Source organism: Populus alba, chromosome 11 (genome assembly GCF_005239225.2).
Source record: "Populus alba chromosome 11, ASM523922v2, whole genome shotgun sequence".
NCBI classification, from domain to species: domain Eukaryota; kingdom Viridiplantae; phylum Streptophyta; class Magnoliopsida; order Malpighiales; family Salicaceae; genus Populus; species Populus alba.
Genome location: NC_133294.1, coordinates 11697292 through 11757920, shown reverse-complemented (window position 1 = coordinate 11757920; position 60629 = coordinate 11697292). Strand labels below are relative to the sequence as shown.

At 33.1% G+C, this 60629-nt stretch overlaps 4 protein-coding genes across 20 annotated transcripts in view; all 4 read left to right on the top strand.

The window, feature by feature from the left end:
• The first annotated feature begins 1225 nt into the window (after window positions 1-1225).
• Window positions 1226-3771, top strand: LOC118035351 (GDSL esterase/lipase At5g55050). Its single transcript, XM_035040890.2, has 5 exons — window positions 1226-1600; window positions 2034-2164; window positions 2399-2632; window positions 2832-3084; window positions 3211-3771. The coding sequence occupies exons 1-5, from the start codon at window positions 1354-1356 to the stop codon at window positions 3429-3431; spliced, it is 1086 nt and encodes a 361-aa protein (XP_034896781.1). The 5' UTR covers window positions 1226-1353; the 3' UTR covers window positions 3432-3771.
• A 6178-nt stretch (window positions 3772-9949) lies between these two features.
• LOC118035350 (DNA mismatch repair protein MSH5) lies at window positions 9950-24498 on the top strand. 11 transcript variants are annotated; one of them, XM_035040882.2, is made up of 34 exons: window positions 9954-10127; window positions 10583-10614; window positions 11040-11134; window positions 11388-11468; window positions 11544-11616; window positions 12151-12214; window positions 13181-13335; window positions 13476-13577; window positions 13646-13673; window positions 13776-13807; window positions 13896-13953; window positions 14246-14332; window positions 14677-14733; window positions 15515-15616; window positions 15718-15762; window positions 16603-16680; window positions 16933-16983; window positions 17074-17155; window positions 18281-18354; window positions 18447-18546; window positions 18915-19011; window positions 19116-19205; window positions 19318-19382; window positions 19492-19550; window positions 20125-20201; window positions 20294-20380; window positions 20655-20716; window positions 20809-20870; window positions 22502-22555; window positions 22652-22737; window positions 23309-23340; window positions 23419-23442; window positions 23902-24017; window positions 24121-24498. In XM_035040882.2, exons 1-34 carry the CDS (start codon window positions 10092-10094, stop codon window positions 24199-24201), a joined length of 2424 nt encoding a protein of 807 aa, XP_034896773.1. In that variant the 5' UTR covers window positions 9954-10091; the 3' UTR covers window positions 24202-24498. The 11 variants fall into 11 exon arrangements, 9 of the variants coding, with proteins under 9 accessions (XP_073268604.1, XP_073268602.1, XP_073268606.1 ...); XM_073412503.1 differs by having other exon boundaries at window positions 9951-10127; window positions 11388-11465; window positions 23902-24498; XM_073412502.1 differs by having other exon boundaries at window positions 9953-10127; window positions 23902-24498.
• A 6157-nt stretch (window positions 24499-30655) lies between these two features.
• Window positions 30656-37089, top strand: LOC118035349 (uncharacterized). Of its 6 annotated transcripts, none has more exons than XM_073412637.1 (14): window positions 30656-31043; window positions 31210-31289; window positions 31445-31657; window positions 32353-32450; window positions 32635-32828; window positions 32991-33160; window positions 33455-33799; window positions 33881-33945; window positions 34550-34598; window positions 34678-34834; window positions 35156-35240; window positions 35327-35396; window positions 35893-36033; window positions 36482-36621. In XM_073412637.1, the coding sequence occupies exons 1-14, from the start codon at window positions 30926-30928 to the stop codon at window positions 36482-36484; spliced, it is 1788 nt and encodes a 595-aa protein (XP_073268738.1). In that variant the 5' UTR covers window positions 30656-30925; the 3' UTR covers window positions 36485-36621. The 6 variants fall into 6 exon arrangements, 4 of the variants coding, with proteins under 4 accessions (XP_073268738.1, XP_034896770.1, XP_034896769.1 ...); XM_035040879.2 differs by having other exon boundaries at window positions 30690-31043; window positions 31216-31289; window positions 36485-37089; XM_035040878.2 differs by having other exon boundaries at window positions 30690-31043; window positions 36485-37089.
• Window positions 37090-53719: 16630 nt separating this feature from the next.
• LOC118035338 (dihydrolipoyllysine-residue succinyltransferase component of 2-oxoglutarate dehydrogenase complex 2, mitochondrial) overlaps window positions 53720-60629 on the top strand; it is a 9013-nt gene continuing 2103 nt past the window's right edge. Inside the window, exons 1-13 of one of the 2 annotated variants that reach the window (XM_035040860.2) lie at window positions 53720-53879; window positions 53984-54068; window positions 54161-54226; window positions 54319-54382; window positions 54485-54512; window positions 55026-55096; window positions 55673-55747; window positions 55858-55913; window positions 56011-56055; window positions 56162-56434; window positions 56537-56631; window positions 56942-57032; window positions 57139-57249. In XM_035040860.2, the coding sequence (XP_034896751.1) occupies window positions 54009-54068; window positions 54161-54226; window positions 54319-54382; window positions 54485-54512; window positions 55026-55096; window positions 55673-55747; window positions 55858-55913; window positions 56011-56055; window positions 56162-56434; window positions 56537-56631; window positions 56942-57032; window positions 57139-57249 (1035 nt within the window). In that variant the 5' untranslated portion in view covers window positions 53720-53879; window positions 53984-54008. Of the gene's footprint in view, window positions 54069-54160; window positions 54227-54318; window positions 54383-54484; window positions 54513-55025; window positions 55097-55672; window positions 55748-55857; window positions 55914-56010; window positions 56056-56161; window positions 56435-56536; window positions 56632-56941; window positions 57033-57138; window positions 57250-60629 lie in introns of both variants that reach the window. The other variant, XM_073412672.1, reaches the window with a different exon arrangement.

The following is a 60629-nucleotide window of genomic DNA, read 5'->3' as shown; positions in this document are numbered from 1 at the left end:
AAAACTTACACGTCATCGAACTATTTGGACTTTTGTATCCCTTCATTCCGACTGGGATTCCTTCGGTACATACCGACAACATATTTCCGTAGGTAAATATCGATGAAATTAGTGATGAAAAAGATTCGGTCGGTAAAAATTACTACAATATACCAACAGAAATAATCCGTTAGAGTTTTCTTTGATATTGGTCGATTTTCTAGTAATTGAGCATAACGACACCTAATCAAGACAAATACAAAAAATATGTAAAATATAAATACAATTGAAACCAAATCACCATATAGTTGTTTAAAATAAACTCTCGAGCATATCCAAAACCAACTCTTAAATTCAAGCTACGAAGTCGTATGTGTTCTTCTCACATCTTATTTTACAAAATTATTAGCCTCACACAAAACAAACAGGGAGAGATAAGAGAGAAACGAGACCTGAAAACTATTTTTCAGCAGTCTTTAAACATTGAATGCTGAGGCTTGATCAACGGATAGACTTCTGGCTACCTTCCTTCCCATGTAGGTACTAGATAGGACCCATCCATTTAACAGTAATAGCCGACATGGTTTCGAAATTTGATGTCATACACACATCTGATAGTTACATGACGCGCATGCATTCATGGATAATCCAAATTGAAGCAGAGCAAAACGCTGACCGATACTGTACTGCACATTTAGCTACTGATACCTCTACAAAGTATGGAGGGGATTGAATTAAAATTGTTGTTAATGTTACTATTATTCAAGAGATTGAAGACTGGTTTGACCGTCAGATAGACTGACGGGATTCTAATTAATTTCTGATGCAGCCTTGTGAACGCAAACAGACTAAATCCCAAGCGAGTCTAGAAGTCCAGCGCCATCCATACAAAGCCATCAGCAAGAACAGTGTATATGCGCGTTGCATGGTAAACTGAAGTAAATTAGGCATCAAAGACCAACACAAAGGGGAAGTTTTTGCAAAATCAAATATGAACTCACGCATATAACTCATTTCCTTTAAGTGAACTATTGGTAGATTTGAAATAAAACAGCGTAGTGGTCTTTTATGATAACAACATTTATAATTGAAAATTGGTGGAGTTGCCTTTACGAACTCTCAAGTTCCCACGCAGCATCCCTTTTAATATCTTATTTTCACACTAGGAAGAAAAGAACAGAAAAACAAAGATAGACCCGCAATCCTTTCATCTCATCGTAATAATATCTTTTTTTTTTGTTACAGAATTGAACTTTTTTTTGTTACAGCATTGTAATAATATCTAGCTACAGCAATAACAAGAGATCGTTCCAAGACATTTATGTATCTATATATACACTCTTGGGAAGCGTGCTTTTGTTCATAGCTAGGAAAATGGGTAACAAGTCATTTCTTCCGAGTTTCTTGGTTGGTTTTGCCCTCATCTTGAGCTTCAAATTCGCCAACGCTCAAATGGTGCCAGCCATTTTTGTTTTTGGTGACTCCCTGGTAGATGTGGGAAACAACAATTACCTCCCAGTGTCGGTTGCCAAAGCAGATTTCCCTCACAACGGCATCGATTTTCCTACAAAGAAAGCTACAGGAAGGTTTAGTAATGGGAAGAACGCAGCGGATTTCCTCGGTGAGTTCCGTGCATTCATGGATATAAAGATGTTTGCATGCAATCTAATTAACAAATCTCAACTCTATAATGCTATATATACCAGATTATAAATTAATACACACAGTAAACCGAAGTAGAGTCCCAATTAATCTAGCTAACATCATTCTTTCCAATATGTTTAAGCTCAAATCCATCTCATGCATCTCTCCTGAATCAGTGCCTGTCTTAGCTCTAGACAAAGTGAAACGCTGAGCGCGCATGTACATATATACACACACAACTTTTTATTGCATGTTATAGTTCGCCCAGCAAGCCGTATGTACTGTAGGTACTAACTTTTTTTTAAGTAACCAGAGCAACCAGTACATCGAGTTGCTCTCTTGATTAAACAGTAGTTCCATGCTTTCTGGGTTCGTTGTCTTATTTAATAATATATATATAAATTGTGCAGCTCAGAAAGTGGGCTTACCTACTTCACCGCCATACCTATCCGTCTCGCCAAAGAATACCTCCTCCTTTATGACCGGTGTCAGCTTCGCTTCTGGTGGTGCGGGAATCTTTAATGGCACAGATCGAACTTTGGTAAACTAAAACATAACCTGATCTTCTGTTTGGATAATTAATTCCCTTTACAAGCTGTTTACTTTTTCAAATTATGGAACTGTCTTTGACCGCTTGTAAAATGGACTATATCGAGCCAATTGAAAAAAATTCCTGAGATTTTTCTTCTGCGTGCAAGCCACAATATACATGGTGGTTGCTTTCAGCTTTATGCTTTTATTAATATTCTTTCTTCTTTCCAATTTACTCAATTAGGGCCAAGCTATACCACTCACTAAACAAGTTGGCAAATATGAATCAGTATACGGCAATCTGATCCAACGGCTGGGATTGTCTGGCGCACAGAATCGCCTGTCTAAATCACTCTTTGTCATTGTCATTGGTAGCAATGATATTTTCGATTACTCCGGTTCGTCTGATCTCCGAAAGAAAAGCACCCCACAACAATACGTGGATTCGATGGTTCTTACACTCAAAGGCCTGCTTAAGGTATTTGGCCTGATTCCGCTGTTTACTTACTGGTCTGATTTACAGATCTCTCTATTCTAATGCTAAGCTGGATAAAGTTCTTCCTGTCAAGATTTGGTCCATTAGACACAATCCCCTTTGCTTAATTACTCTATCCTTCTTTGGAGTAGCTTGTTTCCGCAGCTTTAATTACTAATTGACTCCGTCACTTGCTGAGCAGAGATTGTACACTTCTGGTGCGCGTAAATTTGTATTTGCTGGCATTGGGCCACTTGGCTGCATTCCATCACAGAGGATTAAGAACCAAACAGATCATGGATGCAACGAGGGCAGTAATCTCATGGCTGTTGCGTACAATAAAGGGCTAAACTCGATATTGCAGGAATTGAAATCAAATCTCAATGCCATGTCCTATTCCTATTTCGACACCTACGCCTTGATGCACAATATCATTCAAAACCCAGCAACCTATGGTACGTAACAAGCATGCATGCTTCATGAGCTGGTTAGCATGGCATTAACAATTAATTATAGTCTCATTAATCATCTTAACTTTGCAAGCAAATTAGCTAATTAATTATTGCTCTTCACGGTGTCAGGGTTTACCGAGGTTGAGGCTGCTTGTTGTGGGCGCGGGAAATTGAACGCCCAGATTCCATGTCTGCCCATTTCAAAATATTGCCCCAATAGGAGAGATCATGTTTTCTGGGATTTGTATCATCCTACAGAGACTACTGCCGGCATTCTTGTTGATGCTATTTTCAATGGACCACTGCAATATACATTCCCCATGAATGTGAGGCAGCTTGTGACAGTTTAAGTGTAGCAACAAGACACGCCTGAAATATGTGTTCGGAGGAGAGGTTTACCTTTGTCGAGGGCTGTACCAAAAGAAACAGAAAATGTGTAATTGTATTAGCAGCTGTAGCTATCAGTTTGTGAAATAGAGCACTGGTGATGGGAAATGAAAGTTGAATGATATGAAGAGTGATTAGCATTCAACAAGAGAGAAGGATTTCATGAAATCTGAGAGAGAAGAATAAAGCAGTTATGAAGATTACACTTACAAATTAATTATGTATTACTCGTGCCAGCCCAGAGATAACTATCAACGTACTGAAATTCTAACAGCTATAAAAACTATCTGTCTATTGTTACAACATGTGTCGACAATCTTTTATTCCTATCAGTATACAAAAGCAAAGCCTTATTAACCAACGCCTTCAATTCGTTTCTCAATCGTCATCATCGGCCAAAATGTTGCCCTTTGTCCTCATGTTACTGAATTGATTCCCTTGAGAAGCACTTGTATCAGTACTCTCTAGTTGAGATCGAAATCTATTCCTCAAGCTTAAAATCAGGTTATGTGCAAATCAAATGCATATTCCCAAGCGGCATCAGCTGGTGAGCTGTGAGACCTATGAATAAGAAGCTTTGTGGCCTTCAAATTTCTCCTTTTAACCATTTTCCTGTAACTGCTTGAGTGTCAAAAATATAAATATATGAAAATTCAAAATATGTATTTGTATACATTTTAGAATTTAATAATCAGTTTATTAAATTCATGAAAAATTAATTAATATTTAATAAATCATTATTTTTTTAATTCATGAGTATTTATGGTTAAAAATCCTAGTATAAAAGGATGAATCTACAAGTAAGGCTGTTATTTGAAATATCGGAGTTGACTAGAAAATTTTCAAAGTTATTCTAAATGTTTATCAATTTTAACTGAAAGTATTTTTCACCGTAATACACAAATTACAAATATCTTTTTCTTAAGAATTCATTTGGATACACGAGTCCATAATAAATTCTTAAGTGGATCTATTCATACAAGTAAATCTTCATCCCAAACTACAGATAGACCATCAATCAAAAAACCATCAAAACTCCTAAACCACATCAAATCACAAAGCAACTTACCTCAAGTAGGGTGTGCTAAGGATGCTAATACATTTCTTAGCCACAATCAATCCCTTATCTTTAAAATCTCTGATAAGACCAATATACATAGGTTTCCTAGCGACCCTAAATCAAATAACTATGTGGCGACTCTAAACGACCCCCCGACACTGCGCCTCCACATTTGACATAACTTTTTTGGAACTAAGTCAACTTTATTAGGGACCAATTTCAATTATTGCTATGAAAGGGCTGATTTGTTTTCAAAGGTCCAAGCAAATTAAGAAAGCCGGGTGCAGCAATACGAGCTGCTATATAAAAAACATGTGATGATTGAGAGTGAGCTAGCTAAAGCAACAACAAGAGCAAATGTTGTCAAGAACTCTTAAATTGAAGGGATCGACCTTATAAAAAGAAAGCTTGACATGGCAAAGATCAGAATAAAACATCTGGAGGAGAAGAATGGATTGCTAGAACATTACAATCATATAATTGATACAAAAAAAAAAAAAGCTTTTGCAGTTATTCAAAGCATGGTGGATAACTTTCAAGGATACACTTGACATCAATTCCAACTTGTTGCCCAAACATGCTTCTAGTAGTGAGGGGGTGAACACAGTGGAATGTGGAGAAAAGAAAAGAAAAGGCAAGTTCTGTAAGCAACCATGAATAGGCTATATGACATATTGATGCAAGCCAGTTACTTACCAACTAGAAGTATAGCAAGAAAGTGAAATCATTTTTATAGGTTCCATAAGGCTACGAGATACATTATTGAAGAATGTGGAAAGTTTCACCAGAAAATAGCACAAATGACGACTTTTGGTCTCCTATGAATTAGAGAAAGGGAAGAAGATAAGGTTGTTAGTATGATAGGTTTCTAAAAAGGGAAAGCGGAAGTGTGTAGAATCCAACCCACTAGAAACAGACCCCCAAAGCTCATCCTGACAAGGCATGTTTTTACCTATAATAAAAACTATAGCGCGCTACCACATCATTATGAAAGCTCTTCTTCACTCTTACAAACTGAGATTGACAAATTAACTCAGAATGACAGGTGTTTTACACCTGAAGAATTGGAGAAACAACGAAAGGCTAAAAACAAGGAATTTGTAGAAGATGCTAAGGATATGGAGGTAAAAAAACTAATAAGTAAGGAAGAGGCAGATGAATTTCTAAAGCTAATAAAGCACAATGAGTACAACGTGGTAGAATAGCTAAGAAAACCCCTGCCAAAATATCCCTCATGTCTCTTATCTTAAGTTCTGAGCCCTCACCACAACGCCCTATAAAAAGTTTTGAACGAGGCATATGTCCCTCAAGACATGACCTAACAGATCATAAAGCATTTGGTTAAAAGAATCCAAATGACCAAATATGTATACTTAATCAAAGATGAGCTCGATGTCAGAGGTCACAACAAACCTCTGTACATTATTGTAAGATGCTAAGATTGCACCGTTGGTAAAGTAGTGGTGGATAATGGCTCAACTTTGAATGTACTCCCAAAACATGTGACAGATGAAATGTCGGTTAATTTAACCCACATGTTGCCAAGCATTTTGATAGCCAGAGTATATGACAGGTCTTCGAGATAAGTGGTAGGGACCATTAAAATAGATTTGTTCACCGGCTAGCAAACATTCTTGGTAACCATACAAGTGATAAACATTCACCTATCATACAACATGTTACTAAGAAGGCCTTGGATACACACTGCTAGCGTCATAACTTCCTTTTTGCACCAATGCAAGAAGTACATTGTTAATGGAATATTAGTGATAGTTAGGTTGAAAAAACACTAGCAATGATATAAAATGTGGCAGTACCTTATATAGAGGCCAAAGGGATTAAGGACAAGAATCTTCATGCCTTTGAAATTGTTAACATAAATTGGATTCCAGAAAATTCGATGCTAAAAAAGCCAACCATTTCTGAAGTCGCAAAGATGACAGTTAGGTATTTCTTAAAACAGAAGCTTCATTTCTATTACAACTTTATCACTAGAAATCCAGAAAGGATAAGATGAAAAATCATAAACCAAAAATTTAGGCTTAGCTTTAAGCCCAATAACAAAGATTACAAAAAAGCCATTAATATCAAGTAAGAGAAAAGACTAGCTAGGTTGGAAAAAAGAGAGCCAGAAGAAGAAAAGATTACCATTCCCTCAATCCATATAACATTCCCTAAAGCCACCTATGTGGCTCACTCGGGAGACGCAATGGATGTCCCTACCCAAGGCCTCACTGTTATGGGCATCAACATATTGGAGCGAGATGACGATGAAGTCAAAGGCCGTAATAAAATGATAGGAGAGGAAAAATTGCTGCCCCAATTGACTATCCATATCGTAGACAAGATGCCTAGAATGACTATTCTACAAAAGCTAGCAAATGGTGAAAGATTTTAGAATTAGGCAACTCAGGAAGCTCGAATAGTCTTTTAAAAGTAAATGGCAATGTTTTGTGTTTTGTTGTGTTTCTTTTTTCAGTTCTGTGTTTTTTACCAAGTTGGCAATATAAGCTCAAGATGCCAATATATTGGTTTCGTTGTGTTTGAGTCTTTTCCTTTTATCAATGAGGTTATACCTTTTTTAACATTTTCTTATTTACCTGCTTTTCTTTCTTTTGTTATTTTGCAAGCAAACATGCACTTACACCTGCTGCCTTTCAGGAAATCTGAAAGTGGGTCATCCATGAAATCACTATGATATAACACTGAGAATAAACGACCAAATTTGATGAGTATATAGTTGCAATAGAAGAAAATAAATGGGAAAAGGATGTTGTGGAAGAATTCACTATGTTAGTGAAATAGTTAGAACAAATCCGAGATTCGGCAAGAAAAGAGCTAGAAACAGTCGATGTCAGTATAAAGGAAGATAAAAAAGAATTAAGTTAAGGACTCTAATCACTTTTAATGAAAAAGAGGATTTGATCGCATTACTATAAGATTATGTCAATGTGTTTGCCTGGTCCTACGCAAATATGCCTAGTTTAGATATTGATATCGTAGTGTACAAGATACTGTTAAAAGAAAGGTGTACACTTGTGAAGCAAAAACCATGGATGACCCGCCTAGATATGATACTCAAGGTAAAAGACGAGATAACAAGGTAATGGGACATTGGGTTTTTAGAAGTAGTTAGATACCCACAATGGGTGTCTACTATAGTAATAGTTCCCAAAAAAGACTAAAATATTATAGTATGTGTGGACTACTAGGATTTAAACAAAGCAAGCATGAATAATGATTTCTTGTTGCCATATATTGATATCCTAGTCGATAATGCTGCATAAAACTCGACATGCTTGTTTATGGATGGTTTCTCCGGGTATAACTAGATCAAGATGGTCGAAGGAGATAAATAGAAAACAACATTTGTAACACCATGGGGGACATTTTACTATAAAGTAATGTCATTCGGATTGAAGAATGCTTAGGCCACTTATCAAAGAGCGATGGAGATTTTATTCCATAATATGATGCATAAAGAGATTCAAGTATATGTGGATGACATAATTGCCAAATCTAGAGAGAAAGAACATTATCAGAATCTGAAAAGTTGGTTGAAAGGTTAAGAAAGTATCAGCTAAAGTTAAACCCCATAAAGTGCTCATTAAGGGTAAAATCTGGAAAGTTGCTCGGGTTTGTGGTAAGTAATCAAGGTATTAAGACCTTGACAAAGTAAAGGCAATTTAAGAAATGTTGGCTCTTAAAACTGAAAAAGAAGTCGAAGGATCCTTGGGTCGTCTAAATTACATTGCCCGGTTTATCTCCTAAATGACATAGACTTGTGAACCGATCTTCCAGCTCCTTCAACAAAAGAATCTCAAAGTGTGGAATAAAGAATGCTAAAGGGCTTTTGATAAAATCAAAAGATATCTGCAAAATTCACCTTTATTGGTTCCCTTGGAACCAAACAGGCCATTGATTTTATACCTAACAACAACTAAGAGAGCAATGAGATGTGTACTTAGGCAACATGATGAGTTTGGCATGAAGGAAAATGTAGTTTACTATCTGAGTAAATAATTTATAGAGTGCGAATCTAAGTATACCTCAGTAGAGAAGCTTTATTACGCACTTGTAGGGGCCACTAAACGACTTTAGTAGTACATGTTGTATTACACCACATGGTTAATTTCAAAGTTAGATCCTCTCAGATACATCTTTGAAAAACCTTACTTATCAGGTAAAATAACAAGGTGACAAGTACTGCTGATCGAATATGACATAGTCTACATAACAAGGAAAACTGTGACAAAGAGTATCATTGCCAACCATTTGGTAGACAATGTGATTGAAGACTATAAACCTTTTATATTTGATTTCCTAGATGAAGATGTGTTGATTATAAAGGGGAAAATAGCCAGATTAGTAAACAATGTATTTTGACGAAGCAGTAAATGTGTATGTTAACGAGATAGGAGTATTGATAATTTCTCTTGATAAAAAGAAGTATCTTGTCTCAATAAAACTATAGTTTGAATGCACCAATAATACCACAGAGTACAAAGCTTACATCATTGGGTTAGAAACTGCATTAGAATTGAAAATAAAGAAACTTGATGTTTATAGAGACTTTATGCTAATAATCTGCCAGGTAAAAAGAGAATGACAGACAAAAGATGAGAAGCTAAGGTCATATCAAGAATATCTATTCCAGCTAACAGAAGAATTTAACAAGATAAAATTCACTCATATGTGGAGAAATAAGAATTGGTTCGCCAACACTCTAGCTACCATAGAATCTATGACCAAAATTGATAGTGGAAACAGAATACAACCTTTAGAAATTGATGTTCAGAAGTCTTTAGAAATTTTATCTTTTAATTAAATTTAAATTTATTGATTTCATCCTCTAACATTTAATTGTGATGGTGTTAAGTTTTTTATTTGACATTAAATCTATAATTTAATGGGTTGCGGGTTTAAAAAATTAACCTAGTTTATCCGATTTTCTTAGGCTCACCTGATTTTTTTCTTTTTTTTTTTAAGTGTTTTGTTTTCTAGCTTCTTCCTCCAACATTTTATAATTTTTTTAATTGTTTTTTTGAGATTTTTTTGTCGTTTTGAAAGTAACAAGATGTCAACTTAAATTTATTTTTTTTCTGGCCTTTGTTGAATCTCATTTTTTTTTAAAGAAATCTTATTTTTAAATTAAATTAAATTAATTGCCTGATTTTTTATTTTTAAATTAATTTTTTTTTTTTGTTATATAACCCCAATACTAACACAATGTCATTTTTATTATTTATTGGTCCACATATATTTTAAATATTAAATGAAAAGCGATGGGGAGATATTTTTGGACGGGAGAGGTATAGTTTCCAAGCGTCAAAGTATAAGTTGTAAAATGTAATTTTTTAAAATCCACCAATTTAATCCAAACTACATTACATGATAATATGTGTAATTTTCTCATTTTTAATTAATAAGCCTTTCCCAATCAAAGGATTGCGGTTCCTTCGACTTCCTTATAACACGGTCTTCGAAACAGAACAAAACCAGGACGCGCACAGAATAATAAGAACGAAAATCAGAGACGCAGACAATAGTCGGAGCTCGAAGAATGGAGGAAATAGACGAAACGGAAGCCCAACCTCAGGTCTATTTCCTCCGTTTCTTTATGTTATATTTCCTCTCGCGCATTTCTGTTTGGTCGTCGAGAAAACAAACGAAACCGATTTTTATATTTTTTTATCAAGAGGAGAATTTCCTTATCAGTGGAATCATTTAAATACTCAATTCTCTCTGTTAACCATCAACATTTTTAAAAGAATCATCTAAAAAAAAAAACAGAGAGAGAAGAAAGAAAGGAGTCAACAATTTATGCCTCTTAATTCGGAGTTACCGTTAGAAATAGGCTTTGCTAGTAATTGCAATAATTATGTGATTTCAAGACTCGTAGTCGTAATTACTACGGAGTTGTGATGTATTTTTTGTAGTCGTAATTGCTGGAAATGCTGCATCATTTTCCTTTTGCATTTTTGCAAAGTATGTATAACCGTTTCATTCAGATGCCAGCTATTTATTTCAATCTAAATCTACATCTAAATGCAGGTCTATATGGCGTGCTTCCTACATGGCCATCGGTAAGAAATGTGCATGAGACTGGCCTTTTTTAAAAAAAAATAATAATAATAAATGAGTTTTAATTTACGGTTGTGATTTACTTGTATAGTAGTTTGTCAGGAACTGCTTGATGCTAGGTTTTCATTTTTTTACTTAAAGCATTTTTTTTTTTTTTTAATATGCTGGAAAAATAGTGAAGCTATTCAGGGTTTTTAACGTTTTAATTGCCTAAAGGATTCGTTTCGAGTCTTTTTGAATTCTTTATAGTATTGGAGTTTTAAAACGGTGAAAAGCCAAAGTGATGCTGTTGATAAATTAATGTACTGATAGGGGCTAATTATTCAACTCTTCAATGAAAAGTGTTTAGTCGGCAATTTTTATTTGCGTTTGGAAAATTTTATACAATTTATATAAAAAATGACATTTTCACCAAATTCCTGCACAGGGTTGGGATTTCTTACTATGATTCCAGTATTCGCCAACTGCATGTGCTTGAAGTTTGGGAAGATGGAAGTTCAGACTTCCCCCTAATTGATCTGGGTATGACTCGTCTCTTTGTTGGAATGGCGTTCATTTCTATTATTCTTCATCAGTTTTGAATTCTAAAATGGTTTTTCTTGATGTTTGAAAATGATTGGTTCTGGAATATGGATTCATTGCTTGTCATTTAAATTATAGCTTTTTCATATTTCCATTCCTTGTATTTATTATACTCTTTGCTTTTCTCATATCTGGATTCAATTATACCATTATATCATTAATATCCTTTTCTTTTGCTGAAACACTGGTTCAGTAAAATATCAGGCGAAGCCTTTGACTATTTACACAAGCACTAAAAGTGAAGAGTCCTTCTTATCTGCTTTACAACGAAGTGGTACTCTGCTCTTTACCTGTTTGACTTATGAGCTAATATACATGTGGAATGTGTTTAAGCTTCAAAGTGATACAGATGGCACAACTGAGGCTCCTACGGTGAAACTCGTAAAAAGTTCAATATTCAGCTATGAGCAAGCCTGGCACAGGTATTAGAATGGATCCTGACATATTTGTGCAACTCTACTAGGTTCAAATTTTCATGTTAGTGATTGAAAAAGTGGAGGGTCATGATCAAACCATACTAACTAAACCATAAGATCACTCTTTGATAATGATTTTTTATGGTGATACTTGGAAATCTTATCATGATTCATTGTAATACATGGGCCAAGAATTTAATGTTTCACATAATGCAGAGACTAGTCATTGACTTTCTTCATATTTTCATCCAAGTCATTCTAATGGTAGGTCATTCTTGTTGTGTCATCACTGAGTTCCCTTAAAAATGAAGCACTTGAAGAGCACATATGAAATTTCAAACACTTTAGAATGTATCACTTAGCATACATTCTATTAGCGTTTCAAATGTAACTATAACAGAAATGATAACAGGAGAACAAATACCTTGCGCTTAAATATAAAAGTGTGGTTTCAGTACAATCAACTCTACAATGAATGCGTCATTTGATTGGTCCTGAGAGCATACAACTAAAACTCGATGTTTCTGTTTGGTTTTGTAGATTGATTTACCTTCGAGTGACAGGAATGGATGATGGGCTAAATATCAAGGAGAGGGTTTCTTATGTAAATAGACAAATACAAACTTCATTACTTTTTGTTTCTTTTCTTTTGTAAGGCATGTTGTTTAATAAATATTCTTCTACAATTTAAGTTTCTTTTGTTCCTCTTGAATCATATTAAACTTGTTATTATATGTGCACCTTCTGCCCATAATAATACTTTTTTTACACCAGAAACTTGGTGATTCCAGCACTTTTTCCATGAAATGTTGAGCATTACGATATAATAGTTTGAAATCATGTTCTTATCTAGTAGATTATATATAATTGAAGTGCTTTTCAGATCATAATCAATTCATGAGATTCAATGAGAGTAGCATGCATTAGTACTTGAATTTCATTTATCATCCTTTGATCTTCACAGAGGATGTCATATCGTCCTTATTGACATGTATATTCTGTTTAAATAGGATCCTCTTCTTTCTATGTAAAAAGAATGAGATAGAAGAAATGACTTGAGTTTTGTTTAGAACTCAACAGTTAGTATGGATAGTGTTTTCTGGTTTAACAGATGAGAAAAGTTGTTTTTAGTCATCCTTGCACTGATGCTCTATATCTTGATTCTATTTTTTCTTAATGCCATTTGGAGAACACGTTAAATAATATCTGTTTTCCCCCCTGAAATGGATGGCTAATGTTGGGATCTGCCAGCTATTTCATATCACTATATTCCATGACCCCCATAGTGCTACGGAGAGCTTTCTTTTGAATCATGTAATTGGGGTATTTTGGTACTTCATTCTGTTTGCAATTGTGAGTGTCCTTTTTTAGGTCCAGGGAACACTTACAAGATAATATTTTTCTCTTTTATACTTTATATAAATATAATCCTGGTACAGTCTGAAATAAGAAATTATACAGAATCTTTAATGTGTCTTTAACTATGTCTTTCTATTCTTCCAGTGTTGGTGATGCCCCCAAAGCTTGACCTTTCTCTACTTTAAGCTTCCTCTCTGTTTCATTTTGTCAGCTGAGTTCCATGATGGACATAGGAAGTGATGTTCAGGTTCGAGCAAGTGGGGGTCTTCTGGCCATATTAGAAAGCGAAAGGATTGTAGATACCCTTGAGCAAAAGGAATATGGAAATGCATCAATTACTATCGATTCTGTTGTGGAAATTTCACTGTATCTTTTTATTTATGTATTATTTCTGAACTATTTATTTTCTTTTCTCCCACTAATTTTTGTTTTTACTTTTTGAAAACAAGTTAACAAATGGCAAAAAAGAAACTTGGACAACAATTTATCCTTCACTATCAAATTAGAAACAAATTTCTTAAACTTGATGCAGCAGCTCATGAAGCATTGCAGATTTTTCAAATCGACAAACATCCAAGCCATATGGGCATTGGCAGGGCAAAAGAAGGGTAAATTTTGTATTATCCTGTCAGTTTTCTTATTCAGAAAAGTTGTATCCTGATTTTTTGACATGCAGGTTCTCTGTGTTTGGCATGATGAATAAGGTTTGTAGAGATATAGTTTTCTATTGGTAGTATCTTTGTAGAAATATAATTTTCCATTAGTAGTATCTGTAGCATATTAGACTAACATAATCCCTCAATCAGTGTGTGACGCCCATTGGTAAACTTCTTCTGAGGTAAATTAATTTTGAGACTTTGTGATGTTAGCTTTTCCAACATTTTCTCTAATCCAAGGCCTTGAATAAATGTTTTATCTTGCTTTAGAAACTGGTTCCTGAGGCCTTTGCTGGATGTGGAAAATTTGAATGGTCGACTCGATGCTGTATCCTTCCACTGTTTAAGTTAATGAAATTACTTTCTGTTTACATGAATAAGAGCTTGGTCCAGTACTATGGAAAAAGATGGAAAACAATTACATAAGCTGGCATCATTTTGGCATGGGTTTCGTTGCTTGATCTAGCTGAAGATATAGAGTGAAAATGTTATGATCAGAGTGAATTTTTTTAATACATTGAATAGTTTTCATTCCATTACTTTTAGGATCAGCTTTCAAAATTATCAAACTTCATATTTTTTGGTTACTGTAACGATGACATATTCCTTGACAGATTAAGATTTCATTCTTTCTTTGTTCTGAAGAATTGATGGTTTCTTTGCGAGAAACATTGAAGTCTGTCAAGGACATTAAGCGTATGCTCAGAGTACTGGTTTTTTTTTTCCTGTTATTTTTCATGCTATCCTTATCTAGGTTTTCAAAGCCTTTTTCCATACAAAATGAAGATTTCCAATTGGTTTTTAGTAACAATTTCCGCACAGATCTTTTATTTAAAACAGTGATTATATATAAAATAATTTTGTGGACTTGCAAACTTCTCACACAGATGTGCTTATGTTCTTTGTTTCTGTCCAATCTGAAAAACCCATAACTCACTCTTTGCACTCTTAATTTATTGGCATTATTACAAACATTAGTGAATTGCTAATTCCTATCATTATTTTTCTTTTTATCTTCTGAAATTTGTAATCTTTCCTTTCATTCTTGAAGAAGTTCGACTCACCAAGCTCCCTGTCTACTGTTGGTGACTGGACAGCCTTTCTGAAGGTAATCTCACCTCAGCAGACAGTGCTTAAGTTCTCAATCCTGTTTACAAATATTTCTTAGCTCCCTCACCTGCTAGCTGGTGCGGAGATGCTTCACTAGATTCATAATTACAGGATAGCCACCACTACAGATAACCATTCTCATTTGTTTTCATGCGGTTGATTTGTATTTCATTGTTTCATCCCTTCTCTCTGCTACCAATTGCCTCATGTATCTAAGTTTGAAACAGTTAAATAGGCTTATTCATTGTAATATAGGACCCGGCCACTTTTTTTGGTTTTCTATGGTTTCTCATTGACAGCTTCTTATTGGAAGTAGGGCCTAAGCAGGAAATATTGCTTAGCAGTGTATACTGAAAGATTTTCTGTAACTAGCTCAATTTTATGCCATCCAAAGAAGGCCTCAATCAAATATTCATTAGATTTTGTGTAAGCTTCTTGAAAAGAACTGCTGTAGTGTCAGCTATAGACGCAGAAGAAAAAATATACTTCATTTTTTCTGAAAAGATTTATTTTCCTTATTTCTAAAAAAAAGAAATGGAAATAATTGGAAATAATTGCTGACTTTTGTCTTGTATGAATGGAATGAGCACAAAAGAAAAATATTTTTATGGGCACACAAACCTATTCATGCATTATGCCTTCTATGTGTGTATGTGTGTGTTATAAGATCTTCATGCAATTTCCACAAAACAAGAGATTATCTTTAGTTTCTTCTAGTGCGTAGATTCATAAAGTTCAGATTATATTTTCTTTCTCCTGATCCAGTGATACTCTTGTAGAGTGTTTGTGCGCTCTTGCATTTGGGAAAGATATTTGAAGTAGGAATTTCTGAAAATCTTCAAGAGCATGCTAAGTACTTAAATCTGAACATTGTTGAACAGGTATCAGAACATTTGTTGCCTGCCTTTTCTGTGAAGCCTTATATTGTTATCTGTTCTCAAGGTTTATTCATGTGCCCTATGCATGTTTGTTTATTTTCCAGGCTTGTTCATGCATCACAACAGAGCTGGCTTATGTCTATGAATTGGTTAGTCCATCTTCCTGGATATTCTCTTATAGTATACACTGTAAAAGGTCACTTCTTATTGGAAGTTCCTTCTTCCTTTTTTTTTTCTTTTCTTTTCCTGAATGACATGGAGTTCCAAATCTCTCTGGAAAATAGATGGTGTGAGAACATGTACTGTTTAATAATTCTGTGTTCAGCTATATAGTTAAGACTATCCCTTATATTCTTCCAGCATGCATGGCATTTCATTTATTTAATCAAGTGTAATTGTAGCCTAAAATAAGAATTTTTTCAATACTTCCATATCTATTATTCAGAGCTTTTATTGAATGATATTTATATGACTTATTGGCGAGGCTAATTGGAATAAAAGGGACAGTACTGTACATTTGTTAGCATGATTAAAGAAAAAGCCATGGCATGACAGTACTGTACATTTGTTAGCATGATTAAAGAAAAAGCCATGGCATGTGGGGTACAAGGCTTCAATGAGTTAAAGCGAGCACAGGAGTCCAAATAAGAACAGCCCTGGGAACTGTACCAAAAAAGAAGGTGCAAATAACTGTCTAAAGATGATAAGTTCAGGGATCTGCACGGAAATCTTTAACAAAAATCAATACTCAAGAAGAAAGGCATTGATTTTTTATTCTGAAATTTATTATCCACGTTTCATTTTGTCCCATTACTGAGATGTTACAATTGCTGTGATTTATTACAATATGTTGTATCAGCTGGAATATGTGTTGACATTACCTAACATTTTTACTAGGACATACTGCATCTCATCTTTCTTGATGTCTGAGTTGAATTCACTTCCCATCATTTTGTGGGTCATGCTCTAATGTGTGATTTCTTTTACAGGTGATTGGTGTTATTGATGTTAATAGAAGTAAAGAGAAGGGTTACGGGACAATAGTGAAAGAAGGTTTCTGTGATGAGGTTGCAGATTAGTAGTGATTTCTGGGCCATGATTTTTTAAGAAATGGATGTTTAATCATTTACTCTATGTTCTCCTGTTTCTATTTCTTCAGTAAATATATTAAGATGACCACTTCTCCCCACTACTGAATCCACCATCAAGATGATAGAATTTCTTTCTGTTTTGCCTAAACCTTAATGCTAGGATTCAACTTTTCTCATTTGTGCTCAAACTTTGTGTTCCTGATAATTCAGCCTTTCTTTCACATGCAGTTGGATGAGCTTAGGCAAATCTATGAAGAACTTCCAGATTTTCTGCACAAGGTAAGTTGTTTGATTTGTACATGGATCAAATTGGAGTAAGGAATTGAAATTGTATGTACATTGAGATCCATTTGACTATCTCCTTTGTAGGTTACTTTATTGGAGCTTGCACAACTACCCCATTTGGGTAAAGAGAAGCTCGTTCCTTGTATTGTTTACATACATCAAATAGGTTGGTCAGAAGCTCTGTATTATATTGCTATTGAAAAACTTTGTATGACTAATTCAAAGTTTCTTTTAGATTTCATCCCTGATTATAATTGCTTTCACTATGTGATATTAGTCATTGCCTTGGATATACTTGAATGATGGCTTTTTATACTGCCTCTGTTACATAATGAGTAAATGAATGTCCCAAAAGTAAATGGTCAAGATTTCTCTATGCAGTGTGTTTGTGTTGAAACACCAATTTGAACTACCCAGAGTAAATATCCATGTCATTTACAGATGATCAAAATCTGAGTTTCCAATCGTGATACCACATTCTATCTTCTTTACATTCCACTAGGTACTAGAGGAAGAACACTTCCATTGCATGAAAGTTGCTACATTTTGAGCTAGACATTGAATAAAACACAAGGATTTTGGCAACATGATGAAAAGTCTTTTTTGCTACCACAAGACCAAATTGCTTCTGGTTACGAAAAGTGATTGCTAATTTTTAGAGTGTATTTTGATGAAAGAAAGGTAGATTGGGTAGAATACTGGGAAGCACTAACTTGATGATGCTCTTGAAGGTGTTACTTTATTTTGATAAAGGACAAATATATATCATTCATGATTTCATATCTTACCTTTTTTTTTTCTTTTAAATGACAAGCATTTTCAATAGCACACTACCAAACCTTTTTTTTTCCTCCATAACCAGCTTTACCATCTCAGTTGGATTTAGTGTACGTTTGGCTATGTGGTTGAAACCATGTTTCAACCATCATAAGCATCAAATTGATTTCAACCATGTAGTGAGACCAAGCCTTAGGTTTTTGCTGAAAACACAACAATGCCAGATGTGATCCAAACAGAACTTGGCCTTCATACATATGGCATCTAATATGCTTGATACATTGTGGATTTTATTTTCCATAGTAGTGGAAGATGGATATCTTGGCTTAGAAGGAATTCTGTGAGTTTTGTTATTAAACAGGAATTCATGCATATTGGTTTAGCTCATTTCTCATAGAAATGGAGGATAGATGTTGTTGCCAAACAGATGTTCAATATGAGCTATGCAATGCGAAGCTGATCTTATTTATTTTAAGCTTGTTATCCTTTTACATATGTGCTTTCCTTTATATAGGGTACTTGCTGTGTATTTTTGAAGAGAAGCTTGAAGAAACCTCACTATTGAAGCCTCAAGATTTTGAATTTATGGCAAGTCAATGCTTGTTTTCTATTTTTGATTTATAGTATTCATTCAAAAAATGTTTTCTACATATGTTGATGTAAATATATTATCAATATAGTTTTCTGATGTTGATGGAGAGACTAAAAGATATTTCTATCGTACCCCAAAGACAAGAGAATTGGATGAACTTCTGGGAGACATTTATCACAAGATACTTGGTATGCATTCTAAATCTTACTCTACCTTGCTAAATATATGTTAGTGGCTAGTTATTCTCTATAAATGTTTGTAAGAAAATACAAACAACGCAATGCCTGTTGTGAAAGATAATATCATATGAGTCTATGGTCCATCAATCCAACTTAGTGAGTGCTAAACTCCGTTGTCTGGTACATAATTAGATAGTCTTCTAGGCTAAGAGAAGAAGACTAGTTGCACATGCTTTTTGGTGCGAGGAAAATGTGTAAATGTGTCTTATATTGAAATTATATAGAATGGTGGCAAATACTTTTAATGTGTTGGCACATCATTGTTTATTTATTTTATTCCAATTTTTTAAAAGCTGTTCATTTGTCAATATGGAAAGATATGGAAAGGGCAATCACTAGGGACTTGGTTTCTCATGTGCTTCTCTTTTCTGACCATCTGCTTAAGGCTATAAATTTTGCGGCTGAACTTGATTGGTAAGAATCATCTAGCTACTAGCTCTCCCTCTCTCTCTCTCATCATATATGTAAATTTCTTTTTGTATGCATAACTGACCATGTTATATGATGTTTACATTTAGCATTTTGTCACTGGCCATAGTTGCTCATCAAAACAATTACGTGAGGCCTATTTTGACTGAAGAAACCTTGCTTGACATTCAAAATGGAAGGTGAAAATTGATTGGATCATATGAACTGCTTTTCATTGGAGAAAAACCCTTAAAAAGTTGGATCTACTGATTGAGGGTGTTAGTGAGTAACTGAGTATACACCCTTTTGCAGGCATGTTTTGCAGGAAATGACAGTAGACACATTTATTCCTAATGATACAAAGATTCTTCATGATGGTAAATTTACACTAATCATGACTTGATGTCAACAAAGTCTATTCCATTTCAGTAAGAAACTAAGGTATACTAGTTCTTGTGCTGAAATTTTAAGTTTTTGTTGCTTCAGAAAGGATCATTATCATCACAGGTCCAAATTATTCCGGGAAGAGTATATATATAAAGCAGGTCAGTAATGATTATCAGGAGGACTCATGTGTCCATTTATGAGTGCTCACGTGCTTATCTGTGTGGTGCACTTGCGCATGTCTGTGTGATGCACCTGCAAATATGGGTGTTGTGTCTTATGCTTTTTGTGATCCTTCAAATTTGGGGCATGATTCATCTTTCAAATAAAATCTATTAGTCGGTTGCTTCAGCAGTTGTCAGACAAATGGATACATTTTGCAGCGTCTTCCTATGTGTGTCAGTTTACATTTAAAGTCAACAGACCAAAGAAATGACTATTTAGGGTACAATGTTTTGGTCATCATCAAACATGTTATAGAACTATAAAGTGCAAGTGCAGTGGATTACTTAAGCTAGCAGCAACATGTGTATCATGACAATTTGTTTTCACCATCTCCATATTTCTATGGATGTCTGTCTAGTCCATGGTATTGATGCTTCTGTTGCAATTAGTCTTGAGGGTCATCTTGCTGTCCATTCTTGTGATGGTCTATTTTCATGCAAGTTGCAACTGATGAGTTTATGTTTTGTATCACATTATTACAAATTTTGCTTTATGAGCGTTGTTTTCCAGGTTGCCTTAATTGTTTTCCTTTCTCACATCGGAAGTTTTGTACCGGCAGATGCTGCCACTGTGGGATTGACTGATAGGTGTCTGACCTTCATGATTCCAGCATCTTTCTTAGAATAACAGTTGATGTTTGTATTCAATCATCATGCAAAAGACTACTCTCCTGTAACAGGATATTCTGTGCGACTGGAAGCAAGCTTATGACTGCAGAACAATCAACATTTATGATAGATCTGCATCAAGTAGGACTGATGCTAAGGTAAACTAGCATCAGGTCAATTACAATGGTTTCACATTTCAGAACTAAAGGCCATTGTTCATGTTAACTGTCTCACAATCTTTAGCACCTAGACTTTGTTGATGTCTTATCATAACGGTCATTCTTTTGTCTGCCAATTCAACATGGTGTTATAGAGAATGTTGGAGTGCTGAAGTTTTTTAAAAATATCTGAATGCTTAGTAACCAGAAGCTTATAAGACATCTTTAGAATCCACCTTTGCAACCATAAGGATTCATGCTGACAAATTTTCAGGCAAGCAACTTCACGATCTTTGTGTCTGTTGGATGAATTTGGTAAAGGTACTTTAACTGAAGGTTAGTTTCTCTTGCAAAGACTGGGTTTTTGTAATGCCTGATCATTTGTCCTTGTTCTTTAATTCACGAGTATACTACGATCTTGAATACAGATGGCATTGGTCTACTTGGTGGAACTGTAAATTACTTTGTTGCATGTGATGACCCTCCAAAGGTTTGATATTCGTCTTCATCTCCTGTGAGATTTTATGTCATACTAGCATCATAGTTCTCGTAAGCCTAGTGAAATTCAATGAGGATCTTTGTATGCATGATCATGCTAAGCAATTGCGTTTTCCTCTAGCATTACTTCTTCCTGGTCAATTCCTTAATAGCATTAGCACCTTCTGTGATGGGTGCATATTATCATATGTTGAAGCATCAAAGCACACAAAAGAAAAACACCTGGGCTAGTATCTTAGCATTTGATTTGGCTGACTACATCATGCAGCCTAGGGATTTAAATTTGACTTTGGGTGGATGTTCAAGGAACAGAAAGAGATTTCAACTCAAGCTTTAATTTGGTGGGATAAAGGCTTGTATGATTGGTTATGAGAGTTGGTTCAAGCTTTTCAAACCAATTTCAGTTCCAGCTGAGGCTGCTCCTAGTTAGAAAGGTCAAGGGCCATTCTGTGATTTTACAGATTGCTGGAAATTTCAGTAGTACGATCAAACTTTTATTTTCCTGTTTTATTGTTTTCTTAGTCCTTAGAAAGTGGACTTGTTTATGTTTCTTATAGGAATCATTACATTTTCTTACATAGGAATCCAAGACCAATAAGGATTAGTACTGACTCAAGGCTAAATATATATCTGCTTGCTGTCTTTTAATTGGATTATGACAGATCTACTATGAACAAAGTGAAGCCTTTTTCTTTGAGAGCGTGATGCTTTTCACTCAGGAGTGATTCCTTAAGCCCTAGGTTCATCTTAGGTTCTTATTTAAGGATTGATTCTTTCAATCTGCTAGTGTGAGGGTAGCAGCAGTCCAAGTTCTGTTATTCTTCAAATTTTCTTTCAGATCTGCTTTCAATTCCACCTTAAAAATACTAAATTTGAAACCCTTACTAGTCCTATAAACAACAAACTCAAATCTTCCCCTATACTTTTCGTGCACCACTACATCCACCCATTTGTTCTTAGCATTCTTTTTTCCCATTGATGCGGAATAATGAACAAAAAGACTTAAAGCATAAAAGAAATAAGCTTTTAGAGAAAGAAGCTAAGAATTGAAAGCAAAGGAAAAGAAAAACGGGGATTGGAGATATGCAAAATCTGTAATATTTTTAATTAATCATCAAAACTGTTTCATAAAATGATAGAGAAACATTATAAATAATAAAACCCTAAAACATCTTACTATTGGGCTCAACCCATTAAATCAAACTGTTTAACATAAATAATTTTAAATAAATAAAATAAACAATGAGATAGGCTCAAATGGGCTCAGTCTCCTAACTTAAAAGTGACAAAGTTGAGCCATCCTATGTTCGTTTCGTCCATATACCCGTGTAATTTGCAAGTGTGGATCTGGTGTCCCACAACCCATGTCTAAGTCTGGTACTATTTACTAGGCTTTTTTGTGGTCATTCTCACCGTTTCTATACTTCAAGTAAATATTCTTTGTATGTGGCTAGTTTTCTCTACTTACTTTAATGTACCCACCTCTGGCCCTACATCTGCCACTGGCATTTCAAACAATTCACCTGGGAACAAGGGGAACACCTAATATTGGGAACATGGGACAGTATAGATAAGCAGAGCTCCTATCTACTAAAATTTCTCAAAAGTTTTTTGTTCTTACAGGTTCTGTTGTCCACTCATTTGACTGAGTTATTTAATGATGGTTGCTTACCAAAGGTATGCATTATTTTTTAGTTGCTTACCTAAGTTAGAAACACTTCTCGCTTTACCATTTAGAAGTGGGTTTTTATTTTTATTTTTAATTAATTCCAGTCTGAGAAGGTGAATTTTTTCACCATGAGTTTGCTGAGACCTGACAACAACTCTACAGACATCAAGGACATTGTGTTTCTCTATCGGTATATTTCTATGACCTTTTTGCATCATGTTACAGCAAGCCAACATATTTTACCCCTTGCCACTGGGGCTACCCTGGGTGGTAACGCACACCCCTCTTTAAAAAGTGAAGCTGGTAGGTTCAAGAGGGAGGACTGAGTGTTGAGGAATTAACTAGAGATAGTCACATCTTTGTGCTTAAAAACAGAAAATAACATTTTATCACTCAGTGAAAAGGAGAAGATTGCCATTGGTTGATGATTCAATTGTTTTCTTTTCCGATGTTGGGATTATTGATGTTAGGGAATATTTTCACTGCATCAATGGTTTAACAATATGATGGGATTTTGGGCACTGCTCAGCATGGATCTCTTTCTCCCTACTCCACACTTTTGCATTGCGTTTGTAGCATCCAAGTTGTCATGTTTGTAGGCAAGAGGGCACTTAGTATGTTTGTGACCTCAGATGTACATTCTTGAGCCATAACATATCAACAGTGAACTTCTCATGTTGGGCTTCTTTGCCCAGTGATGGCTCTTATTTCTTGACAGATGTTGAAAGTGATTCTACTAATGTTTAGAAGACTTTTTACAGGTTAGTTCCTGGACATGCACTTCTTAGCTATGGTGAGTGTATACTTTTGTGTGCATTTGGTATAAATGCTGGAAACTTGATGTAAACTCACGCTGATCTATGGTTTGCAGGACTCCATTGTGCTCTGCTAGCTGGTACATTCTGACTTCATGATTTGTTTAAGAAACTTAGTCAAAATTATGTCCAAATAACAGCTTTATGTTCCTGCGGTTGTTTTCCTTCTTTTTTCTTTTTTAAATTCTGTTTGGGGAAGCTGCTAATGGAGAAATAAGTATGGATATGATACAGAGATTTTCAGTAACAGCGGGTTGATATAGCTTGTATGTGTTTGCAAGCATGACTAACATTTGATAGGTATAGCTGCTTCCTATAGGATTGACTCAAGTCAAGTAACCCCTAAACCAGTCGGTGTCTGTTACATGAATCTTTAATAGATTGTGATAAATGTTGCGCTGACAGTGTGACAGAATCTAGTTCTCCGGACAACAGACTTCTGTCGAAAGTCAACTGCGTAAACAAGAGCTATCATTGCATTAAATTCATTCATGAAGGGGCTGCATCCCTCCAATTTACTGATGACATTGTTCATGCAGGTGTCCCCGAGGAAGTTATTAAGAGAGCAGCATTCATATTGGATACCATCGGGAGCAGTAATTATGTTGAGCGATTGTGCAATGAGAATTTATCAGCTCAGGATCAACTAAACAAGGTCTTGAAGAACAAAACTTGTAGAGTAACAGTGAAATCTTGGAGGTATGCAAGTATTGGTCCTGTACATGTTTTACGGAGTTTTGCTGTTGTATTGAATGCAGGACACGGTTGACCGGATGCTGGAATTTGATGTTTTCAAGGGTGACATCAATCTCTTCTTCCACGGTATATTCCCTTGTTAATCCAAAGAAAATCAAATGTATCTTTTGTCCATCGTTTTAGAAGCATCACCTTACCAACTACAAAATAGACGTCTCCTTTCAGCATGATTTCTCCCTGTCAAATGTACTCCCATCTCCACCTGATTTCCCAGCCCATTTACATACGATGTGATAGACAGTGAACATCAGGGATAATTTTTTGGTCCCTTGGGATAGTTTCATAGTGGAAGACAACATTGTCATAAACTTCAGCCTTGGTATCTTTTCATGTTTGGTTCCTCCAAGAAATATCTTGATAAAAATTCAAGGTTTTGATCTCCTGAAGGACTTGCTATGTCTCTCTTTTCAGTGCGCCTCCTTTCCCCACCAATCCGAAACCTGTCTGCATTAGACTGAGAAGCATGTCCTATCGGTAAATAAGTGTAAAGAAAAAAAGAAGAAAAATTACTAAAAAATGAAGATAACAAAACAAATAATGATAAATAGGCTAAGTATAAAGAGAGAGAAAAAATTTAAAAAAACTCGTTTTTTAAAAAAACCAAATTATAATTTTGCCACCTTTGTAGTAAAAGTATCGGCAAATTTTATATTTATGCAATTTTTACATGAAACACTATAAGATAGTATATATTTAACTAAATTATTTAAAATTAATTATTTTAATGTTAAAAAAAATATCATTGATAGAAGAAGTAAAAAAAATAAAAATTAATTGATTTGACGTAACTTGATTGATTTGATAAGTTTAAAAATAATTTGGATAATAAATGAAATATAGTTTGACAAAAAAAATTAAGATGATAACTTTTAAAAATATATATATTAAAATAAAAATTATATTAAATTGATTCAGGGTAAATAAGGTTAATATGTAAAATACATTACTCAAGTTTAAAACAATGATAAGTTCATAAAAATAAAAATAAAAAAAACCATATTGAAGTGTAATTCTTAATCAACTCAATGTTAAAGAATAAAATTGAAAAACATCAATTAAAAAAAAAAAAGTTAACATGCTAAATTTGGATTATACGACTGAGATAACCCAATAGAAAATAAATCAAAATAATTTATGAAGCTCGACTCTTAATCAATCCAATGTTAAAAGATGGAATTGAAAAACAAAATCAATAAAAAAGACAAAAAAAATCAGAGTTAACACAGGTTAACCTGTTAAATTCTTAACTCAGGTCATGAGACTACGATAACCTCATAAAAAGTAAATTAAAACAAATTTTAAAGCTTAATTCTCAATCAACCCATAAGTTCAAGGATGGAATTAAAAAAAAAAACATTCAATTAAGCTTAATTCTCAATCAACTCGTATATTGTTGAAAGAAGGAATTGAAAAAATTATTACAAAAATTGACCATCAAAAAAACCCTAGTTAACTTGCAAAACTCATAACCCAGATTATGAGACTTGAATAATCTCATAGTAAGCAAGTCAAAATAAACTATGAAACTTAATCCGCAGCAGGATATTATTAGTTTTTTTTAATATAAATAAAATATTAAGAGTATGAAGAATATTTTAATAATAATATTAAATTTAACTAAGTGAGTTAATTTTTAAACCTTTATTCAACTCTTTACCAGACACAAGTGTTTTAGGTTTCACACCTAAGTAAGTTAGGTTTGGCATATTTGTCAGACCCAAGTAAACACGGATTTGGTGCAACCTTTTGACTTTAAGAATAATAAAACAAAATCAAAATACTAAAATGCCTCCTATAATTATAGAAAATTACACAAAAACAATGTGAAAGAACAAAAATAATTACATATGCAAAGCTTATATTTTGTCTTTACCAAGATTAAAGATATATTTTAACTATTTAATAGTTTATGAAATGTATAAAAAAACCATAGGCAACAGGTCTTAATTTTGTTAATCTTGAGGGTAAAATACTATTTTTTCTATGCAAATAAACATGAAAAGACTATCATACCCCGTTTAAATGTTTAATGACTAATAAGTCTATGAAAATACTAAAATACCCCTATGACTAGGGCTTCAATTTTTTCAACCAAATGGCAAAATTTTAATTTAATTTTCTATGAAAAGACAACATCAACCACATCCCAAGCTTTTAGAGCTTGGAAAATCCTCAGTGCAAGTCTATAATGGATTGTGTCTTGGTCCATAGTATATTTGTATAGGTTTACCGTACTCAAGTTGTTTGGGTCTAGCAACCAAGTAAACATGGGTTCAACGTAGCTTTTTTAATTTAAATATAATAGTCAAACCAAAGTGTCTTAGGTATGACAACCATGTTAGACCCAAGGTACTAGGAAATGACAAACATGCTTGATTTGACAAACAACAAACATAGAGGACAATTGTGTATTTTAGTTGTCAGCAGAGAGAAAGAAAGAAAAACACAAATAATTGATCACCAACGGTAATCCAACCACTATTTGTCTATATGCGTCACACTACGTGGAAGAGAGCACGATTTCATTTCTAATTAGACGGCGGATGGCCAGATTTAACCACCGGGAAACGTCATATGCACCTCTTTAATGGCACGGGTGCTACCCATTCGTTAGGGCATGAAGAATACACTCCAGCAGCTTTTCAATTAAAAATTAACAAATAAAACATGAAAGTACTAAAATGCCTTCATAGTCCTCTTAATTATACAAAATACCCATGTAAAAATACTAAAATACCTCTAAAGGAAAAGCTTATTTTTATCTTTTCTGAAGTTAAAAATGTTATTTTACTATACATGAAAATTTTTTTTAAAAAAAACCTAAAATACCCTTATTTAGCAGCCCATCCTTTTTTTATATTGGAGGCAAAAAAGTATTTGTACTGTTACAAATATTGTGAAAAGCCAAGAAAATCATTGGTCAACGGTTTTAAATTTTAATGACTCTTGAGGTAAAATAATAGTTTTACTATCTAAAAAAAAATAGTTGCAAAGTAATTACTTATAAAATGATCAATTACAAAGTAGGAAGACAAAATCTTTCATAACAATAAAATGCATGTAAACAAAGCTATACCTAAGAAACTATAATATCTCTAAGGTCTATGATTGTCCTATTTAGTAAAATGTGATGAACATCCAACACATAGAATTATGGAATAATATTTAATCTAAGTACCTCAATTCTAAATATTGTATACAAGAATAAAAAATATTCCATATTCAATACATCATAAGAACTCCCATTTAAAGTTTAATGAAATCTCACTACATGTTTATTTAATATATTGATATTAACACCACATGCATTTCATAAGGTCTTCTATCGATACAATAATATACAATCAATAGCTTTCGTCTAAAATGATAAGCTTAGCATTAGTGGCTTTCATAACAATGGCTACTATCCACAATAGTGCTTATCAAAGAGTCGATATCATCCTCGACAACACTTAACAAACAATAGCTCTTTTCTTTTCCCATTTGGTTTCATCCCTTTCTTTATGTTACAATAATACATTCTCTTTTCATATTATTTTGTTCTTTTATTTGAACAAATATACATAAGATGCATGTTTTAAGGAATTTAAACTAGAATTGAAACTAAAGATTAAGGTGTTAAGTACCTACTTGCACCTCCAACTAAACGTGTTCATCCAACTACCGAAGATGTCACTCCTGATGCCTCTCCTAAATCTAGAGAAGGTACTCGCATCAATATCTCATAATTTTCACAATAATTCCAAAGTGTCTAATTTCAAAACACAATAAATCTTCATTTTATTTCAACATAAGATTTAATTCAATTTTAAATCATCATCAATATCTCTACATACACTAAACACATTCAATTACACAAATATTCATTAAATTCCAAAATTCTTCATATATTTTCCTTTTATGGTCGACACCACATCTATTAACCATAATAAGGGAGAAGAAGGGCTAGATTTTGGCCAAATGACTATGTTACCCCTCACTTAAGCCATGTTTTTATTTTTCTATATTTTAGTTCACCTTTCAACATTTTTCTAAGGCCTTCTCAAGATTTGATTTCCTTAAATTATTTACTTGATGTAGAACAATATGTCAGGTGAATCTATGTAAAGTCTCATCTTGATTTGATAGTCAAATTAAGAGTTATACTTATTAGCGTAAAATTGGTCAATAGGTTATTTGACACTAAAATTCAAGTTTTCTTGTGCCCTCCTTACATATAGCATATTAATTATTCTACAAAGTCCTTAAAACCTTTTTCTTATGTCATAACATATTTATTTTACATTTTCATCATTTAGTTCTTTTACAAGCTTATTACTGGTTTACGGTAATGTTATATTTTTTTTATAAACTATTTTTAACTAGGTTCACCCAATATTTTTTCTATATCATTCTTAATTCATTTTAATTAAGTATTTCTAAGGGTTTACATAAACACACCCTCTAATCCATCAAAAAACCTAAAATTAAACCCAAAAAAAAAAAACATTATATATCTCAAACTACTTTTTTCAGCATGGATAAAGATCAACACCAACTTCATTGAACTTCTCTTTGTAAGAAGAACCCATTGATATTAAGATTGATCTTTTTGTGGTCAATCGAACCCCTTTTTCTTTCATCTCTTTTTTTGTAGTTGGTTTCTCTCTCATCTCTTAGTATCTAGGGACTAAAATGTAATAAGAATAAAGTTTAGGAGTAAAATGTAAAAACTTAAAAGAATATGGACCAAAATAATGCAAAACTAAAACTTGAGGGACCAAATTGAAATTTTCCATTCCTTTTAAACAATGAAAAAGAAAAAAAAAATGCTTCCTTTCTGTGTTAATTTTATTCCTTGTTTTTTTAGCCTTTTATTTTCACCATATCCCAAAATTTTATTTTGTAATAGTGATCTTTAACATGTTGGTATGAGAGCATACAAAGCAAAACCAATCTTAACACAAAAAAACCATGTCAACAAAACTTGTAAGTATGATCAAATAAAGAAACAAATTTTAATTACCTAAGTGCAAAATGTAAAAATAAAAAATAAAAAATAAAATTAGAGATGAAAAAGGAGAAAAATTGATTGAAAAGTTAAGTAGACATTCTAAAGTATCTTGATTAGTTCCACCAATAGATTAACAACCTATTTTCTTGAGTTCATATTAACATCAAGAACAACAATTTTCTTTTAATCTTTGATTATATTAAACTACGCCACAGGTTCTTTCTTTTTTTTTTTTACATAAAAATGATGCTTATTGTTTATTGAATATAAAACCAAAGATGTAGGTCAATTCTTAACTCATTAAATACAAAAGGACAAATATAGATATAAAAAAAAAGATCTAAAAAATCAGTTTAAGTCAACTTAAGTCAGTATGACAAACTTGTAACCTTGATAATTAAGGCTTAACCAATCCCGATTATTCTACTAAACCCGCAATCCAAGTCATGACATTAGGATAACTCAATAGAAAATAAAATGATGAAAATCACAAAGCCTATTTTTTTACAGAAAAAAAAAGTCAACCCATATTAACTTTGCAAACTCATGATTTTATTCATTAGACTGGAAATACTTTATCTAGAAAAATCATGAAACTCAATTTCCATTCAATCAAATATTAAAGGATACAAATTGAAAAAGAATTTCAATTATACAAAATGATTCAAAACAAAAGGTAGCAATTAAAAGAATGATGATCAAAATTGAGATATAAAAGAAATTTGATCTTTGATTGAAAAGAAAAATCAATTTAACAAAAAACAAAAATAATTAAAAGAATAAGGATTAAAATTGAAATAAAAATACAAATAAAATTTTGATGGAAAGTAAAATTGAAAAGAAAAATCAATTTAACGAGAGAAAAAAAAATCAAAACAAAGAGAATCAAATTGAAAAAATAATATGACAAGTTGAGATTGAAGTATGAAATTGAAAAAAAAAATAATAAGAACTGAAGTTGAAACACAAACAACAAAAAAAACTAAGTGTTGGAGAGGAGAAAGAAAAAAAAAAAAAATGACACAACCAACAATAAACCACCCTGTCATTTTTTATATGCGCCCCATCAATAAAAAAATGACAAGGTTATGATAAAATATTATGGAATTGTATTTTTGGTTATTGAAGGTGCTTTGAGTGATCACGCATCAATATTTTTAAAATAAAATAATATTTAATCAATGTAAAAAAATTAAATTATTCTTATGAAATCAATAGTAACAAAAAAAAAAAGATGTGAAAAGACAAAACCTTTGTGTAATATATATTTTAAGTTTCTTTTTTATTTTAAAAGTAAAGTTATTATTTTATTTTACTTTAAAAAGTAAATTCTAAAAAAAATTAACATGAAAAGTGAGTTATTTTAGTGGGGGGACACATGTGCACGGGGCCAATCCCTTAATAACTATAGATCCTGCGAAGAAACCTTAATATATTTGATTATTTTATGAAGGGCAAAGATACCATTACAGCAAGGATATGTGTCTTCAATGTACAATTAGCTTTCGTTAATGGACCGGCTATAGTGGTTTAGTTGGATTTCCTGATGATATAAAAACAATAGGTTAATTAATAAATATGATATAACAAAAATAATTGGCTTAGAGAAAAAAATGGGGAAAAAAAAAGAATTGAATAAATTAATTAGAAGGGAAGGCAGAACCCAGGAGTCTTCAACCATGATGCTTCTATACAATCGTGTCTTTGATCCCAGTCCTTCCTTGTGAAAAGAAAACATGCTTTGCCTTCATTTTCGTTCCTTTAGACACCTCAAATCTGTCTAAATCAAACCTACGCACCTCCCTGCGCAGGATATGGAGTCGCCTTCTTTTGTATCCAAAGCAAGGACCGCCATCCATTCCGCTGCTGCTAAAGCGGAGCAAGTTTTCACTGACATTAAATCAGACTTTAAATCCGATCGAGAAGGGCCAGGTTCCCCATCTCTATCTCTCTTCAATCCATATCCACTGCTTTCTTTCCTTTTATTCCCCTCTCCTTTTCTTTCTCCTGTAGAAAAAGATGTGTGTGTGTGTGTGTATATATTAATTAATTAATCATCGATGGAGTTTTGATTTTTTGTTGAAATGAACCGGAGAAGACTCAGATAAGATATCGCCAAAGGAATCGATAAAAGAATCGGGTGACAAGTCGGCTCCGCGCAATGACAGCGAGTCAAAGGTGAACTAATTTTTGTTTTTTAAATTTTATTTTTTACAAAATAGGTGTGTTTTGATTCGATTGAGAAATTGAACTTGATTTGAATAAATTTTTTTTTTTAGTATTCTTGAAAAAAGAAAAAAGAAAAAATTATTGTGGGCAATGGCATGATGCAGAATAAGAATGAAGGGAAGCAGCAACATATGAGGTGGAGACGTGGAAAAATAGGGACAAAGCTGGATTGGCAAGATAGATTCAAGAGTACTATCAGATTAGGAGGGAAAAGAGAACCTGACAACAACAACAAAGCTGAAAACTCAACCATGGCTCTTCCATTTTACGATGAAAATCTCTACTTACTCAACATGAAAAACGCCGAGGAGGCCAAGGTATCAAACTAACATCTCCCTCATTTTATATTTGCCGTTTGTATCATCTATTTGCTTGACGTTTGACGTGTCCATCATGTTGTTTGCTTCAAATGTGCTGATGAGTGAATGATTATGCGTTTTAGTGTTTTCGAAATGCCTGTTTAGCAGTGATGTTGTTGCCAGTGATCTGAATAACAAAAATAAAGAAAGGAGCTTTTCCAAATTGATCGATGGAAATGCGTTCAGACAGAATTTTATAGGTTATAATTAGGTTTCTGTAAAGCATAACTGTTACACTGCTATCTATAGATGGAAACGTTCCAACTGAAAGTGAGTCAAATTTCTGAACTAGAAAGATAGCAACTCATACACAAGGTGTTCAACATGAGCTGACATTCTATCAAGGCTTTTATTTGTTGCTGCAGCCAGTTAATACTGAAGCCAAGTAGTAGTTTTCTCCCCAATTGACTCTTTTTCTTTTCTTTACCTAAAAAGGGTCATGCTGAATAAACTAAGCTTCTTTGTTTTCTTACAACAGAGTAGTGCATTTGTTCCTACAATATATAAGAGGAGTATGAAGCTAATAGGAAAATCTTTTGTCTGTTCCGTTATCCAACACCTTTGATTGTTGTTTGTTTTGCTGCATGGCTCACACAAATGTAGAATTTCTTGTTTTTACTTGTTTACTTATTTCCAGGATTGATCTTCTGTAGGGCTCACATGTTTCATCCATAGTAGAAAGATTAAATGCCACCAACCCAGATACAATTCCTCCAATATCTGCCTTGAAGCAATTGGCTGTAGCTGTGGAGTAAGTTGCTGGATATTTTTTTTTTCTTTGACCAAAATATTCCCTTTTGTTTTAGTTCTCAGATCATTTTATTAAACTCAGCAAATCTTGAGGCTGTGTCCTGATGAGATTATTCTGTAATTGAGTGTGATTTTTCTCCATGCACACACAGAGTTCTTAATTGTTTTCTGGGAATCTTTTTCAGTTCTGGAAAAAAGTTTAACTCAGTGAAAGACATTTTGGCATCATCTGGAGCTTCCTCGCCAATTATGGAGAGGGCAAGCTTAAGCCTTGCTGCAGTTAAGTCTTTAGTGCTTCGAGACAAGGAGGATAAACTTACATCTGAGTTTGGTAATGATGAGAAGCTGGTATCCCTGATAAAATCATTGTTTGATGCAGGTAGATTCATGATTAGATGACCTTCAGACTGCTTTTCATACCATTTTTCTTTAGTCTTTGATACATTGCATTATTGTTTGACATATTAAAAATTTGTTAGTTTGTTGCATTATCCTGTGATGATCTTTCACTTCCGTTGTAATATTTGCAAGATATTCGCAGAGGGAAAATTTCTCAGCCGGAACATGAGCCTGGTTTTGGAACCACCATTATTGCCCAGAGATATTCATGGTGCTCCACCTGAGGGCTTTCTTACTAAACTATCTGAAGTAATTGGAAGTTTTACAACCCTGCGAAAAATGGCATTGTTCTGGTGCAAAATTGTTTCTGAGGTAAGTGGACTGCTAGAAATTCTATCTGGTGATCTAACACATGGGAAAGACTACATAAGCTTTACAAGCCTCAAATAATCACTGCTTTATATAATAAACTGTTAAAATCTAGCACCAGTACAAGAACAATTTCGATGGGTCTCTTCACTGCAAAGCAATACACGATAACTAGTTTTTCTTTTGGTCCAAACCATGAAATTGTTCAGATACGATCTTTCACATGCTTTGGAATTTTGAGCATTAGCGTCACTTCACCATTTTCTTTATCTGGCAACACATGTTCACAATTTTCAGATAAGAAGACTTTGGTCTGAAGAGCTGTATATACCTGGCATCCCTCTAGATGAGATTCCAGATTTAAATTCCTGTCGTTTGTACCAGCAACTTCAGGTTGTGAATTCTTGTGTTTCTAGAAAAAAGTGGCGCACTCTGGCCACTCAATCAATAGAATCAGTAATGAGGCATGCTGGTTCATGTTCTGAAGAATCAGCTGATCTTCAGGGCACAGTCACCTCACACCATATCTTATATGCTAGAATAAGCACTGGAGAACTTGTTCTTCGATTGGGAGCTGATAAACCTGCTGATAATTTAACCATGTTGGAAACCGGAGAACCTGTATACTCGCCGATCACCCAGGTTTGGTTGGTTATTCTCAGTAGTTCTTAACTATGTACTTATAACTTTCTTGTTTAAATCCATTTTCATCCATATATACAGGAAGGACCTTTGCTAACTGAAGATCTTATCAAAGAAACAGAGGAGTTTGTGCTGCGAACTGGAAGGTTAGTGTATTGAGTAATTCCTGTTGTAGAAGTTAGGTGCTAAGCAGAACAGTAAAAACCATCCAAAACAGGGAAGGGTGCTGACCACACTGAGATAAGGAAGGGCAGGTTGTCGTCCTTGGATCTGCAATCAAATAAATTGCCACTACGTCACCCAATACATTCTGTTAGGAACATTAGTCTCCTTGTATGAGCTAGACCAGCTGAACAAAGTATAATAGATCTGCTAGTCAATTATTATAGTTTTTAAGCCATTGTTCTCTTTGATGTTTTTGTTATAGGATTCCTCTGTGCCTCTTAAACAATGTGTTGGATTTGGGCTTCTTTTGCATTCATTAAGCATCACGAATGGATATGAAATATTAACCATTTAAATTTATGGTCATGCTTGGTAAATGTAGTATGATGCCTGCAATTGACAACAAATTAAATAGTTTATACAAAATACTTATCTTTATCCAAGTTTGGTTCTGTCAAAAAGCACAATATGTTGATCTCAGGCCCATGGACGCCTTTAGCTTTCTGCATTTGAAACTTGTGATGTTTAGGAAAGCAATTAAGCTTTGGGATTTCTTTGATGAATTGTGTTATTTCCGATGGTCAGTGTTGGCGCTGGGTGTTCTCAACTCCTCTCTGACATGCAGGCCTTCAAGGTAGATTCTTCAAACAAAGTCTATCTTATAGATTGTCAGGAAGTTTATGAAAGTAATTGACATTCTATATGTGTGCTAGGCTGCAAATCCCGGTTGTATCTTAGAAGATTTTGTCAGATGGCACTCTCCCCCTGACTGGACAGAAGGTGAGCCAAGTGATGAGGCTCAAGAGTATGTTGATCAAGTTGATTCATCTTCTACAAGAGGTCAACTAAGCAGCCGAATGCAAAAGGAAGGTTTACCCTTTACCCTGGTGACCTCAACTACAATATAGAGAAGTGTTCATTTAGCGAAGCAATAAGCAGATTATTTCTTAAAGATATTACTGCTAGCTATTGCATGTTTCTATGTAAGATGTATTTTACCTGAATTGTGTATTCATCTGGATTTTCTTGTCACAAATTATTGCATTCTTTTTTCTCCTAATATCCATGATCAAATCAATTAGTTACTTGACTATGTCATAAACTTCACTAAGCAGGTTGAAGTTGAGTGTGCTGCTACTCATTTGAACTTTTATCTGATTTCTCTTGTAATTGAATTTGCAACAATGCTAGGTAACTTGTGGCGTGAACTGTGGGAAACAGCCAAACCTGTACCAGCTGTTAAACAGGCTCCCCTCTTTGATGTGGATTTGGCTGTGTAAGTTTGAATCTTTATATGGATGCTAGTTCTGATTAGTGCTTACACTTGACTTTACAAGGAAGTGTGTTGCTTTAATTCTTCAGGGAGGGTATTCTGAATGACTTAGAAGACATCCCACCTGTTGAGCTTTTTGAACAATTGTTTATTTCTTTGGTAAGATATCTTGAACAGCGCATGTTGCTTATCAATAAGTTATTCCCATCCAGCATTGTTCATTTGCTGTATCTGCTATATAAAACCCAGGATTTTTATGTCTTTTGATAGCCAGGTCTGTCTGGCCCAAAGACGAAAGATAGCTAGGTCTCTTCAAGCTACATGTTTTTGATAATTAGCATTATAAGCTTTCACTAGCTTTCCTGTGGTGCTTGGCGTTTGTCTTTCCTGAATTGCCTTTTGATACCATACTATATCATGATAAATGTTTTTGATCCTGCAATTTGACGTTTGCGTATGACAAAGTTTACACTGCTCTTTGCAACTAAAAAGGAAAAACTAAAACCAGAAGGAAAAAAATCCAATTCTTCTGCTTTATTGGTACAGTCTGCAACTGCATTGATAACTTGTTATTTTACTTGTTAATTACATGTTAACTTCAAATTGTACCTCTTTTATGGTGTGCTAATAATGTCAGATGTTCTGAAAATTTCAGCTTGGTTTGGGATTTGTAATGGCCGAGGCTAAACTCTCCTGTAACAATGATTTGTTAAAGATATTTTTGGAATGCAAAGACTATGTTGTTGTCACTTGTCAAGGAAAAATCTGGAGTGATAAAATGGATGATCTCTGCCAGGTAGGTTATACCAAGACCATATCAGATAATTATAAGCATTTGTAGCATTTATCGATTCCTTCATTTCAAAATGGCATTTATACTGTTACTTGAAGTACCTAAATTTGTTGCTTGTACACAAAAATACCCTATGCATAACTATGTAACCCATAGTTTTCCATCTCTCTCTTTCACTATTCAGAACAGTCTGTTTTTTCAAGTTCGAAACATGTTTTTGTCATGCACTATTGTAATGAGAAATTATGGCTGGCATTATCATTCAAAAACACCCCCTTGTGGAGAGGTTGGACTTTCAACTATAAAGGGTGCGTTTTTTGAGTTCTCAGAGAGACCACTTCATGCAAAAATGCTCAAGGGTAGACCTATTTCGAAATTTTCTTGCACTCTAGTTTTCATGTCTTAGTTTTTCTTTTTAAGATTACTTTAATGCGACATTTTTTTGATGTAGTAGGTGTACGAAACAGTAGAGACAATGTTATTGAACCCAGAAGAAGTCTTAAAGGCAGCAAGGCAGATGGAAGAAACCAATACTGTGGGTGAACCAAGACGTAGGTTGAAGATGCTTGGCCTGAGCTTTGGAAGCAAGGAAAGAAACTCGAGAAACCCATCAAAAGATGAGAAGAACTCAGAGGAAAATTCATCTCGCCAACCATTCTCTACCTTCTTTGATGGCACGTCTTCTTTATTCTTGAAAAAGCCTCCAAGGCCTGAAAGTGTGTCCTTTGGCGACAAAGCTGCATACCAAGATGAAAACGAAAATGATTGGACAATTGTTTAATCAACAGCCTCCTTCCACCGAACCCAGCCCTCTTATTTCTCATATTGAGCTTTGAAGAAATTGTAAATTATCTCCCCCCCCCCCAAAAAAAAAAAAAAAAAAAAAAAAGAAAAAAAAGAAAAAAGAGCGCTCATGTGATTCCAGAAGAAAGAAGAAATGAAATAGGTTTTTGATCCAAATGGAATTTCAAGTAATTGTCGATGATGTACTACATTGAATGTTGGTTGAAAACTCTTCCTCTTTATCATGATTGTCTCACTTCAATGTACGTTGTTGAATACTGACCCATGATTTACCTCATTTTTTTCGAGTCAAGATGCTAATAATGATACTAGTAGAGTAATAGACAATACAAAATAGAGGACGGCAACACTGGACACTTAAAAGCCAGTGGCCTGCCGGGCTCCGGTTCTCTGCCTTTGGCTTACGCTGTCGGTGGCCGTGCTTCGATCTTCATCTGAGGGATTATCGACATTAGGCTTTGTGTCCTTGCTTGTCTTGTTAAATTCATCGTAGTGCATGGAGATGAAAGCTGGGGCGACGAATAAACTCAAACAGAAGCAAAGCGCTGTGGTCCGAGATTTATGACAAAAGGTGAGTAAGCTACAATGTAATCCTATAATGTATATATACTTTATTGAATCAAACTTGCAATGTAACCCTGTTTGAAGGACAAATGATCATCGCCAGGTCTAGCTCGAGAAGATGAGGAATTTCGTGATGGCCCTTATCCTTGTTTTCATTTTTTTGGCTACGCTTAGCGATCCCAGTAGGCTCTTTGCAAGAGGACCAATGTAATCTCTCTGCCTTCCATTGAGGTTTGAGAGCAAGGGAAGGACTGGAGAGTGCCTCTACTATAATTCAGGGCTCGGCCCTGTGCAAAGGCCCGTCTTGATTAGTTTCGATTGGAAGGAGAAACAATTTGGGTCAAGTCGTTGCCCAACCTTTATGGACTCAGAGAAGGGCAACTTCATATCTTTCACCTTACCTTATCTTTCTTTTTTACTTAAATCCCCATATATTCTATCCCATGACACCAAAACACTTAAAATTCTAAAAAAAAAAATAAAAAAAACTATATGTAATAATTAGGGTTGACATTGAACTTCTTAAAACAACATGGGTACTATTGAAAAATGTTGAGTTATAGGAGTTGAATGACAACATTTATGAATCTACAAGGGTTACCATTATTAACAAAGACTTAAACGTGTTTAGTGTTTTACTGTGGAGAAAGACATAAAATAACGTGGATTGAAACATTATAAAGATGATTTTGACCATCTCAAACAAAATCATTATATTGGTTATTATTATATATATTTTTTAGGGTAAAATGATATTAATCAAATTGATTAGAACAACTCAGTCTTTTTACATTTTAAAAATATAGTAAAATGATAAAATAAAATTTTATTTAACTACAGCTATGTGTTTTTTTTTTTCAATTTTTAAAGCACAGTAAAATAACTAAATTACTTTTAAAAGCAAAACAAAAATAACTAACATCTATGGGCTTTTTTGTATTTTCACCTTGATTTTTTTAGTTATAATTAAGTTAACTAATAGACAATTTGATATTTTAATAAATATATAATAATATTTAAAAACCAAATGTGGTTGATATGTGCAACACATATGCGCGCAAGTGGGAGACGCCCATACTCTTCATGAGAAGCCTAAAAGCATCTTTTAGCGACGAAACACCACTTCCTGTTATGGTGATGGAAGAAGTATCCCAACATTCTCTTCTTGGTGGTCAGACATATATACAAGGTGATGCAATCATTGGGCTTCGATATTTTTTTTTTTACTTTTCCTTCTTTTCTCTCTCCTTGCCTTGGGTTTTGTGCCTATCCTTCCAAAAAACAAATGTGTCATATTAGTTTGTATTTGTATCAATTCTAATACTTATTCTTTTGATTGTTATTTATTTTACTTTAAATGCCTTTTTAAGTTTTTTTGTTTTCCAATTTTATCCCCAAAGATTGGATTTCATTTATTTTTATACCTAATTTGGTCCCCATTCTTTTAATTGTTTTTTCTTATCATTTTCTTTTTTATTTTGTTATCAAATAAGATCATTTGGATCTTTTAAAAATATTTAAATGGGTGTCTTTTCATAATATTAGTAAGTGTTTATTTATTTTTTATTAGTCATTGTTATTTTTTTTATTATTATCATTAGCTTTTTTTATATAATTATATTATTAAATTAATTGATTTTATTATATCCATTTGAATTAAATTCTTATATCCTAAATTTTTCCTTATCCTTTAAAAATACTATCATTACTTGTAGCATTCTTTTTTTTATATTAATTTTTTTTTAACCCAACTTGTAGCTACAGGCCACCTATTTAATAAGTGAGCATTTGGGAGAGTGGTGGCTTTTGTGGTTTATCCTAGACATAGTTTGATGTTGTTTGGTAAGAAATTAAACTGATGCTAAAGTCGTGGACCCCATGTTAAATTTATGGTGTGGCCGCAGGGAATGAAAAAACAAAAATTGTTAGCTTTTCACATGAAAAGCTGGTCAAGATATCTATCCAAACAATGAAAATAAAAGGGTGTTTAATATCGTTACAAATATTGGACAGAACTATCATCTTCATAAAAACAAAACACTGTAATTAGTTTCTCAGAGCTTTTGCTGTTTTCTTCACCATAGCCTCCTGATCTCTAAGCCTTCACCCTTTTTAGATCTGTTTTCCTTCTTCGCAGATCTATAAACCCAATTAATATCCAATGTAAAAGCTAGCTCATGATACGCGTATATGATGACCATCAACACCCACCTCAAGCTTCGCCAGAAATCTGGTAATTTCATTCCTTCATTTCTTTTCTACTTTTTTCATTTAGAAAGTGTTTGTCTTTTCTACTGTTTATAGGCAGTCAAATTAGATATGTGACCACCATGTGTTTCTCCTTCAAGATCTGTTTTTCTTCTTTGCATATCTACGAACCCAACTGTTTTTTGTTGCAAAAGCTCGCTCAATCTTGTTCCACGTGTCTAGATCTGATGTTCCCCTATTATAACGCATACTAATTTTTTTTCTTATACTGTAGATATGCTACAGTGCATTTGATAAAGTTACGGACCCTAATGTGTTGGATCTTCCTGTTCTAAACTGCATAATAGGCAAGTAAGTTTGCAATGTTTGAGTTACAACCAAGCTAATGATAAAATGTAACGTGTTTTGATTATCAAAACATTTTTTAAGCCTATTGTATGATAGTTTTCTCACTTATATCTAAAAGTCAATGGTGCAGATAGGCACATTACAAAAGTCACAAAATTTCCCTTTTATCATTCTTTTTATTACATTACCTTCGGTTGTTTGTAAGTTTTGTTCTAGTTGCTGATATAAAATATCTGGATCCATCTTCTCATTCAATTACTTTCAGCTTGTTCCAATTTGTTCTAGTTTTTTATATGAAATATCTGCATCTATCTTCTCCTTGAATTACCTTTAGTTTTTTGCAATTTGTTCTGCTTTATGATATGAAATATATGGATCTGTTGATGTTGAAGAGTTTGAAAATGATAGGAGTTTGGTTTTCCTAAATGAACCTTGTTTCAACGATTGTCTTTGCTGGAAGTTATATGAAATATTATTTGCAGGTGGCTTGACATTGTATTTGCTAGTATTTTATTGTGTAAAAATAATTTATGAACTTAGAATCCAATTTGCTTTTGAAATTTGAATAGAATCATGGAAGATGGCTATGTATCTCTGAATTTTCGAAGGTGATTTTTTGAAGTTGTCTAAGAATTGCTTACCTTTTAGTCTTTGATCCGAAAATTGCATGTCCTCTTTTCATCCTTCACAATATTCATTGATTATTCTTTAAAGACTGGTCATTCAATTAATTATTATCTCATATATATATATATATATATATATATATATAGGGATACAATATGGATAGGTTTTTAAATTAATTGCATATATATTCTATTGTGTTCACAATAGAACACAATAGGGATGGGTTTTTAAATCAATTGCATTGATAGCAATATTATCACATTTCTTAATATCAATTTTGTAAGAATTCCCGTGCATATAACATCTTTAATAACTACTACAAATTTTAAATGCTCATGTCTTGTTTTGTGGTTGATGAATTATGTTAGAAAAAAAAAATCAATGGAAGGTGTTGAAAGCTCGGATAAAGCATCTTGGACTAAAAAGATGGTGCATACATTTTGTGATATTTGTATTGTTGCTATTGATAGAGAAATGAGGCCAAGCACTCGTTTCGATAAGGTCGAATGGAAATTTGTTATAGCTGCCTTCAAAGAGAAAACTAATCATGCTTTTAGTAAGACTCAACTTAAAAACAAATAGGATGGTGTAAAAAAAGATTGGAGAATTTGGAAAAAATTGATTTCTAAAATAGGACTAGGATGGAATAGTGAACTTTGAACTATTAGTGCTAGTGATGAGTGGTGGAAGAAAAAAACTCAAGTTAGTTATTGATACCTTTTTTTTTTCTACAGTTGTCTTTGTCTTGTCCTATTTCTTAAACAATGTACCATGTTTTATATAGTTTATGCATTTGATGTTTCATATTTTTGTTTATAGGAAATCAGAGGGTTTTAAAAGTTTAGACATGCTGGGATTGAACCATCAATTTGCAGTAAGTTTGATATAATGTTCAGTAATGTTGTGGCGACTAGACATTACGTTTGGACTCTATCTTCTGGATCTTTATTTGATGATGATGCTATGAGTCGAACCACTTAGGATGTTAATGTTAATGAAGAAGAAAATTTAGAGGAAGGAAGTGGTGATTCATAGGAGGATGTTATTCCCAATTATACAGAAGATGTATGTAATTTAGTTGCTGGAGTTAATATGAATAATAACATTACCACAGATAGCAGTGGAAAGAGAAAAGCAACAAAACAATGTGGTGTGCAAAGTAGAAAAAAAAAAGCAAAAAACCTTCTGGATTAGGTGTTCGATTGATGTCATGTTGGGATGAACTACTTGATCGTGTTTCGACCAGGAATGATATTATGGATAAGTAGGGTGTAGTATTAGTGAGGTGATGTCTGAGGTCCATTCCATACCCAAAATTACTTTTGGTGATAACTTATATTGTTTTGCTACTAAGTACTTGTCTACGAGGACTAAAAGAGAGAAGTTGGCATTAATCAAAGATATTGATAGGAAGTATCAATGGCTTCAAAAAATGTATCAGAGAAGTCAAAAACACTAAATCAAGGTTAATATTTCTTTAATGATGTATTATAGTTTATGTTTTGTCCTAAGCAATTATGTTGTGGTTACTTCAAATATTTTATTCTCCGTTGCTTTAACAATTGTATGTCATATGAGTTTTGTTGTGGTGCCAAATCATGTACATGTTTCCAATAATAGGACAATGACTCTTAAGTCTGATGGAATGAAGCATGAAGAGTAGTGCTGATTTTATAGAGAGCCATCTTTCTTAATTATATTTGTAGATTGCTAACCTAACATGTTTTACATTTCATGGAATATTGTTAAACTTGTTGTGTTGTCTGCTATTATATTAAGGGATAATCTATTGTTATGTTGAGGGATAATTATTATGAATGTTCTTAATTATGTTTGTGGATTGTTAATCAAACATGTTTTAAATTTACAACCATATTGGTTATGCTGGTACTATTGTGTGATGGTATGTTTTCTATGAATGATTATGGCTATGCTAGTACTATTGTGTGATGGTATGTTGTTTGTGAATGATTATAAGTATTATTATCCTACACTGGCTATTATTCTTATCTAGGTTCATGGAGAAAATTCTCAAATCCCACCTTGTTTATGCATTGCAATGTTACTGATAGCAATGGTAATAAGTTGTCAATTATATGTTAAACTCTTAGTTTCAGCCTTTATAAAACATAAAGAGAATGGTAATAGCATGGTAGAAGATTGAAGGGAAAAGAGGAAGAGAAACGAGTACAAATAAAGAAGGAGATAGAGCTGTTATTTAATGGAGAGATGTGATTTCATAGGAAGAGAAATGTAGGGCTTTTTCATTTGTTAATTTTCTGTCAACTTTCGTGGTGCTCACAAATAAGAAAGCAAAGTAGTAGCATAGACTATAGGGACTTATGTCAGGTAGGGCTTTGACAACAAGAAGTTATGGAAGACAAGTATCATATTAATTATAAAAGAGCTGTGGTTCTATTCCATCATTGTTTTCTTTATAGTAATTATATGTAAGACTACAGGTTCTTTACAGTAATTATATATAAGGCTGCAATATGAAAAGAAAGTGTGAGTGCATGCTTCTGAAAAGGCAAACCAATATTCTTAATTTGTAAAATCTTTTCAGCATATATGTCAGGCATATTCGTAACTGTTGCTGAGTATTGGTATTTTTTCAATTTGTAAAAGTTTTTACATAGTATATTGCTTCCTATATAATGCATGTTGTTACTTTAAAATGACAAATATCCTTCTTGGACATTTAATACACCACAATGATTCTTACTTTTGGTCTTAGGAGCTCCTATAACATAAATTATAATTGTAAGTTCTTTTACTTCAATCAAATTTTTTCCATTATTTTCAATGCAAAATAAAGGCTTAATTGTTTTAAATTTAATGTCAATGAAGTTCATTGGTCTTTCAATACAAGCCTTTTATTATGGCACCTTTTTATCAATCTTGAATGAATTGTATGCAATTCTTTACTATAGTTTACCCTCAAACTATTGTTTTCATGTTGGTTTTTTGCATGCATGAATTTGAATGATATGCAACATCGAATGAAGGTCATTTATTTCTTTTTTTTATCTATGTTTTGAATAGAATTCATGTTATTAATCTATAACATGATATTATGTTTTTCCATATCTTTCAAAGTGATAAATAGTATTGTTAATTGAAATATAAAAAGTGATGGATTTTTTTTTAATATGAATTGAAATGAACATAAATGTTTGGAATTGAATTTTGTGTAGATAGATAAGGTAGATGAATGGGTTCATGTTATGTTTGGTGTTAACTATGATGACAATTATGATACCGTAATGAATCATATAATTGATCATATTAATTGTAGTGGTACCGATGATAATGGTGGAGCTGCCAGTAATGAAAATGATTGTGGTAATGAAGGAGTGGATGATGATGATGATGAGGATGATTCTAGCAGAACTAATGATGATGATGATGATAGTGATGAAAACAAGGATTCAGATTGTACTGATGATGAGGATGATTCATTTTGGCTATAAGAGTTTGATCATAAAAAACTATTGTTATGCGTTGTTAGTGCTTTATACATGTACTATGCTAGTTATGTACATAAGGAACCTTGTATGGTTTCATATAACAAAGGGATGAGATGGTTGAATGAAATCGTATGAAGACACTGAAAATGGTGTGTTAACATGTTTAGGATGGATGCAACAATGTTACAAAACCTTTGTTATGACTTGGAAACACAATATGAGTTGAAACCATCGAAAAGGACGAATGTTATTGAGAAGGTGACAATGTTTTTTTACACCATTGCATTAGGTGCAACAAATAGGCAAGTCCAAGAAAGATTTCAACATTCTGGTGAAACCATGAGTCGCTAATTTAATTAAGTGTTAAAGACAATTTATTTACTTTTGGTAGATATAATTAAACCAGAGAACTCTGAATTTTTAAACACTCCGCGAGAAATTGTGATGAATCCTAAATTTATGTCTCATTTTAAAGTCAGATAAACAGTGTATATAGCAATTATAGACATAAACATCATTATCATATTCAGTAGTCATTATTTATGAAATGCTGGTTATTGTTTTATTTTGTTTTGTAGAATTGCATTGGTGCGATAGACGAGACACATGTGTGTGCTTTTGTTTCTTAAGAAAATCAAGTACCATTTATCGGTAGAAAATATGTGTTGACACAGAACATAATGATCGCATGTAGTTTTGATATGCAATTGACATTTGTTTGGGCAGGATGGGAAGGTAGTGCTCATGATACTCGTATTGTTTTGGAGGCTATTGACAATTCAAGTATAAAATTTCTAAAACCTCCTGAAGGTAAAATATATGACAATAATTAATTGTTATTTAAATTTTAAATATTTTTATTCTATATTTTTTTTTATTACATTAGATATAATTTTCTTACTTGTTATTTTAGAAAAATATTATTTGGTTGATTCTAGATACCCAAATGAGTGTGGATATCTTGGTCAATATAAAGGTGAGATGTATCACTTCCAAAATTTTCGACATCGAGGGCAACCAACAAGCTAGGAAAAGCGATTTAATCGGACACATTCCGCAATGTCATTGAATGTGCATTTGGGGTGTGGAAACAACGATGAAGAATTTTACAAAACATCTTGGTATATCTATACAAATCACAGGTGCAGATTGTAGTGGCATAAATCTAGGTTTTTTTTTATAATGGTGCCGGCATGATATTACAATTCTTTGTTTTTTGATAATGATGCCGGTATGATATTACAATTCTTTGTTTTTTGATAATGATGCTAGCATATCTGTACAAATCATAAATTTTTTTGTGCCACTACAATCCAAAATATTATTAAGGATAATATTTATGACATGAACATGCCGGCATAAAATTTTGGTTATTGTTTTGTTTTGCTGGTATATCTTCCAAAAAATCCTTTATCAAATAAGTTGAAAACCAAACAATGTCTTATCTAAATGACCCGAACTTGATTCGATCGGGTTGATCCAAAATCTTTGGTTTGACCATAAACCAAACCAAAAACACTGGTTTGACCAAAAGAAAAACCAAAACTAAAATTAAAACCCAAAACAGATCAAACTTGCAAAAAACACAAAAAAAAAAAAAAATTGTTTTGTGATCAATGGATCAAATTCCAGAAAACTCAAAAACACAAAGAAAATGTCCAGTAAACATGAATCAAAATCCAGACCAGATATGAACAATCAAAGGACATAGGCATGCTAGAAATCAACCGCTGAACAATAATCAAGCATTAAACATCATCAATTATCAACCAGTAATCACAATTTGATCAAAATAGGTTTCAATGCAAAAACAAAACCCTGGGGGTTAATACTTAGAAAAAGCAATTATTAATGTAAATTAATCCTTAATTATTGATTAATCAAGTCTCGCAAAATTGTTGGTGTAAGGAATTAGACCAAAATTTTCCAAATTATGGAGCTGAGACAATGTGCTTTTCAAGAATACAAAGAACAAAAACCCATAATTGCCCAGAAATACCCTAACTATTGCCAAACTTGGAATTTTGCTTTGCAATCCCATAAACCAAGCTTTTTTGGTTCACGTAAACCACATTACTATTGTTACATATGATTGAGTTAACATGAACAACAAACAATACTAAATCATCAAAATCATGCCTAATGTTTTAATTTCCAAAATTACCAAATGAAAATAATAAGCATATTCAATAATTTGGTATTTATAACTAGCATTTTAACACTCAATAGAACTCACACAAATTGAGAAACCAAGAATAAGCATCAAAGCAAACATCAAAAGCTTATTGCCACTTTTGGTAGGTTCTAAAACTACTTCATTTCAAAAAAGAAAAAAAAATCACAAACATATCTTCTTAGCACCTAGTAACAACAACAATAAACTCAAATCAGGATTGAGCAAAGAAAAACAATATTAATCAAAATCCAAGCTTAACACAATATAACATCAACAACTTAATACTTTGTTGGTTGTGCAATGGTGGTTTTGCAACAAACCTAATTTTTGAGATTTTGGTGTTTTTACTAAACTTAGAGGTCAAGGAGTTGTTTTTAGCCCTTTGATCTTATGAAAAATATTTTTAGCTAGTGATAAGAACCCATTTAAAAGCTATCAAGTGTGAACATATGAAAACATAGTGGTTTTTGCACAATGGATATCACAATCAATGCTGACTAAGTTGACTACTTTCGAGACTTCGTTAGAGCAACTTCAATGTAAACATCATTGGAGACCACCTAAAGTTGGTAAAGGAGGTGTACACCTTTCATTTGGATGCAACTTTGCTCAATTTGAAGGTTTATAACTTCATATTTATTCATTTGAAGATGCTAACTTGATAGCCCAAAATCGCCCAAAAAAGAAGATGAATAGTAGGCACATAACATGTCATCTGCCCTTTATTCCAAACTGTGCGTTTTGAACATAAACCAAACGATGTATAGTCTAGGCTAACCAATAAGGGATTAAGGTTTTTAAATTGAGATTTGATCAAAATTCAATTTAGTTTAGTTGTTGTCTTTTAATTTGTTTTAATTGTACCAATAGTTGCCTTTAAACTTTTAATTTTATGTAATTTTACTCATGATGAAACCAATGTCAATCTTTGAAGTTTACTAATTTTTTCAATTTGGTTCCTTGGTTATCAATTCGTGCATTTGGACCTTTAATTGATCAATAAATTTTTAATTTTATTCAATTTGACCCCTGATTAAACCAATATTAGTCCTTAAAATCTCGTGCTTTTTACAAATTGCCTATCCTAATTGCCCATCAAATACAATGTTTATACAATTAACACCCTGGTTTGACCAAATTAACTTTTAAAAACTGCGATTTAACCCTAAACTTTAATTTCTTCAAATTAAAGCCCAAATTGAACTACAAATCCATTTTTTCTTACAATTAAATCCTTAGTAAATTTAATTAAACCCTGAAAAATTTCAATTGAGTTCTTAAATATCTAATTTGGAATTTTTCTCCCTAAATAAAAATTTTCTTGTTAATAAGGCTTTTATCAATCAAAATTCAACTGCCAATATTTCTTGCCATTACTTGGTATAATGAATTTGTTAAATAAAGTATGAAGGTGTCAAACACCTTTTGCACAACAATATCCATTTATGTGCTGGCTATCTCACTCGTAAATTATTTTAGAATTATCGTCACACGCTTGCGCGCACACACATATACATTGACATTAATTTCTGTCATGGTTGTAACAACCCGGCCAAACCTACCAGATATTGTTCGCTTTGGGCCTTATTGCCCTCACGGATTTGTTCTTAGTGACCACGCATGGCCTCAAAACACATTTAACAAGTTAACAACCAGCACTACTAATAAGACCACCTACCAAACCCTCACCCGTCGATGTGGGATATTACACAGCCGGTGTATTTGTTAGCCCAAGCGACATTACTAAGAACTCTTAATGTCTATACTGAGTTCTGAATGCGGTTTTTGCTACATCTAGTTCCTTAATCCTTAACTGATAGCATCCCAAACTCAAATCTATTTTCGAAAACACTCTTGCCCCCTTTAGCTGATCAAACAAATCATCTATCCATGAGAGCATATATTTGTTATTTATGGTTACTTTGGTCAACTGCTTATAATTTATACAAAGCCTAAGGGTCCCATCATTTTTCTTCATAACAACACAGGAGCTCCTATTCATTACTCGGATGAATAAACCTTTTATTTAGTAATTTCTATAGTTGGATCTTCAGTTCAGCCACCTCGACTGGCGCCATCCTATACGATGATTAGGCTATCGGAGACGTACCAGGCAGTACATCAATAGTGACCTCCACTTTTTTCTCTAAGGGGACTCCCGGTAGTTCATCTAGAAATGTATCAGGAAATTCCTTTAATATTAGAACATTTGACACTTAAATATCTCCCATTTTAGTCTCTAAGACAAAGGCAAGGTAAGCCTCACATCCTTTTTTTTTTTTTTTTTCTTATCATTTTCCTAGCGATCATAGTTGAAATAATACAGTTTGGGCTAACATTTCTCTTCCCCCAAACACTATCTTTTTACCATTGGGCCCTTGAAGAGTTATTGTGTTTGTGAAAGAATCCATTTGAGCTTTATTCATACTTAGCCAGTTCATTCCCAATATGACATCAAAATCATGTAATTTTAGTGGTAATAAATCTGTTTTTAACTCACAACAGCCTATATTAATCTGGACCCCCTTATACATATGATCAACATTCACAGTTTTACTTAATAAAGTGCTTATAATAAACCCATTTTCTATTCTACAAGGATTTCTCCCTAATCCCCTCACAAGTTTATTTGAAACCAATAAGTGTGTGGCACTTAAATCAAACAATACATAAACATACAGAGAATTTAACTGCAATGTACCCGCCACTACGTTAGAAGCGGCCATGGCCTCCTCCTGGGTTATGTAGTATTCTCTATCTTGGGTTCCCCCCCGATATTCTGTCACCCTGGGCATGAGATCGGCTTCTACTACCGCTGGCCCCTGACAAAAGCTGTATGGCTGGTCTATTCACGGTAGCGAACTACTGCTAACTCTAAGCTTGCTACTGATTTTGGATGATTTCAGTCCTACAGGGACAATCTCTTCGGAAGTGCCCTTGACCCTCGCAATAATAATAGCCTCGACCTAAGTGCGAGCAATCCCTCCACGTGTGCTCCCCTCGACATATATAACATCGCCCTAGTGTTGCATAATAGTCCATTGGATGCCTTTGCCCACATTGAACACATAAAGGATAAGTAATCATTATCTGCTCTAACACTTCTCTAGAAAAATTACCCTTGAGGTTTGGTTGTCCTCTTATCAACCCTACCTAAGTAGTCTGAACAGATGCAACAAATGTACCTCCCACCTTTTTAAACTGGTTGTACTGTCCTTTCCCTTTTTTTGAGAAAAGGGGGTCTGTTATGGGTGCACTCCACATCCTTTCGTTTACCTAGACCATGCTGGCTTTGTTGGCCCTTTTTCATACAAGCTTCTAGGGCCTTTGCTGCTTCAACAAGATCTCTAGTGGTCTCGAACTTAAATGTAATCAACCTTTGTCTTAACTCTTACTGCAATCCATCCCTCAACCTTTCCACCTTATGTTTCTCAACAGGGACATAATGCAAGGCAAACATGGAAAGGTTATGAAACCTTTTCTCATAATCAAGTACAAACATGTCTCCTCGCCTCAGGGCTAGAAACTCATGTTCCTTAATTTTTTGATGATAGAAGGAGTAAAATTGATGTTCAAACTGCGTTTTAAACTCAACCCAAGTCTAGGATCCTGCGAGTCTCCTCGATCTCACTGTATCCCACCAAGACCGTCCCCTATCAGAACATAAATGAGAGACACAGTTCACTCGCAAGCTCTCTGTTACCTGCATTTGATCCTGAGTATCCTCAATTATGCAAAGCCATCTTCCTGTTATCTCGGTGTTTGGTTCACCTAAAAAGCGCTCGCAGCCAAGTTCTCTCATGCTTTTTACAATCCACACTAATGTGACCACATTATCAGCTCCTTTCGTAGCCATTGTAGCTGCTTGTACTACTAGAGTTATTGGGATTGTCGGGGTTTAGGCACCAAGCATTGCCTCAATCACTACTCTTACTATCTGAGCTATGAACAAAGGGTCGACATGTAGTGTAGGAACTACTGCAGGTGCTGGAGCCGTAGATGGAAGCATGACTTCCTGTCTCTACTAGTCTGAACCCTCGAGTTGTAACCCCTCAGTCGGTGTCACGAATGAGTCTAATCAACTCTCTTAGTCTCTTGATTGCTAAGGCTCTAAGGGCATATGAAACACAATATCCTCCAATGGATCCTCTCCTTGTCTCTCCTCAAACCCTTCTCCAGTCATTGTACACTTCCTTGTGCGAACCATCCTGGTACAAGTCCAAAAATTTATTAAACTTTTTTTTTTTCACTCCTGAACCTAAGCTAAGGCTCTGATACCAACTGTAACAATCTCAAACTTGTAAACTCAAATTATATGACATATATTCGTAATTACCAAATTTTTTTCCTATATATTTTCTTGAAATTTCAGTAGAGTTTTCTTTGTATTTTTTAGATACTAAGTTATCGACTCAATCATTTCTCAACCTGTAACATCAAACACAATATTTGTCCCATCATTTGGACTTCCAAAACTCAAGCATATTTCAATATCTCAATTCTATTTTCTATAGAACACTATGATAAAAGCTAATAAATTCATAACATGCATCGTCTTTTTCTTTTCTTTTCTTTTCTTTTTTAAGTATTCATGCTCAAAATATATATACAACCAACCATATTCAACTTAATAATAATAACATTATAAATTACATCATACACAAGATAATAAGTTAAACATTATAATTTTTAGATATGAAATTATATTACAATAAAATATTAGTTCTTCCAATTACATTAATCACATAACAAAAAATTTTTTTTATCCAAGCATCTACTTTTCAAATCGAGGATGCAATGTACCTAAAACATAATCGCATTAAACATGATTAAAAATTGCACATTTCAATAAGTAATTGATTAAGGACTAACTATTCATATACATTAAAATGATTTTCATATCATCGAATAAATTGTCTTATTTTCTTTTTAAAATTTCTAATTTTATAAATTCTCTTCTAGACAGAGATAAATCTACTAAGATAAAAATATCAAGAATGTCTCCCACAAACCTGCATATTTAACTTCAAAACAAAGTTTTACAATTAATCTATTTTACATTGAGTGATCATCCCACTCATTTGTAAGTTAATTTTCTTAACATGGCCATTCAACCAGGCATTAATTCTAGTAATCAAGAACTAATCTTCAAGGCTTGCCCATTCAACAGGGCATTATTTCCAGTAATCAGGAAATAATTTTTCAAGGCTTGCCCGTTCACCAGGGTATTATTTCTAGTAACCAGCACTAAAAATTACAATCTATAAAAATTTATTCTACAATTAAAAAAATATAAACTAATTAATTACTCCAAGGTGTTAAATACTTACCTGGTGTCTATGCGCGTGAAGAGATTTCTTGTTGCTGATTAGGTCTCGTGGCCTTCTCTGTACCAACAAAATTTACTTTGTCATTGTTCATTTATTTGAACTGGTAAAATTCTAATACCCATTACATATTCTTAAATTCAACACCCTTAATTAAGATTAATTGATTTTTAATTCAAGGAGGATAAAACCTCCCTCTTTGAATCATTTACTTAATTTTTTCACAAAAGTCCCTATTCAATTTAACCTATCAACATCAATTGTTTTTAATTTGGCAAGATTCCTCAATAATATTATTAGAACTCCATTCTCTAATTTTTCTTCTCCATTTAGCCAAAAATAACCTAGGGAAGGAAGTAAATATTTTTCTTTTCTCTTTGAAAAATTCTTACTCCATTCATATAATAACACTTATAAACCTTTATCTTCCCATATTTTCCAAACAATTATATTAAAACCTCAAATCCCCTAAATTATTCCTCTTTTGGCCAAATATTCAATTAAAATAGGGAAAAATAAATTTTGTTTCTTTTATTTAAAATTAAACACTAACCCAATCATAATTCATGCTTTCTAACATGGTTCAAAAATAAATTTCATTATTCCTATAAATTATAACATAAACCCACAACTTCACATAATCATAATTTTGCATAATCCTTCATCAAACATAAAATTAAAGGAAATAATCATTTGAAAATATGTTATTTACCTCACTTTGATAAGGATTTAAGGAAAGAATGCAAGAAAAATCAAGTTTTCTTTTTCTTCTCTTCATACCCTAGCTTAAATCCTTCCTTCAATGCACTGACCACCTTTAAATCACCCCTGCTTGATGTTTAATTAAGTTAATCATTATAATTACTCACTTTAATTAGTGAAATCAATGAGAATTTAAGTAGAAAAATCACTCAATTCTTCCCTCACTCTTTGATTTAAGCTCACGGCCAAAAGAGAAAAAAAATGGAGCATTTATAGTCTAATTTTTACCTATTTACACATTGGCCCTCATTTTTTCTCATTTCTATTTTTGTCACTCAACTCTTCTCTTTTACTTAATTTACACCATAACATCTTATATTTTATTATATTGTATCCAATTACAATACTTGAACTCCTTTTATTTAATATATTCGGTACTTTATTTATTTTACTCAGATAATAATTTAGCGGTTTTTCAAAATGGTGGTCTAAAATGAATTACACATAATTTCCACCATTTCAGTCATTAATCAATCATACATTGAATCCCTGTAATGCGGTCAATAATAATTCTTGTATAAAAATTCTGCCATTGCGGTAAATCACATCTCAAAATATACTACACATTATTGCCTATTCAATTAACTACAAATTACATACCAATTTATGAAGAAGTATGGAATAATTTTTTTTTCAATTTCATAAATTATTTCAAATAAAATAAATAGCAATCAAAAGAATAAGGACAAAATCTAATAGATGAAAAAGTTGAAATTGAAAAAAAATTCTAATTTAATAAATTATTTCAAGTACAATAAATAACAATAAAAAAATAAGAACCAAATTTGATAGATAAAAAAGTCTTAATTAAAAAATGATAAAGAGAAAAACAAATAACAATAAAAAAATAAGAAACAAAGCTGATATAAATATTAAATTAAGTTAAATTTGAAGGGATAAAATTAAAAATAAAAAAAATAAAAAACAATAAAAATATTGAGGATCAAATCTAATATAATCAATAAATAACAAATTATTTTTGTAATTTTTATAATGTATATTCCACCGAAAATAAAAAAAATACTTTCTGAAAATTAAGCTAAATTTTTTTTAATTTAAAATTATTTTTTTATCAACTTTTCTAATAATAAATAAATAAATAAAAAATTTAAAAACCACTTTAAATCAAACAAACAACATAGTATAAACAAAATCATCAAAGAATGGAGTAAATAATAGAACTCATTTGGCAACGCACATTTGCCAAAAAAAAAAACTTGAATTTCTTATTTAAAATTATTTCTTTTAATATTTTTAAATTATTTTAAAATAATGATATAAAAATTAAATTATTTAAAAATAAAATAAAATATTATTTTTTATATATTTTCAAATAAAAATACACACAGCTATATTAAACAAATTTGACTCGTATAATAAAAAAAACAAGGAGCACGCAAGCAAATACGAAATGGCGCAACGTGTTTTATTTTCATTCAACTTTGCAGCGAAGTCCTCCTTTTCTCTGGAGCCAAACCCTACGTAAAAAACACTATAGACACCCCTTCCTCTCCCGATTCAAAATCAAAGAGCCTCGCTCTCGCTGGCGAACACTCTGATCAGGTCTATATCTACTAATAATCTTAATTAGTATTGTTTCTTTTATTTTTTTAATTAACAGCTTCTTTTCTTATTTTTTTCTTATATATAAATTAAAAAAAAAACAGATAGAGATAGAAAGAATCCTACAAGATGCTTGGTGTTATAAGACGAAGAGTCGCTAGTGGAGGCTCGTCTTCTTCTTCATCTTCGGTTGGAAAATTCATTTTTACTTCTATCTATATATTTATTAACTAATTTATGTATGGAATTTATTTGTTATTACTGATATTTGTGATCTTCAGATCTTGAAGCGGTCATTGCAAACTATTCGACCTGTGTCTTCGTCTACCTCCAGAGTCTCCGAGGAGGTTTTAATGGCTTTCATTTATTTATATATTTATTATGTAGAAAATAGTTTATAATAATTTGATTTCAATAATCCTATCTTGTCTGTCAACAGATTTTAATTAATCCCAGAGGATTTGAGCATGTTCGGCAATTCAGTTGCCTCGCTCCTCTACGAGGTAATATTTAATACTGATTGCGCCATTATGTTCCTTTTATAAACATAATTGTAAAAGTGATAATCTGTCACTAATCATGTTTTTCCTTTTTTGTATTTGCAGGTAGGGCAATCAGTTCAAGAACCATGAGGTAAGTGACACCCACTCTATTTCCGTGCTTTGAATTGAAGAGACTCTATTAGAATTAGTGTTTCTAGGATCAGAATTTAGACTGTAAAAGTGATAACTAGATGACTCAGTGAAACCGTTATTAGGTTATTGTTTGATTGTGTTTTCATTTGATTGTCTATATCATGTCCTTTTCTGTAACTTTTATGAATCCTACTCTACTTTTTATATCTCAAAGGTTGAAATACATGCTCCTGTTGTTGATACTCTTGCGCTTCAATGGGGTGGGTTAACTAATTTAACTTGTGGTGTGGAACTACATTTTCCATCTTTCATCCACCATTGAATTTCTAAATTGGAGATTACCTGTCCTTTCTAATTCTCTAATAAAAATGTAGATTAGGTGAAAAAGGCTGAAGAACTTTCATGCTAATTAAAGTTGTTTATTGTTTATAACGTGCTGCTTGTAGTGCTCTCTCTCTATCTCTGTTTTTTTTTTTTTTTTTTAAATTTCTTAGTTTTTCTTGTTATGCAGAGAAGGTGTTTCCAACATGGAGCTCACAGCTAGCAAGCTAATCTTGAGCAGGCCATTTTCTTCAGACAGTGGTGTGTTGTTGACTGGACTCTATGAATTTCCTTCATTTGTGTATTGAACATCGCTCTTCTCCATGTCTGTGCTCTGGTGTGTGGTCTATTGGTGAAGAAGAAATGCATGGATCCTAGTTCACACAGGATTTCTTAATCCTTTTGATTTTATAATTGTTAATTTCCATCACTTATCTAGGATGTTAGCATTCTAGCTCTTATCCCACTTAGCTTGATGTTGCTTATATACAAAGAATGCAGTTTGAAGCTCTTTTCATATAGTTTTATCATGGGAAAACATAATTAATGGGAAATTTTGAATCAAGCTGCTCTGTCCTAGTTGACAGAAATGTGGTATGTTGGTTCAGATTGTGGTAGCCTTTGGAGCACCTATTTGGCTCATCACCAAGTGTTGATTCTTACCACCATGGTTAAATACTTTGTTAAGTTGACTTGGATGTGATGACATGGATGGTTTACTGTCAATTTAGTTTTATATCTTTTAAGAGGAACCTGCAGCTGTTTCTTATCGTGGTGATATTGTATATTAACATTTTTCTATATCTTGATAAATGATAATTTTGTGTTCTGATTTAGGGGATTTGATTGATGCCGTTGTTCCTTTTATGGGTGAATCCATCACTGATGGCACTCTGGCAAAATTCTTAAAGAGTATGTCTTACTAGTGATAATTTCTCATTTCTTCTGTTTGAAAACACATTTTCTGTCATTTATATAGTTGCCAGTTCCTAATTGTGTTGAATGCGATATTCTGAGAGCAGATCCTGGTGATAGAGTAGCAGTTGATGAGCCAATTGCTCAAATTGAGACAGATAAGGTGTTGTTGTCAACATGCTTTCCCACCCTTGCTTTCTGTCTAATGTAATAGAAAATTTGTTGTGTTTCTAATACTTGTAATGTCAATTTATGTTCAGGTGACAATTGATGTTGCTAGTCCAGAAGCAGGTGTGATAAAAGAGGTAATACATGTACTGTTTTTTTAATGATATTTTTGTGTTCCTCTGGGGATGTTTGATGATTGAGGTTGTGGATTTTAATTCAACTTCCGAGCATGATTTCTAACAGCATATAGCCAAGGAAGGGGATACTGTAGAACCGGGTACCAAGATTGCTGTTATTTCAAAGTCCGGTGAAGGTGTAGCTCATGCTGCTCCCTCTGAGAATACATCAAAGAAAGCTGCTCCTAAGCAATCTGCTCCTGAAATGAAGGATGAAGAAAAGATAAAGCCTAAGGTTGAAGCTAGTCCTGTCCCAGTAAAGCCTAAAACTCCAGCACCACCACCTCCTAAACACTCTGCTACAGAACCCCAGCTTCCTCCCAAGGAAAAGGAAAGAAGAGTAAGTATCTTTTCTCTTTCATCATTATGTGGTAGAGCAATGTTCCTTGTTATTTATTCTGTGTCTCAAGCAGTGTGGCTTGAAATGCTTCCTTGATTACAGGTTCCTATGACAAGGCTTCGAAAAAGGGTTGCAACCCGATTGAAGGACTCTCAGAACACGTTTGCTATGTTGACAACATTCAATGAAGTTGATATGTGAGTTCAATTTGATTTTGATGACTCATTGCTTATAGCACTTTTCTCATAGCTCTAAAAGTTCCAACCTTTTGATAATAGTTGGTAGTCCATATCTTATTGGTTTGGTTTAGCCAACATAGACCATGTACTTTCTTCATGAGTTTTCCTTCCCTATTAAAGCTTCTATCCCTAAGAAAACAGAAAATTGTGCTTTGGAAGGGGTAGATCAGTTCCTGAGTTGTATCCAACAAAATAACGTTATCTTTAATTGTTTTTCCTACCTTTTCTCATGTTTATTGTCCCATCATTGATTTTCTGCTTATTGTAGGACTAATTTGATGAAGCTTCGCTCTGAATACAAAGATGCTTTTGTTGAGAAACATGGAGTGAAATTGGGCCTTATGTCAGGATTTATAAAGGTACACAATGCGTTATCTACAATGATACAAATAATTCACGAAATATACCCTTGACCATTAAGATGTGTGGTATCCTTTTTCTTGTTTCCTCTGTACAATATCTCAGGCTGCTGTCAGCGGTCTCCAGAATCAGCCTATTATAAATGCTGTTATTGATGGGGATGATATCATATACAGAGACTATATAGACATTAGCATAGCTGTCGGCACTCCAAAGGTTTGTCTTCATCTCTTTAATTGACTGACTTGTTATATGTGCACACTTATATGCAACCTTTGGTACTAATGGTAATGCACTGGACTTGCTTTCTTTATACGTATCTGCTTTTTGTGGTGCTGACAATCAGTCTATTGGTTAGGCATCTTTCTCGCCCCTTACATTTTTAAAAGAATCTTCATGTGCATGCTTTTTTTATCCCAACTAAATTGTGGGACGCTATTATAGTTTGATTCTGGTTTTTAAACATGGTTTTATTTAAAGAATTGGAGCATTTGTGTGTATGATGAGTTCATCAAAATAATGTTTTAATTATAATTTATTAGGTGGCTAGGGCCTAATATCATCTAATCTAAATTTCCCTTTAATCTAGTCTCTTGAATGCAATTTTTCTTTTGCTATTGGTTATTCAGTGTTAGGATTATTTGTTAGGTGAACAAATGACATATTTGACTTCTGTTTGTGATATGTTGGGGTGGGAAGATTTGAACCTGGGTAGTCCTAACATCCATAGCCTCAACCTAAGTCTTTAATTGGATCAATGCCTCATTGGCATATTATACTATACTTTAAAAGGCATGGGAAAAACATTGTGCATTCACTATAGATATAAACTCATTGCATTGTGGACCACACTGTAAACATAGAGTGTTTACATTGTGGACGCCACCGTAGCACCTGGGGAGCATTGTCTTTTCTGTTTTCTATGCCAAAAACTACTAGGTCTGATTGCTAGGGGCGTTGTCTTTTTTGTTTTCTATGCCAAAAGTTTATGGGTCTTGCTTGTCAGCTAGACCCAACGCTATTGGGTTTGGCTTGGAAGCCAAGCCCAAATCGCTTCAACATGAATACAAATGCTCCTTTGGCAGTGGCGTAGGTCCCCAAAACTTTGAATTTTCCAAGAAAAATGACTACAAGCCTCATATAAATGAGGGACAATGATTAACGAAGAACATTGGGAGAAGATTATTGGGTCTGGTTTGACAGTCAGACCTAATGCTTTTGGGTCTGGCTTCGGCAACCATACCCAATGCTTTTGGATCTGGTTGGGCAGCTAGGCCCAAGGAATCTTGGGGGGCCTGGCTCGACAACCTTTTTCCTTTTAAGATATTTTCAATTTTATTTTTTTTCGTCTTGAAAATTCCTTTTATTTTTGTTTCATATGATGAAGAGGAAATAAATTGATGAGATTTTTTTTATATATTGTACAAAATTTAGGTGGTGATAATTTTTTTTTTTTTCATTTGAGGTTGGGTTGAATTTTCTTATCAAAGCATGTTTGTTTTTATGTTTCAAAAATGCTTTAAAAAAATTGATTTTTTTCTAAATTTTTTTCTTTAATTCAAATTAATATTTTTTTAATGTTTTTGTATTATTTTGATGTGATGATATAAAAAATAAATTTTAAAAAAATAAAAAAATGTTATTACTATATACATTTTTAAAATATTTTAAAAAATAATTGTTACGTAATAATATAATAACTAGCAAATTGGCTCGCGCTTCATAGTGGGTAAATAACAATTTTTTTTTTTTCAAATGTAAAAATGCTTGAGTTGGGTTAAAAAGCACGGAATGTATTTGTACCATGGTCATTTTAATTTTTTTTTTCTATAGCAGCACCATGAATAGTGCATAGTAGTGCAGTGCCCAATACACCGGCAATTAATTTCTTTCCCTTTAATGTTTTTCCTTTTAAGATATTTTTAATTTATTTTTTTCCTCTTTATTTTTTTTTTCATATTGTAAAGAGAATAAATTGAAGAGATGTTTTTATATGGTACAAAAGTTGAGTGATGATAAGTTTTTTTTCACTTGAGGTTGGGTTGAGTTTTCTTATTAAAGCATGTTTGTTTTGCGTTTCAAAAATACTTTTAAAAAAATTTGATTTTTTTTTTAATATTTTCCTTACTTCAAATTAGTATTTTGTTTTTCATGTTTTTGTATTATTTTGATGTGATGATATAAAAATTAAATTCTTTTTTTTAAAATATGATCTCAATATATATTTTTTTAAAAAATATTTTAAAAAATAATCGTTACATAATAATATAATAACTAGCATATTGGCTCACGATCTGCAAGCTGGTTAATAACAATGTTTTTTCCAAATATAAAAATGCTTAAGTTGGGTTAAAAGTACAAAATATATTTGCACCATCACCATCACCATCACCATCACCATCTTTAAATAAAGTATTTTCTACAATAGCACCAAGAATATAGCAGAATAGTGCTCAATACATTGACAACCAATTTCTTTCCTTTTTAAGTTTTTTTTTCTTTTAAGATATTTTGAATTTTATTTTTTACCTCTTTAATTTTTTTTCTTCTCTCTTATTTATTTTTGTTCCCCATTCTTTAAAGAGAAAATAAATTGATGAGAATTTTTTTATATTGTACAAAAATTAGGTGATAATAATTTTTCTCATTTGAAGTTGGGTTGAATTTTCTTATTAAAGCATGTTTGTTTTTGCTTTTAAAAAATGCCTTTTAAAAAAATTGAATTTTTTAATTTTATTTTTTACTTAAAATTAATATTTTTTAATGTTTTTGTATTATTTTGATTTGATAATATAAAAAATAGATTTTGAACCTGGGTAGTCCTAACATCCATAGCCATATATATATTTTTTGGATATTGGGTCCGGCTTTGCAGCTAGACCCAATGATTTTGGATCTGGCTCCGGAACCTGACCCAATATCCTTGGGCCTGGCTGCGGAGCCAAACCCAATGAAGATACGCTAAAAATTTCACAAAATCATGAAAATACAAGTGAAGCCCCAATTTCTGTATTGAGAAGCAAATCAATAAATGCGTGAACCTGTCATTAGAGAGATCAATGTTGGCCTCAGGTCTTAAGCCTTTAAGAAAACCCATGTTACATCACAAAAACTCTAAAAAACCATGCAATAACACTAAAGATCAAACCTGAAATTTTATTCATAATCCAAATCCCAAGAACTTAAAATTTCAGCATAGATTATCAAATTAAAACCACACCAATCCATGAAACGAAACAAGCAATTGAAATTTTCTCAAAGGCCCACCTTCCATTTGGCATCATCGTTGGCTAACTTCAATTTACCCTCAAGATTTTTACCACCAAAAAAAAAAAAAAAACTGAACACACAAACAAGCATGCTTCCTATCTCCACCAATTATCAAAACAGACGAGGCAAAACAATGAAAAATCAAAACCAAGCCGTATGTGAACAAAAACAAAACAACAACTTCTAGCTTAAATTAATCTTAACTCCAAGTTTCAAGCTTTAACTTAAGTGTTTCCACCCAAAAACTCGAGCATTCAGCACAAGACCCTCACATTGATTCACACCTAGCCTTGAACCTCAGTAGACTCATCTCTGTATGTCAAACC

Bases quoted from the DNA above. Each gene is read 5' to 3' on its own strand.
- LOC118035351 (XM_035040890.2), top strand. From the start codon at position 1,354: ATGGGTAACAAGTCATTTCTTCCGAGTTTCTTGGTTGGTTTTGCCCTC. The intron at 2,633-2,831 runs GTATTTGGCCTG...CTTGCTGAGCAG, and splicing joins CACTCAAAGGCCTGCTTAAG to AGATTGTACACTTCTGGTGC. The intron at 3,085-3,210 runs GTACGTAACAAG...TCACGGTGTCAG, and splicing joins TCAAAACCCAGCAACCTATG to GGTTTACCGAGGTTGAGGCT.
- LOC118035350 (XM_073412501.1), top strand. From the start codon at position 10,092: ATGGAGGAAATAGACGAAACGGAAGCCCAACCTCAG. The intron at 13,808-13,895 runs GTAAATTAATTT...ATCTTGCTTTAG, and splicing joins ATTGGTAAACTTCTTCTGAG to AAACTGGTTCCTGAGGCCTT. The intron at 17,156-18,280 runs GTTGGTCAGAAG...TCCTTTATATAG, and splicing joins TGTTTACATACATCAAATAG to GGTACTTGCTGTGTATTTTT.
- LOC118035349 (XM_035040878.2), top strand. From the start codon at position 30,926: ATGGAGTCGCCTTCTTTTGTATCCAAAGCAAGGACCGCCATCCATTCC. The intron at 33,800-33,880 runs GTTTGGTTGGTT...CCATATATACAG, and splicing joins TATACTCGCCGATCACCCAG to GAAGGACCTTTGCTAACTGA. The intron at 34,835-35,155 runs GTTTACCCTTTA...CAACAATGCTAG, and splicing joins CAGCCGAATGCAAAAGGAAG to GTAACTTGTGGCGTGAACTG.